The sequence below is a fragment of the Eucalyptus grandis genome, chromosome 3 (genome assembly GCF_016545825.1).
Source record: "Eucalyptus grandis isolate ANBG69807.140 chromosome 3, ASM1654582v1, whole genome shotgun sequence".
Lineage (NCBI taxonomy): Eukaryota > Viridiplantae > Streptophyta > Magnoliopsida > Myrtales > Myrtaceae > Eucalyptus > Eucalyptus grandis.
The window spans coordinates 52,529,705-52,601,793 of NC_052614.1; the positions used below are offsets into that span (position 1 = coordinate 52,529,705).

General features: G+C 38.1%; 5 protein-coding genes and 1 pseudogene across 5 annotated transcripts; 4 read left to right on the forward strand and 2 right to left on the reverse strand.

Annotated features, from left to right (window-relative positions):
* Nucleotides 1-2,156: 2,156 nt before the first annotated feature.
* LOC120291203 (cytochrome b-c1 complex subunit 7-2, mitochondrial-like) lies at nt 2,157-5,233 on the reverse strand. The gene is made up of 4 exons (XM_039308265.1): nt 5,031-5,233; nt 4,636-4,793; nt 2,894-2,941; nt 2,157-2,257 (listed from the first exon to the last, which is right to left on the reverse strand). The coding sequence occupies exons 1-4, from the start codon at nt 5,122-5,124 to the stop codon at nt 2,189-2,191; spliced, it is 369 nt and encodes a 122-aa protein (XP_039164199.1). The 5' UTR covers nt 5,125-5,233; the 3' UTR covers nt 2,157-2,188.
* A 2,553-nt stretch (nt 5,234-7,786) lies between these two features.
* LOC120291957 lies at nt 7,787-14,540 on the forward strand (annotated as a pseudogene).
* On the reverse strand, nt 14,527-18,766 carry LOC104437694 (probable boron transporter 7). Its single transcript, XM_039308344.1, is given in 20 exon segments — nt 14,527-14,982; nt 15,068-15,205; nt 15,350-15,394; nt 15,396-15,630; nt 15,881-16,200; nt 16,292-16,408; nt 16,493-16,600; nt 16,679-16,852; nt 17,038-17,091; nt 17,094-17,128; nt 17,131-17,205; nt 17,318-17,483; nt 17,581-17,694; nt 17,696-17,720; nt 17,827-17,871; nt 17,873-17,947; nt 17,949-18,015; nt 18,171-18,253; nt 18,384-18,498; nt 18,640-18,766. Coding segments are annotated over 19 exon segments (2,010 nt in total). The 5' UTR covers nt 18,488-18,498; nt 18,640-18,766; the 3' UTR covers nt 14,527-14,952.
* Nucleotides 18,767-24,707: 5,941 nt separating this feature from the next.
* On the forward strand, nt 24,708-25,175 carry LOC120291958 (EG45-like domain containing protein). Its single transcript, XM_039309774.1, has 2 exons — nt 24,708-24,771; nt 24,868-25,175. The coding sequence occupies exons 1-2, from the start codon at nt 24,708-24,710 to the stop codon at nt 25,173-25,175; spliced, it is 372 nt and encodes a 123-aa protein (XP_039165708.1).
* A 13,046-nt stretch (nt 25,176-38,221) lies between these two features.
* Nucleotides 38,222-39,601, forward strand: LOC104439881 (EG45-like domain containing protein). The gene is made up of 3 exons (XM_010052889.2): nt 38,222-38,228; nt 39,042-39,206; nt 39,276-39,601. The coding sequence occupies exons 1-3, from the start codon at nt 38,222-38,224 to the stop codon at nt 39,599-39,601; spliced, it is 498 nt and encodes a 165-aa protein (XP_010051191.2).
* A 15,352-nt stretch (nt 39,602-54,953) lies between these two features.
* LOC104445435 (EG45-like domain containing protein) lies at nt 54,954-57,692 on the forward strand. The gene is made up of 3 exons (XM_039308522.1): nt 54,954-55,483; nt 55,577-55,877; nt 56,508-57,692. The coding sequence occupies exons 1-3, from the start codon at nt 55,354-55,356 to the stop codon at nt 56,512-56,514; spliced, it is 438 nt and encodes a 145-aa protein (XP_039164456.1). The 5' UTR covers nt 54,954-55,353; the 3' UTR covers nt 56,515-57,692.
* The last annotated feature ends 14,397 nt before the right edge of the window (nt 57,693-72,089 follow it).

Genomic DNA, 72,089 nt, shown 5'->3' on the forward strand with positions numbered 1-72,089 from the left:
AATGCTATATAGTTAGGAAGTGTTAACCAAAAGAGATAGTGTGCATAAATTTTGAAATAAATTATAAAAAAAGTTATAAACTTTTTAATTTGACTAATTTAATCATAAATCTTTTGATGATTTACCAATGTAGTCATTCTTGTCAAAATTGGCTAGAAATTGCTATTGTGGCAGCGGCTATCCCACATGGCACAACCATTGAAGTGGCGCCGGATGATTTGTGCAATTTCTTTTATAATTTTTCTGATTTTTTTCCTTCTTCTTCCATTGATTGCTACATCTATGTCAGCGATTACTGGCCAAAATTGTTCGGAAAGATTACTTAGCAAATTATTAAAAAGTTTAATACTAAATTGGCCAAATTAAAAAAAGAGCATAGGATTGAATTTGCTAATGTATAATAAGTTGATGGTTTTTTGAACAATTATCTCTAGATTTAAATTACCCACGACAAGAATATAGATGAGTAGACATTCCATTAACTCAATAAAGATTTTCACCGTGAATATTATTATGAAGTGGCTAGTTCCCTTGTTGGATCTTATGACATATGCATGCAATATCTGCAGATTCATGAGAACGTGTCGAACCGCTTCTTAACTTTAGTAACATAATGGAACATGAGTATATTAACATTTAGCAAGTAGGGAGAGCTAAGTTGCTTATAAGGCAATCCGATGTCATTCAGACAGATCGAAGAAAAAGGCTGTCCGAACAAAAATTCGAGTCGATCGTTAGGTAGCTAGTACACGACATGCAGACCCTCCATTGAAGAAGGGCCTCATGCGAGCACATGGAAATGCTTCCATAATAGAAATTCCCTCTACCCTTGAAAGATTTCGATGTCGAGTCGCTAGCAATGAACCGTCCGAGCGGTACAAGAGTCGCGTCAACCGACACGAATTGATCGGCTCTGCTCCGCTAATAATGCACATGCTCCAGGGCCACATAGTAAATTGCAGACCGACGAAATGTTCCTGACACCACCACGAACAACCTAGGCCCTCTTACCAGGTACTGAGAAAGCTACAGGATGTGTTCGTGTGTCGGTGCTGTCATTAAAGAGGCTGGTTATTGCGAAGAACAGAAGGAAGGTTCGCTCTGCACAATGAGAACCTCTCGTTATTTTCCTTCTTGCCTAGATTAGACAAATCATGGTCGATCGTGAAGCGCAAAGGCGTGCAATTACATTGGCCAAATTCGATTTTCTAGTGTGTATATCGTAAACCATGTTCGGTTTCTCCTTCTGATGCTATTTGTAGCTGACACTACAAGAAGATCAAGTTGACCCGTTCGGTGAACGAAAATAAGATAGGGGAACACTGCAAACCCGAGAATGAAAATACAGAATAAATTCTAAAACAGATAACAAGAAGGGGAGTTATTGCTCACCAACTACCAGGATTATGAGCTTAAATCCCACCGAAGACCATTTCCTTGAGATGATCTCCTGTCCTGCTAATTACCCAGTTGCATGGGAGCACCGCCGTGACTGGATGAAATTCACTAGAAGCTCTGAGGGACCCCAACATCCAAAATGGAAAAGACATATGACATTGTAGATACTGAAGTTACATTTGAGAAATGTGAAACTTTATTAGTAAGGCCCTTTCTCTAAGTGACCACCAACAGTGGGAAACAATAATGGCTCTGAAGCTGTCCTGGAAATGTCACCAGGTCAATAACTGAAAGATTGCCAAGTTAGAGAGGTATCACCTGAAACCATTCTAAATTGAAAGCTTTCACAGATGCTAAGTTCAGATGCAACATATTAACATTATCATATCTGGAAAATGAAGAATGAGAAGAAAGGACATTGATATTTCGCCCATGAAATTGTTGTACAACAGGAGCTGCATCAGCCACTAGCTTCCCTATACGTATCTGAGCCAGTGACAGATTTCAAATTCTACTCCACTGTCAAACTGATTCGAAGCTTCAATTTCAGGAAGGAACATTTTAACTCTTCAACAAGTACATGGGAAAACATATCCCTGAGCTGATTTTATTGCAAGAGGCATAGTACGGTTAAACAATTCATCAAATAGTAGTGAAGGAGGGACCAACAACTACCAAAGCCATCTGGCTTATGAAACAATGAAACCTTAAATATGAGATTTTCAAGGCCAAAATCCAACAGGAATCTCAGGAATTGGAAAAGTGCAAAGCTGAAGGAAAATTGCACTGCTTAAGGAATTGTGCGTTGATAAAGAGGCAAAGCTCCCAAAGCCTCACGTTCTGCTCTCTCTTTCTTTACCTACAATATTAGAAGGAAAGTTAGCACAAGCTCACTCCAGTACAGTGTAAGTCAAGCTTCAAACTGGTCATGCACATCACAAATTGTAATTAACTACTCCGGTCCATATATTTAAAACCAAATTCCAGTTTTGCAGAGTTCTAAAAGTATTGTGCAGATAAAATGTCCAAAACATGTGCAGTGACCGGGTGGTGTATAAACATCTAGAATGCCACCATTCTTACTGTAATAGGTCCAATCATTCTCCAGCCATGGGCAATATCTTAGATGCAAGGACTGAAAGGTCATGGAAGCCCATTTTGGGTTTTATGTTTTTCCTTTTTAAAGATCATCTATCCGCATTCTAACGGTCTATTTCCTTGCTTATCAGGGGATTTCTATTTTATTATTATCTTTTGGGATGATAGCATGATTTTGATTTCACCCATCATCATGCACCAAAGACTTGACATTATAAAATTCAACGATCAAGTATCTTATAAGAAGAAAGCCCCTAGACCTTCAAAAGAACCCAGCTGTCAACAGTATTACTAAGAATAAGACAGCCACATGAAGCTTAACATAATATTATGACTGCCCATCAGAGAAAGCCAGGCACAATGCTTTCATTATAGTGGGTTGAATAAGAGAACTCACCAGAGTCAGCATGTCCTGAAGGTAGCTTCTGAATGGAGTTTGCATAGCCTAGGAACAAAAAAATTACATAAACAAATGGCACAGATCAGAATATACTGACAATCTGCACAATGAATCCATCCACAATAATTTCTTTCTCAATAACTGTCAAAACAGTGCATAAAAATGAAAAGATTGGCACTGACATAATAGACACTGCCATCCAAGAGATTGATAGTATATTCCAATTCCCATTTGTTTAAAATGGGCAACCGCATAAATTGTTTTATGGGTAAACTGACAAACAACTGAAACTTAAAGGTCTGAAATTCGGTGACTAACACAGTCTCTGCTTTTACGATATAAGTTATAAATAGCGTAGAAACCCATGCCATGCAACGAACTGTCTTTCACTTATAATTTGCCATAGGTTGTCCATTGTCACAATATATTTCGAGATATTACGTGAATCTAGGTAATGTAACAGCTAAAGAGCATAGGTCTCTAAGTGTACTTGTGTATAAATTAATAGATTGACGGATGGTGTCCACATTCATGACAAACTAGTCTTCTGGCACATGTTCAGCATTGGCTTGTCAGCTATAAACATAGAATCAGAGCTTTATTCTAAGAAGCTAGGACAAATGAATGGATAACATTTTTTTTTTAAAAAAAAGAAAAATCATTACGATTGAAAGTGACAAAAAGAAGGCAATGGCAACAATAACTTGACAAAGCTGTGACTAAATCCTATATTGAACCTATAGGTGCATGAGGTATGAGTTTGCAAAAGAGCTACCTATACTGCATTCTGCCATGTCTGGTGGTAAGATGTATATTGAGAACACACAGAGGGAAAGAAATGGATGTTGTTTATCTTATTTACATAAGAGATGACTAGGGCCCAGTTTGCCCTTTAATTTTACAAGGTCATGTAATAACTCACAAATTAAGTTTTGTATAGTTTTTTAGGATTCCGTGCATAAGATTGTGCACATCACTTGATCACCAAAATCTTCAAAGGTAGTCATTCTTCAGCTTTTACAGGGGAGGAACAAATCAAATCCAATGACATGAGACTCAAACTGGTAAAATGTATTATCAGGTTGGCCCGTGGTGAAAAAGGACCATCATTCTAAAAGTGAATGGTGAATGATGGTTCACAGAGTTATGCCCCCAAAAAACCTAGCTAACAGGGGCTCTGGCAAATATGATAAGCAGCCATGCATCAATGCAGAGTTCTTCTCTGTCAGTTTATAAGCCCAGAAATTGTGTCCAAAGTTTACTCATTTATCTTCATAAAATTACAAGTCAAGCAGATGAACCACCTAGTACAAATGCTGAATTCAAAGGGTGAAACTACACATGTCAATAGAGCTTAATCTGTTTCAAAATGCATCAACTTGGACAAAAAAATCTAACTGGCAGATAAGAACAGGGTAAGCCATATAACGCAGAACGATGGTGGGCTGGTTTAAAACAATAACGAATGATCCAATGACCGTCATTGCACAATGTTGTTACTACATTTCGGTAAACAAACTAACTAGTTCACTTCAAAAGTCGAAAGCTAAAGCAAAACAGCAAACCACGCCCCAACATAAAATTTGCCCAAGCACATGGTGCTCATTGACTGAAATCAAGCACTCATTTACTCATAAAAAGAGTTGCTGACTAAAAACACAAGCCTCGACTAGAGTACCAATCCAAAGCTATTCAGGCCAACACAAATCCAGCACAACTTCACCCAACAGTGTCATTACCTGAAGATTTTCGGGAAGATACTCATGCTTCATGGACAGGTCCATGGCGCGCTTGAGCCGCTGGTTGCGCGCGTCCACAATCTCCCTCGGCAGCCGATTAAGCGCCTCCTTCACGTCGAGCTCATAATACCCATCATACAAATCATCATACCGCAGCCCTGCATTCCCCAATCGATCATCCGATCACAAGGCGGTCATCATCGAAACGCGAAAAGCGCTCACTTTCACGCCCAACCCGAGCAAATGAACACGACCCAATTCAAAGAACCTCCGAAACTGGCGGCGCGCGATGCCAGCTCAGACGATCGACGCGGTCAACGAACCCCGAACGCACGCAGCACGCGAATTCAAAAGGAAGAGAAAAATTTAGGGTTTCGAGGGGATCGGGAGAGGACCGTAGTGGCGGAGGCGCTTGGAGATGGTCTTCATGTGCTGAGCGGCGAGCCAGTTCTTCTTCGGATCCAGGAACGACTGCAGAAACGACGACATCGTCGGTCTCCTCCTCGGCGAGAGCTTTTCGTCTCCGCGACAACCTCGTATTCTCCCGAGTTTTACAGATCAAATGCTGCCTCCGACGACGAGAGGTTTCAGGGAGGGTGATGAGCAGGTCCTTAAGCGGCGTCGTTTAGCTTGCCACCTGTTTTTTCTGCTCTCTTTTATAAAAAGCCAAAAAAAGAAAAAGAAAAAAAGAAAACCAAACCTCACCAATTGTGATGCATCTATTTTAAACTTATGCTAACGTGACACATTTACATAAATATGCCATACGAATATAATTTTGGGATTTAAAGTTTTGGAGTATGTCATACATATATAAATTTGAGATTTTTTGTGTCATAAAAAAGTTCATAATAAATATGTCATAATTGAGAAAGTTTGAGATTTTAGTAGCTTTTGCCTTTTATTAAATTTGGCCTCTTCTTTTTGTCCATTGAATGTTGCATTAATTTTTTTTTTTAGTCAGGTCCTACTCTATTCCTATTTTAACTCGCACTTTCGTACTTTCACATTTATAGCTTGGTGCAGCGTGAGAAAACCCACATCTAAAAATATATCGTCCTTACCCCAATCTCAAAAATAGTGGAGATTTGAACCCCCATCTCCCCATTTCATATTGAAAGAATGGCCGCTAAACAAACTCCAATGGTTATTGAATGTTGCATTAGCTTGGCTTATTTTAAGCGAAACATGACCTTATATTAATAACTCTCAAAAATATAAAAAAGAGTTCAGAGATTTTAATTAAATTTAAATTAATTTTACCGATGTATATAGAACATTTCTCATGCGAGAAATGAACTTCAGTATACAATTTAATAGTTAAAAAATAAATTCTATCACTTAAAGCATCGGATAAAGATGATCGTATATATTGATTATGGTCTGAAATTCACTTGTTTGAGATAGGAATCAAAATGTTACGTGGACTTGATTAGGGTTTTTTGTAAATCATCTTTGTAGATTTAGTGTACGATTATAGTTGAAAAAAAATAGTACAAAAAGGGGATTCTAAAAATTAAAATGAGGTCACTTTTGATAGTCCAAAGATATTCGTGACTAGTCACGGGACGTTTGCAGGAAAAAGCAAAAAAATAGAGCCGGAAGCAGGTGTGCGGTCGTTAATTAATTAGTGCATAAAAGGCTGATGAAATTTTCATGCTTTTCACTTTTTAAAAGTTGGCATACCCGAAAGAATAAAAAAAAAGCAATCAGAAAATAAAGATTGTATGCCAAAAAAGAAAAGAAGTAATTTAGAAGATAAAGATTAGTTCTTTTAGAGTAAAAAACAAAAAAAGCAATCAGAAAATAAAGATTGTATGCCAAAAAAAAAGAAAAGAAGTAATTTAGAAGATAAAGATTAGTTCTTTTAGAGTAAAAAAAAAAAAAAAGCAAACAGAAAATAAAGATTGTATGCCAAAAAAAGAAAATAAGTAATTTAGAAGATAAAGATTAGTTCTTTTCCCTATAACAACATTTTGAACGGGATTTCAAATTTACCTTTCAAAAGATATCTCTTAATCATATCTCCGATTATTGGCTCAAAATAAAACATCATACCTTCGATTCACCAAATCCTTTTTTTTAATCTAATTTGTCGGAAAATCCAACTCAAAATTTTAAATCGACAAGTATAGGGAACCTCACACACACACACACACAATAAAGACCATATTTTAGCAATATTTCGATGTGGTTCATATGCTAATAGCAATAATGCAAAAGAAATAAAGAATAGTTATTAAACTTTGTCCTAACTTTTGATTCATTCAATATGGTGTTTGAATTTTTGGTACATGATTAGATTAGTCCTTTAACTATATGAAAATATTTAATATTGCTCTTGAACTTAAATCAATGAAAATATATCGTTAGATATTTTCATATAATTTAGGAACTAGTTTGAATATTTACAGAAATTTAAATATCACATTAAATAAACTGAAGATTCAAGGATAATGTTGCACATTGAGCTAAATTTTAGGAATGGCATTAAATAAATTAAAAGTAGTTCAAGAATCTTGTTAGACTAAAGTTCATAAATCATATTTAATAAATTAAAAATCGAAAGATATATTACATATTAATTGCAAAATTTAAGGACCATCCTCGTCACTATTATCAAGAATAACTCGGCGACAGCAAAAAGAGGAGGGCGAGGATAGGCAGGCAAATTGCGATTATGCGAGGGGGGCAAAATAGTAAAACTGAAAACTCTGTACTTAAAATCGCATGCATGGCGACGGCGAGAGGAAGAGGGAGAGAAGGAGAGAGAGAGAGAAAACGAGAGTCACGTACCGTAGCTCCAAGTTCACGCAAGATCGCGTAGAACACCAATCCCATCTCACCTGCTGCGCACGCCCAGGAGAGAGAGAGAGAGAGAGAGAGAGAGAGAGAGAGAGAGATCGTGGGATTCCCGGGCTCCTTCTTCCTTCGCTGTCTTGTCTCTGGGATCGTTTCGCAGCATATCTAGATGCGGTTCTTGTAGTTAACGTAGAAGAAGAATCACAGAGAGAGAGAGAGAGAGAGAGAGAGAGAGAGAGAGAGAGAGGGTGGGAGGGAGAGAGAGAGAGGGAGAGGGTGGTCTGTTTCTTCCCTTCATTTTCTGGGGAGGTGGGTTGACGGAGTTGGAGGCCGGCGGGGACGGGAGGAGATGAAGAAGCGGGCAGGGGACGATGTTGAGGAACCCGATATCGACGCAGCGGCGGGGACAGGGGCGGGGACGGGGGCAAAGCCCTGCGGGGAGCGTGCACGACCGGGAGGTGGTGGAGCGCCTGTCGCGGGACGAGGAGTACAGCATGAGCAAGGGCATCCTCCTCCCTCGGCGCCAGGACCCACCGCCGGGTCAAGCTGCGCCAGTTCATCATTAGCCCCCTTCGATTACCGCTACAGGTCCTTCCTTCCCTCCCTCCTCATCGTGTCTCCCCGTCGATGGGATGGTTCCGCTTCGTTTTTCCATAGGGTAGAGTGGATTCGGCAAGAATTTCGCATTGGTAGGAACCTCTTGTGCTTCGGACAGACCGGCGAGTGTTGCGCCTGATCGATGGACGGCCGGTCTGTACTGTTGCAGATCGTGCATCTCCATAGAGTTCGTGAAATTTGATTGGATTGGTCGAGGGAATAAAGTCGACAGTTTTCTTGGCCATGCTGTTTAAATCTTCTTCCCTTTGTCGGATGGTGCTTTTATTTCCATGACAGGTTCTGGTCCAAATGACTGGGGACATCTTTTCCCTCATTGAGTGGAAAAGCATCAGGAGGTTGATGTCCATTAATGACTTCGCTAATCATGCATTATGCAAATCCTAACGCTTGGTCAGCTTTGCTTTGTTGATGCATCAATAGGTGATCTTTGAGGGTCTCTGTAATTATCATGCATCATTTGTTTCGAGCGAGTGCGGTTGTTTCTTTGAGTGCCATCGTGGAGCTGAAAGCGGGTCTGTCCTGTGCTTTTCCTCTTTCAAGGATGAATTATGTTACAGTGGTTTGTAGCTTTCATCAATTTCCCTTAGAAAATGTCTCCTAGTTCACTGATTAACGGTCTCTGCTGTCGTCTTGTTTTCAAGTCCTTTGTCAAGGGATGATTAGAACGAGGTGTGCTTCACTGATGGCACACAGTGAACTCTCTGCTTAATGCCTGACGACTATTCTGTGATGACATACCTTAATCCAATCTCTTGTCATTTTTATAGTAGATGAGTAGCTTCTGCTCATGGCATAGTCGAACTTGGGGAAAATTAGATCTCGCTGATCAATAGACAGACATGTATTTCCCTGTGGACATAATACTGGACTCATCTTTGAACAAACCTTTGAACTACCTGTGATACAATTCTTCATTTGATCGGTTCTTATTGTCTTGAAAGAGGACCTAGCTTTGCCTTGATATGAAGTTCTATCTTAAGATGGGTTGAGTCCTCACTATCTCATCCACTTCTTTTGTTCTGATCTGGAGTGCTTCTTAATTGGGACATATTGTGCAGACTCTGGCAGTCATTTCTGGTGCTTCTCGTCTTCTACACTGCATGGGTGTCACCATTTGAGTTTGGATTTCTTGAGAAACCACAGGGACCTCTAGCGATAACGGACAACGTTGTCAATGGATTCTTTGCGATCGACATCATATTGACCTTCTTTGTGGCTTATTTGGATAAGACTTCATATCTTCTAGTTGATGATAGGAAGAAGATTGCTTTGAGATATGTGACTACTTGGTTGGCCTTTGATATTATCTCAACTATCCCCTTTGAAGTTGTTAAAAGTATTTTACCGTCTCCTCTCGAGCAGTATGGCATATTTAACATGCTTCGACTTTGGCGTCTTCGAAGAGTCAGCTCGATGTTTGCCAGGTAAAAAGATTTGACATATGTGTCTAACCTCCTAACTGACTTCTTATTTTCAGTTACCAAATATGGTGGAGATTTACTGTTCCATGATCACTGAAATTGTTTGCACTAAAGTCTTCATTTATCTTGCTTAAATTGATCACCAGTAAGACATAGGAACATTGACTTCTATTTCTCTGTAGATGAGCTTGTCCCTGTTATATGTCATCAGTTCAATAGATATGTTTAGAACTTGATACGTGGTTTTATCTTCTTATGAATATAAGTATCACTATGTTGTCTCGTTGTTCTTTCAAGTGACAAGTGCTAAAATATTAAAATGAAGGCAGCATTTCACATTTTTTTTTTTCATGGTGACCTAGTTTCCAGCTCTTTGCTTCCTCTTCCAATTGTTACTTACCAATTGTCTCCTTCTTAATGCTTTCAGATTGGAGAAAGATAAGAACTTTAATTACTTTTGGGTACGGTGTGCGAAGCTGACCTTTGTGAGTGTCTTTACTTGGAAATGCAGTTTTCTGTCCTTATTGTTGCTCTTAAATTGAGTGTTCCTTTCAAGTAATGCTCAATACACTATTGGCTTGCCCTTTAGGTTACTCTATTTGCAGTGCACCTGGCTGCGTGCTTCTATTATCTCCTTGCTGCACGCTACAAAGACCCAAAAACACATGGATTGGGCTTACAATGGGGAATATTTCCATGAGAGGAGTCTGGGGATTCGTTATGTTACATCGATCTATTGGTCGATAACCACGCTTACTACCACTGGCTACGGTGATTTGCATCCTGTGAATACGAGAGAGATGATATTTGACATCTTCTACATGTTCTTCAACCTAGGACTGACTGCTTATTTGATTGGAAATATGACCAATTTGGTCGTCCATGGCACCAGCCGAACCAGAAGATTTGTTAGTACACTCTGGACCATTGCATGCATCTGGACTAGTCTTCGCATGCCTTGACACTCTCTAGATTCTGATGTCCATTTCTTTGAAACTGCAGAGAGACACAATCCAAGCAGCGCGAATTTTGCGCAGAGGAACCAATTGCCTGTTCGCCTGCAAGACCAAATGCTGGCTCATATATCTTTGCGATATAGAACCGATTCAGAAGGTCTCCAGCAGCAGGAATTTCTTGAAGCCCTTCCTAAGGCCATCCGATCAAGTATCTCGCACTTTCTGTTCTATTCGCTTGTTGACCAGGTGTACTTGTTCCGTGGGGTTTCGAATGACCTGCTTTTTCAGCTGGTAATGAGTTTTAAGTTTATCTTATCATCTCTACTGGTGCCATGGATGAAGTATCAGACGCCTTTAGACAGTTGTCTTCTGTTCATCAGGATCCATCTAAATGCATGATGATTGTCATTTTGGCCTGATTTGATTTGTCAAACTCAACCCGCCTAGAGTTAAAAAACACTGGCAGATGCTGCTTATGTTGAATTTCCATTCATGGTTGCAGTCTGCTCTTTGAAGGTGTCAGAGATGAAAGCCGAGTATTTTTCTCCAAAAGAAGATGTGATTCTGCAGAATGAAGCGCCCACAGACTTGTACATTCTGGTCACTGGTGCTGCGGTAAGAAGTTAGTAATCATTCCCCGGTTCCAGTTCTATTATTTATGCAGTACTGGGAATGCGTACAGTCTTTTTGGTCTTTGCTTAAGAGATAGAGTTAAGCAGAAGTGCATAAGACAAGCTGGTTCTCCAATTAAAAGTAGCCTCAGAACTTGTCATTCCTTCTGTTTGAAAATATACAGAAATCGAACTACTTATATAGTCCTGTGAAAGTTCAACTGAAGGAAAAAAAAAAGTTCTGTGAAAGGATCTTACGGTAGAAAATATTGCTTGCTTTACATGGAACATTTGTTTACTTTTCCTTTTTCTCTGGACACGAAATTTTGGATACTTTCCTAGTCCAAACACTTGATGTATCATTTTTTGTGGGATGTTCTTTAAGTCACTGCTCTGACATTTTGGTCTATGGACAGGATCTTATTATGCAAAGAAATGGAATAGAACAGGCAAGTTTGTTAAGTTAAGAATGTCTCATCCAATTTCTTTCCAATAAGTTTATATATGTCCGACTCAACTCTGATGAAACCTTGGGTGTTTACCCTGAAACACTTGACTGCAGGAAGTTGGTGAGGCAAAGAAAGGAGATGTCTATGCGAAGTAGGCGTTCTCTGTTACCGCCACAACTTTTTACAGTCAGGACAAAAAGATTGAGCCAGCTTCTACGTTTAAACCGGACGTCATTTCTGAATATTGTTCAGGCCAATGTTGGAGATGGAACAATTATCATGAACAATCTACTTCAGGTAGGCTATGCAACTTCACTGATCCAAGTATGATGTTTGACTTATTGTCTTGAAGTTTTTCTCCTCACCTGAAACTGACAGAAGCAAATGCCGTTAATTATGGAAGACAGACAACCACAAACATAGATGTTTCGGTTGAAGTTGCTTTCTGATCCTCGATTTGTTCAAACAGAACCAACTCTGCCCAATTTTATGTGCAGAAGATGAGAAATTAATAGCATTATCTGTTTTATGCTTCTTGCAGCATTTGAGAGAACGGCGGCAGCCATTGATGGAAGAACTACTGGATGAGACGGAGCACATGCTTGCTCGGGGGAATATGGAGTTGCCTCTTAGCTTATGTTTTGCAGCAATGAGAGGCGATGATCAACTATTGCACCAGCTTTTGAGACGCGGTTTAGATCCAAACGAAGTAGATAAAAATGGAAGGACAGCGATGGTAGGTCACTTTGTACTTGAAGATTTCATTTCCATTGTCTCCTAATTCTACATTTGTGACTCCGCATGTAACAGCATATTGTGGCATCTATTGGAAGTCAACATTGCGTGACCCTTCTTCTAGAGTTTGGAGGAGATCCTAACATCAAAGGTACTCTACTCTATTGGCATTCAAACCATTTTTGCTTCAATATTGCAATTTGTTTACTATTTGGAGCATTTCAAGACCAATTTTGCTTGGAACATTAATGAGATAAGCACTGTGTCCAATTTCTGTCTCGCGCCTAGTTGTTGCTGTACAATTTTCACCAATCTTATCGATGTTTTGGAGAGATGTGTGTCGGTAGTTGTGATGGTATTTGCTATGCAGATTCTGAAGGAAGTGTTCCTCTTTGGGATGCCATAGTGGGGAAGCATGAATCCGTGATTAAGCTACTTTCAGACAATGGTGCAACGATTTCATCAGGTGAAGTGGGCCATTTTGCTTGCACTGCCGTTGAGCAAAACAATCTAGAACTTCTCAAAGACATAGTCAAGTATGGCGGGGATGTAACACTGCCCGCTAGCAATGGAACTGCACCACTTCACAAGGCTGTATCCGAGGAAACATTGAGATAGTTCAGTTCCTGTTAGACCAAGGAGCTGATGTTGATAAACCCGATGTGTACGGGTGGACCCTCGGGCTTTGGCAGATCACCAGGGCCATGAAGAGATAAAGTTTTTGTTCCAAAGAAAAGTGTTATCACCATCTCAAGTGGGCAAGGGTCTGGACATCCAAATAGCATCCCTAAGAAACTGGCGGTGCCCCATCTTGCGAAGTACCCAAGCGAGCCTGCGATACGTTCGGCTTCCCGGTAAGCACTTGAGTGAGCCCACGATTCCTCCATTTGGACAGGAGTCCATGCCAACTATTGCAGAGGTTAATTGGTCAGATAATCGACGTCGCCGTAAAGCCAACAATTATCAGAATTCTCTTATTGGGATCATGTCAGCTGCAAATACAGGTATAGAACTATCGCTCCTATTATTTCATATATCTCTAACCTTTTTGGAGTATTTAATGGTATTTATGTACAATATCCTCAATCAAGGAGTTCGATATCACTAGGATGATTAATTTGATATGGCAGGCTGACAGTGAAACAGGTTGGATGAAGCAAATATATGAACTATCTTATTAGCTTATCAGCATTGGTACTTCCCTTTGATAATTTAGTTGGACATTAGAGGCTTGAGCACTGAACTTGACGTTGGATTTCATGAGCTTAAGAAAGATAAAGCTATATTTGGACTTCTGCATAAGTCTCTGAGTTGTTCTTAGAATTGACGTATCATGTATTGAGATTGTCTCTGATTGCTCAGTCATGAATCTGACATCGTTACAATTATCATTATGCAACTAGTGATAGAAAATGTCGGCTACTTATTCCTGAATTTCGCAGACAAGTCTTTGTCACATAGTTTGGATTCTATGCAGGCGAGAAGGAAATTATTTCATCACCTGGCAAGTTTGTTAATTGGAAATTAGGCAACCCTCCAGCTCGTGTAACGCTCAGCTGCCGAGAGAAGGGTGAACTCGCTAATAAGCTTGTACCGCTGCCAGAGTCTATAGAAGAACTTCTCCACATTGGTGGCAGAAAATTCGGATTGACTTTACAAAAGTTCTGAGCAAAGATGGAGCAGAAATTGAAGAGATAGAGTCATTAGAGATGGCGATTTTCTAATTCTGGTTTGCTGAAGATGGAGATGATAACTCACAACTACCAAGGAAAACGAGTCAAAGGATACAGATTCCTTCTCAAGGTCACCATAAGCCATTCAGCTAATTGAAATCTTGAGCTTGAGGGTGCAGTAATTGATGGTGTGATTTGGACATAATAATTTTTTCAAATTTTCGTTTCCTTTCCAGTGTTTCTCCCATGCACTGCATGTATAGTTGAGAGTACACATGGAGGGAACAGAAAGAACTGAAGGATTTAGCGAAGATAGATGGCTTATACGTTCAGGAATAAATGCCATGTAGTGAAGCAAAAGTGTTAGAATCCGCTAGCAGGTGAAGTTTTAATTTTTGGTTGGATGATTGTACTATGGATGAACTCAGTGAACCTTCTTCCCGGTCATCTGTAACTTAATACAAATAAAGAATTTATGGATACAGGATGTTTTTGCCAACATGTCCTCTTCCCTTTTTGCCTGTTCATTATCTTATTCATCATTTTCCTATAGATGAAGTTGAAGGGTTTAAGAGCAGACACTTCAAATAGAACCAACATGGTGCCACCGAATATTATTGCAGTCACAAATGCAGCTTAGATATTTTAATTAGGTTATTCAGTTGAAGTCTGTTGAACTGTCCTAAAGCGTTCCCGCTTTTTGACCAGCAAAAACCAGCATTTGCATAAAACAGCTCAGCACTCTCAATAGAGTCCAAATAATGCTTGCACAAGCTAAATTCTGTTTACATGTCTCAGCAATACTTTCACTTTTTAACCCTATATCCTTCCCTATCTCTAGTTCCCCTTCAAATGTATATCGTAAAAAATTTGAATAAGTAAAATTTTTCCGTAAGGTGGTTATCCTGTGGAAGACAGCTTCCAGCAATCGGTACTCCAGTTTTTGGCTTTTTCTTCAGCTCTTCCTTTGGCCTGTATATACTCTTGTCAACAGTCTATACAGAGGAACTCGAACTATGCTATTCAATGATATTAGGAAATTTATCTAAGTATCATTTTCGAGAGGCATCTTCTGAGCGAACCTACAGAACCGAAAGCCAGTGTAAGTGCAATTGAACTGGAAAAAATGTATGATTCCTTCATAGAGTGAAAGTTTTGGTTCCTCACCCGAATAAGCATCTCTTCTTTGAAGCTCACAGTTCTGAGCTTCAACTCGCCTCTACTTGTTGTCATCTCGTCCAATATCTCGGCATCATTGAAATCTTCTTCGCTCTCCTCATCACCAGAATCAGATGGTCTTATGTCCTGCTCATGCATTAAACGAATGTTTGATTCATTACAAAAGTGAAAATGTTTGGAATTCAAACGAAAATGGAAAATTTTTTGGAAGACCGATTCCAAGCAGCATTGTAGTTGTGTTAATTTTTCATGACATATGGGTAGGTATACCTTGAATGAGAGGCTTCGACTGCGGTATGGGGTAGCAGCGATTTCCCTCGTACTCAGCAGCGTCCAACTCCTGAAGATGATCGTGCTTAAACAGCTTGGGAAGTATGTGCTGCCTTATGCTTATAAGAAGGAAGAACGGCAATGGGAACAATATGCCGGCAATAGGCACCCACGTCACCCCAAAACAGATGAGAAGATACACAAATTGGAAGAGCGTAAACATTGCGATGGATTTGAATGGTACTGATTCGACAAATGAAGCATGAACTCCTTCCAGAACTCTGCTCACAAAAAGGAAAAGTGAGATCAGGACAGCATGATAATGACCTGCAAAATCGTATATAGTAAAAGCATGATATCTGGAGTACCGTCTGAATAGATCAAATTTGTTAGTGCATATTAGGTATTTTCCACTCTCAAACACCACAACTTGCCTTTACTCAAAAGCATAGTTAAGTTGCAAGCAACCCCCGGATCACCAGATCAAATCAATCTAAAAAGCATGACCAACTTGTAAGGTCCGCAGCTTACTTGTAACGTCGACCGGGGGTGATGAAGAGAATCAAAATCCTTTCCCAGAACTGATTACCCGGTAGACTATCGATAGCCATGTAGGCAAAGTAACCCCAAAGAACTGATGTAGGTATTAGTTTAATGACAGGTATCGCACATACTGATATTCCCACAAGGCATGATTGCAGCAGGTTGCTCATCCTTTGTTCATTGACTCTGACGGGCAAGTGGGCGTTCGACATACTTCTCGGGTCAAATTTAGTGTTTCCGTCTCCTCCATCATCTGCTTTCAAAACCGCGTCCTTCAGCTCCTGCAACTCCTTAACTGTGGAAGTGAACTGCAGGAAAAAATCCACCACGCTCAATGCCAAGTAAAAGCTACGCATATTTGCCCAAATGGAGAAAATCAGGCGTGCTAATGAAACTTACAGTTGGAGTCCTGTCCATTTCAATGAACACTTCTTGCATCTTTCCATAAATCTCGGAGTTGGTTGCCTGTTGCTTCATGCATTCCTTTGCGCTCTGAACCATCCTCTTTCGAATGATCTGCACCAAACCTCCTTTTAAGCACAGTCAAGGAAAACAAAAAATGATGCTTAGATGCTACCACTAAAGATAGAGCTTCTAAACATTCCGTCCGAACCTGCTTATTGAGAACGCTAGACTCTTAGTGTGCATAGGAGACTGCGGGAGTACTCCATTGGAAGGAGGAAGTCCAAGTAATCCGCATAGCAACGTCTGAGATCCAATATGATAGTGCTTAGCAAAAGGTTAGCCTAAAATCCTATTTTAAAGGAAATGGGCATAATCAGGTACCAATAGTCCAAGCAAAAAGATGTCGTAGTGGTAAGCCGACGGTTTCTTGAGATTGAATTCCTTCTGTTGAGCCAATTGTGAAGCCACACTGTGGTCGAAGAAATACAACCCTGCTATCATCATTGCTGGTATAAAAGCAGCAAATATGTATGTCGGAGGAACTTTCCACATATCCTGCAAATTAAGGGACAAAGGTATTGGATTTGCATAATTTATAATTTTGAAAAAGTTACTAGATCATAAGGAAAGGGGAAAAGAACGCAGTTACCAATCTTCAAGACCTTTGGAATAACATAGAGCAACCTACGTAGATGTCTTGATACTTTGGTGCAACAATATCAAGATTCAATAAGTAATACCTTAATTACTGTCCAGTGGTACAGAGAAGCAGTATCCCAGGGGAGTGGACAAAAAATAGTCTCCTTGGAACTCCATTGGGAACTCTTTTCGAACTGCAAACGACAACGCCGTCCAAGTAAGGACCATAAGAGGAACGCCATAATCAGCTATGAATCCACGGAACCAGCCTGATGAACAGAAGAAGGAAGCTATCAGGAAAAATGGGTAAAAAAGCAGAAAATACTACTCAGAGAACAACATATATAAAAATAACCAATAACAAAGGTCGAATTTGTGTACCAGTGGTATATCGCCAAGACCTTGCCTTTCTGCTCTTGAGAGCAGTATAGAGCAGGCCGGTAGCAAAGATACTGGCAAGCAATCCATTTGTATAGAGCCACTGGAATTGATACTTCTCTAGAGCTGGGTTGTCTGCTTCAGGGATATTGAATTCGCTGATTAAACCCTGTTGAAGAGGTACTCATGAGGATTTAATTACCACCAATTCATCTAGTTCTGTTCCAGTAAAGCATTTTTCAAGCCGCTTGTAAGCTATGTGGTACCTTGATGGCCTCTTGAATGAAGAGAACAGTAATCAACATGCCAAAGAGCTCCCCTGCAATCCTAGTGAATTTTGTAATGATCGTGCAGGCATTGAATATGGCAAGAAGAAATAGGCAACAATGCTGTCCAGACACAGACCCTGCAATTGATGCCGTACCGTAAGTCGACCGTATACATGTTCTGATTCAGGACACCAACATAAGCCCTGCATGACCATAAGAAATAGGATAACTTCAATTCCTTACCACCCAGCCCAAGCCAAATATAACTCCGCCCCAAGGTCTGACCTCCTTGGCAAAGTTGTACAGATAAGTGTACATTATAACAGTTGGCTCCGCGACCCCTAAGATCAACAGAGGCTGGCCACAAAATCGAGTGGATAATCCCACATATAGCAGTCGAAGCTAAAGTCTCGACCGTGCTTAAACTGCCATCTAGCATTCGAGAAAACATAAGTACATGATCAGTGTTAAAAACAGGCAAGATCAAGAAAACAAATGCGAAAAAGTATAATCGACAAAGGAAGCTCAATCTCTCTCCCTCAGTGAACTGCAATTTTAACAAATGAGAGCGAGAATCGGCCACTCACTGGTGTCTCGACTTAGCTGCTCCCCGAAGGCTATAACAGGAAGGGCGGAAGCAAAGAAGATATACGCTGTCGGGGCTAAAATCCTGAGCATAAAGCATCAAAACCACCATCAGCAAAAAGATCTAGGAAGATGTTCTCTTTTTCCAAGGACGAGATCTAATTCCTCAGCTGCATTCCAGAAGCTAAATCAATCAAGAAAAAAGAAAAAGCTACCTCATGCCTGAACAAAACCCACAAGCCCAGTCCTGCTTGTAACACGCGGCTCTCCCTCTGACATCTTTGACGATTCCCTTGAAGGGGGTCTTGAGATTCTCCATTGCTGCTGCTGCTGCAACAAAAAGTTGTTAACGGGGTAGTCAGAAACACGACGAACAGAACATGGTGGTCGCATTCTTGAAGATACAGAACATGGTGCACGCGTTCTTGGAGATTCAGTAGCAACATTGTTGAAGAAAGAGAGAATGCTTACTACAAGTTTCTCTCTCCTAGCTCTCTCTCTCTATCTCGGAGGTAGCAGAGATTAAGAATACTTGTAGGAGTCTGAGACTGAGGCGGTGACTGTTGTCGACGTTGACCGCAGTCACGTTGGGAGCTTTCTTGCAGGGGGAAAGGAGAACACGTCGTTTCTCGTGTTTCGCATGAATAAATAATTTGCAGTGCCCTCCCTCCTCTCTCTCTCTCTCTCTCTCTCTCCACCATTGATATTTGCGCGTTTTCTATAGCTGGACGTACCGCAATCAAAGGGAGAAATGTATTTTGGCCTCAAGCGATGCGATGTGACGCTTCACGGGAGGAGGAAATTAGACACTCAAAAGGCGTTTCTTCTTGGCTCGCCCCACCCCATGAACCACTCTCTTCCTCACAAGGCAAAAGGAAAATTTGCTTCTTGCCAGATCACGTCGGCCCGATATCGACCATCACCGGTAGAGTCACGTAATTGTTTCCAACGATACGATCTGTAGGAAAACCGCAGCAAATGCGAAAATGTCATCAGCGGTCAATACGGGTCATTGTGCAAGAAATTCGATCGAAAAATTCCTCAAAAATTTGGACTTTTACTTGACAATTGGAATTGTATACCTTGATATCTTGTATGATCTATGTGATATAGACACGAAGTAATATCTTTCTCCTAAGAACCGTATTATATTGATTTAGTAAGAACTAGCAAAGAAGAGTTTGGTGGTTATGTCAGATGCATTAATTAAGATGCTTAGCCCATGATATTAGAAAGCTATACATGGAAGTACAGAGACCTTACCTTCATTAGCAGGAACAACTAGTTAAACCATTATTAAGAGAATTTAAAGTGAGAGGTAGGTCGGCAACTCTCCTGGCTGGAGCAAGCCTGTAATGTATCAGCTCTTTTGACTTCATGTCAGTTGGCAGGTTGACCCCACAAATTGCCATGAAAAAGATGGGCAAAGAGAAAGGTAACAATGCAGGCGATTCACATGCCTCTTCTTTGCAGTCCCTAGGCATCCAAGATAGGGAAATAATCAGAATTAACTGCGAAAATGGAAGGTTGTTGAGAATTTGTCTGATTGGCCAGGGCAATCTAATCTTCGAGGGACTAAAATTGGGAAAATTCTATGGAATTATGGACTTAAGTGCACAAGTCATTGAGCAGGAAGGCTCATTGGAAAAACACAAAACAAGGTCGATAAAACGTGTGCTGTCAATCAGCCAATTTGAATAAAATATTTTGTATCTATGATGCTCTAGGGATATGAATCTCATTATCTTTATTTCCCCAAATTTATGTAATATATATATAGGAAAAAAAAAACACAAAACTAGAGAAAGGGTATTCTATTCTTGTGCGGATTTTTGAACGAGCAGGGACAATATTTCCAGTTTGAATCAAGGGTTGACATGAAAGTGTCGATCTAGCATTTAGCATTAAGTATTATGATATTATTAATTTTTTCTCGCTTTACTCTTTCCAATCGTACGGTAGTTCCGCCGATCCTATATGATACTTCTTGCATGTGATGTGTTCGGGAGTTGTTAAAAAAAGTCAAAAAACCTATTATATGATGAATAATTTAGTTATAAATTTTATTAATTATGTCAATTTAGTATGAAATTTTTTACGATTTACAAATGCAATCATTCCGATAATTTTTTTATTGGAAATCACTCACATGGTAATCCAATTAGTATCGGTAGTCCTGGCCAGCGGTGTTTGGCGTAGACAATTTAATTTTTTTTTTTTTGAGTTTTTATTTTTTCTTTTTGCTAGTGGCTGATTTTAGGTGATGCCCAGAGATTGGCCTTAGGTAATGCCCGATAGGGCCTGCTCTTGCTCGTGGCCAGCGAGAGCTTGAGTGAGGTGGTCTTTGCCAAGATCTAGTAAGGGTCATAGCGGTGATCGCCAGCCACAATAAAAAATAATTTTTTTTAAATCGATAAAAATTGCAAAAATTGTCAATGTTGGCATCGGCTATCCACAATAATGATTTTCAGTTAGAATTGGTCTGAATGATTATATTGGCAAATTGTCAGAAATTTAGGTTAAATTTCTACAGTTAAAATGTTTATAATTAAATTGATACCCACATAATATGTTCAAATTTTTTTGATAATTTTTCCTAATGCGATGTGAACTCACAATAAACCTCGTATACGAAGTGAACATCTCTCAAAGCATGCCCACAAAAATATAAATATATTTAAGAAGATTAAGATGCTGATTTATAGAAAAGGACATGAGTTAATCATTTTATTGCCTTATAATGGAAAAAAAAAAATCGTTTTCCAACCGTTCCTTTGCTGTGCCAGCTAGGTGATGGATTAAGAGTGTCTAGGATGCGTGTAAACGCCCACAAGGTTGGCGTGTCGTCTTCTACTATTGCGCAAATTGATTGCGCATGTTACCTTGTTTGGACTTTTCTGCTGCTGTTCATTGCATCTTTGACCATCCAATGGACCTAAGTTCATTGAAACCGAAAGCTAAATTGACGAACAAAGAATGTCATTGACTTTAGGAAGAGGCATGCTCCGTTTGTTTGACTAGAAAATAAACAATTCAAAAGATATTTTCCTAAACATGATTGCTTATATCGTTTATAAAAATGAATAAATGAAAAGTGTTTTCATTATTCACAAAAATATTGACATAAATTATCGTCGATAATGAGTAATGACAACATTTCTCACTAACTAATTATTTCAAATGATAGAAGTGATTGTTTTTGAGAAAATACTTTCGGAATCATTTATTTTTTATGAAACAAAGTACACCGAACCTTTTTTGCCAAATGATATATTGGGTCATCGTTGCCAAAGCTTACCAATTAGGGACGGAAAAGAAGCAGGTATCAGCTAAGTTGCTAGGGCGAAGGGTCGTGTGCTTGTAGGGGCCAGCCGACGAGCCCATGATCCATTGCAATGCTGGTCCAGTTCCCACGTTCAGGCCCCACTACAGCCGACTGATCAATCAGCCGCTTGGCGGGGATAATCATAGGCCTAGCGTTGTAAACCTAGGGTCAAGGAAAAATTGGAAACCGGAACTTGGTTCACCTCCACTCGGCCATTGTTCAAGGCTCGGGTAAACCATATGCAGGTACATTTGGGTCGTCCGGCGAACAAGCGTATATATAGTTGACTCGATATGGTCTATATTAAGGTCGTGTAGCAATTTTCAAGCCTCCAAAACATTGGGTAATTTTCATTTTTTTTTCAATGAATGTCTGGTGATGATCAAGCCTGGAGCTGATCAGCCATCGTGACAATAAGATTATAGGGAGATAAGGTGTCTTAGAAATTCAGAAATTGACTAAAAAGTCCTAAATTTATCGTACTTTTTATCAATTCAGTCATAAACTTTTTAATTGTATCAATTGAGTTTATTTAGCCAATTTGATTAGAAATCGTTGACATAAACCATTTTTAATAAATATTTTAATATTTTTTTTTTTGAAATCTTTTATTGATTTATTCTTTCCTTAATTTTTTTTCTCAACCTTGATCGATCCACGAGTGAGAGCGGTGACCCTTGCTTGCCTTTGGGCGAGGATTGTTGGTCCTCACCTGTGGCAGTGATGGTCAGCCGATGGCCTCGCTAGCTAGGGTTAAGGGAAAAGGAAGCAAAAAAAAAAAAGTAAATAAAAATTCAAAAATATTATTAAAATTGGTTTACAACAACATTGGCCGTCAACGATTTCAGGTAAAAATTGGTGAGATGATGGATTTAATTGGTAAAATATAAAAATGTTTAAGACTCAATAGACATAATTAAAATGTTTAGAATTGGATTGACAAAAAATTAATAGGTTTAGATGATTTTTCCTAAAACTTTCATCTATAGATGGAATAGGTTCATTTACCAAAATTAAAAACTATATCATGTAATCTCCTACTTGTGTGAACATCTTATTACACCGTCTATAATTGCAACGAAAACATTTGAATCTTATTTTTCCTCTCTAAGATGCATGAAATACATGGTGAGTAGTACAATATTCAACAGAGCCAACGCACATCGTCATCTCAAAGCTGCTTCCTTTTCTCCCATCGTGGTCGCCACTAATTTGATTTTTTTTACTTTTCTTTTCTTTTTCTTTCTTTTTGGTTGAAGGTCAGGCTCCACTGCAGAGTTTTCTTATTTTTCAGTGTAAAAACAACATCGTTTTCTTTCTCTTTTTAACCTTGTCTGTCCTTTTTTCTTTTCGTGGATTTTTTTTTCTCGAGGACAACGCTCTAGGAAATTTGGTTTTTGCTTTAAAGGTTTGGGGCAAAGATGTCCTATCATTGCCACGGAATTAGAGATGAGCATTGATCTAGGGTCAACCTTGGATTAATCTTGGACCACCCCAACTCGGTCAATCCTAGTCCGGGTCTAGTTCCCACAAGATCGAGTCAATCTTTGGTCTTAAGAATCCCTGAACCTGCACTGTGGAGATATGTATAATTTTTTTGTATCTATCACATATTATATAATATATAATAATTATATTATAATATAAAACCCTCTTTACTCGCGTTGCTTGTTGCTCGTCTCTCTTTGCTTGCCTCGCTGCTTGTCTCTGACCTCTCCTTACTCGCCTTACAAGCACATCTCAACTAGTGAAATCACTAGCCTCTCTTAACTTGCCTCACGAACGCAGTTCAACTTTATTTTTAGATTTATGTTTGACTTGTTGTTCATAATTTGGTTGTTCAATGTCATATTATTGATGAATGTGTACTTTGAATGAGTATATTTGTTCTTCGAGGAATACAAGAAATGAAACAAAAAAACAAAAATCGATTAGTCTCAAGTTGACCCTAGAACTAGACTAGACTCATTTGGTCTTTGATCATAGGCTCAATATGATCAGTCCTTGGATTAGGTGTTGGATCGAGCCAACCTGCAGACCATACTCATCCCTACAAAGAACATCCCCATGTTCTTGCCACCTTATTTGTAATTATGGGTGTAATTTTTTTGAAGAAAATTCATAATAAAGAAAAATGCTTTTAGAAAACCATTTTCTCGAAAATGTTTTCTCTTTTCTATATTAGAGAATTCGTTTTCTTAACTTTAAACAAACATATGTACTTTGATTGTCAATGAATTTCTATTGACCGATGATTTTTAACAAACTAAATATATATATAAATCTAGAAAATTAATTTATGAAAAATTCTTTTACTCAAATAGACCAATCCTAAGATTGTTATTTCAGGGCCTCATTGAAATAAAATCTAACCTGGATCCTCTTGAGAGGAAACGGTCCCATTCCGTACTTCTACTTTAGACTTTCCGTTGCTCAAAAGTTAGGTGGAAGGAAAGAAGACAGTAAAAGACAGACAAAATTAGAAGAAAGGTGTTATTTTAATCTCGTGTGGACCAGAACAAGCACTGACAGTTATTCCCCTTTGAATCAAGGGTTGAATTGAAAGGGCGGATTCAGCATTAAGTATCGTGATGTGATTTATTCTCTCTTTCCCCGTTCCAACCTTTTGAATAATTCTGCCAATGTCACACGTCAAAGTGTCACGTGGAATCGCAATAAACCTCGGATACCTAAGTCAAATAATATTTCACGACGCATGGTGCAATAGTACATGGATGTGCAAGAGGATGCCATCACTGAATTTCGAAAAAGGAGGTGAACTGATTTGAGGCATCACTCTTGATTTCCCAATCTTCAAGAAAACTGTGATATTGATCTTTTTGTCGATCACACTAATGACTAGTGAAGATAGACCTGAGCAGATCTTTAAACTGCTCCACCCTGAATTGGACATCCCAGGGTGTCTTTTCCTCAAAGTCATTTAAAGACAAGTGAGGGGAAGGAAAAATATGACATAACGTTTCCAAGGGAGCAAAATGACTATTTATTTGAACCCCATTGACTTTGATGTACACATTCACATGTCAAATTAGTGGAAAGAGTCTATAAAAGGATGGACGTACAAAGAAGCTCTTCTTATCTCATTGAATTCAGGGGTCCCGCTGGCCTTGCAGATCCTTCCAGAGCAATGAAGCCCTCCAGCATTAGAACGCCAGTTCTCTTTCTCTCTCTCCTTGCCTTTCTTCTGTTGGCTATGCAGCTTCATCTCTCTCATGCCGACGTCGGCACCGCCGCTTACTACAGTCCTCCATACACGCGTAAGTAAAATCTCTCTCTCTCTCTCTCTCTCTCTCTCTCACATAAGTTTTGACATCATTATGTTTCAGCGACAGCGTGTTACGGCAATGATCCAGCGCAGTTACCATCGAGCAACCACTTTGCGGCGGCGGGTGAAAGCATATGGGACAACGGAGCGTCGTGCGGGAGGCAGTACCTAGTGTGGTGCACCAGCGCCATTGCCTCAGGAATATGCATACACAACCAGACTGTGGAAGTCCGAATCGTCGACTATGCTCCATCGTCTTCTTCGCGTCCCTCGAGTGACGACACGACCATTGTCCTCTCGACGACGGCCTTCGACGTAATTGGAAAGTTTGCCGCAGCTGTCAACGTTGAGTATCAACAGTACGTTCATTTCCTCACCTTAATCGGTTATCTTTAGATGGATACTAAGCACCCATTTGATATAAAATTAGACATGACATGAATACAATTCAGTGAGAAAAAAAATCTGAATGTGACACGGGTCAACACCGATAAGCTTTAACATGAAAATCGTCCTGAATCTCACTGAACTGAATTTACACAGTTTTGACGATACTTGGCTAAGTTTGGCTGAGTAAGCGGCGTGAAACGCATCAGCTGAAGGTGGCAAGCGCTTGTCCGTATGCCTTCAATGATGCGGGCCCCTCATCCATTTTTTATGCCAAGATCTCTCACTTCATTACACTGATGAATTGAAAAGTCAATAGTTTCATTTCATGTGCCCTGTATGGTGTAGATTATTTATTTTTGGGTATTCGGACGCTGAAGATGAAGTGATAACGAATGCAAATTTCTTTTGACATCTTTCTTGGCAGGGTTTGAAGGAGACGTGCACATTTAAGCTAGTCAACGAGTTGATGAGTCATGATTTGGGAGATTACTCGGTGCATCATATTAAAGATATTATCGTTATTTTCTGGAATGGCTACTTTTCATGTTAGAACAAGATAAATAATATTCTTATTAAATTAGAGCACTTCCTTTACTATTCGTATTGTTCAGGCGTACCTCCTGATTGTAAATATTAAAAAGTTTCGGTTATTAAGTAAAGATGTAACCTTTATCCATCTTCCCTCTTCCTCTATCATGGAGATATTAGAATATTTACATGGTATTAAAGCCACCAAGTTATCAAAAGCCTGGTGTTATCTTGCTTCTTGCCTTCAATCTTAAAATAAAAATAAAAATAAAGAACCCTAATCTATGAATTTGTGTCCTCTCTGTTCTTTTCTGTCGTTTATGTAAGTTAACGCCTGCTTAGTCCTATAGATATTCTGACTAAACTACTGTCATTGTTTAGAGTCAATTGGATTATACATGCCAATTTGGCTAGTCTGGTTTAGACAACATGTTCTAGGGGTTATTTGCTCTATAAATGGTGGCCTTGATCATAAGATTGTACAAAGCAGGTGGCTAAAGCATGTGAAATGTGGTTATTTCAAGCTTGTTTGAGCCTGTGTTGTCTCGCCGGCTTATTATGGTCGTATGCGTGTTCGTTTGAGTCTAACTGCAGACCATTAGAATGGAATATTTTAGTCATCCATGTTGGAGTTTTCATGAACTTGCATGTGTAGGCCACTCTTCATTACTTACCTACCCCACCTGTACGTCTATTTCCATGAATTGTATGTCTTATGAAAAGACTGGTAAACGAATAGAATAAAAAGGTATTTTTACTTTTATTAGACGTCGTTTAGAGTTTAAACTTGGTGCATGTTTTCTCGTTTACTAAGGAGGCCTCTAGTTGAAACTTGGCTTAGATTTGATTTTTGAATTTAGCTCTCGAGGAAATTTATTCGAGGGCTCTATAACAAGGCATATATATTATTTGCTAGACAAGTATTGGATTTTATTTCTTGTACTTTATACTTTTGAATCGGTTTACTATATATAGAGAAAGAATAACAAAGCATCAATAATAATATAGATCATGTCGAATGAATATGTAATATGATAACCCAATATCTAAATGTAAAAATGTATCGAAATTATATCTCATATTATTTATCTTACATATTTATTGTGTCTTAATACACTTATATGGAATATATAACCCGCAATTTGAATTGATGGGTTGAAGCCGGAAATGATGTTATATGGAATTTTAATTCATGGATAAAAAAGCCCCATAGAACCTGGGGAAAGCCTTCCAAGAAAACAAGATATTGGAAGTTGCGATAATTTCATGACACTTCTCATCACCCCAATGAGAACGCCAGAAGAAAGGCACGCTGCACGGTGAAGGGGTCCTGAAAGGCAATCATCATGATCTTTGCAGCGATGCTGTTATGTTTTTGTGTCATCGAATGATGTGCTGGGTCAACGATTTGCGGTGATCTTGAAGATAAGGACCTAACTTTTTGCAGCGTGTGCGAGTTCAAGACGAACCATTTTTCCAGCCGGATTCAATGGGTATTAGATCTTTGTTTCACGTCGGCCCCAACTATATCTTCATACTTTACAAGGCTATGTCAATTCCAACGTAAGTTAGGGGCTGGAAAAACAACCACCTCGACTGGTGGGAGTGTTTGGCGTCTTTGCCTCATTGACAGAAGCAATCAAAGACCAGTTAATTCTGTAGAAAGTTTCACGAGTTTCGTAAAACAAAGTTGTTCGCTTGTGTATGCATAGATAAAACCCTCTGCTGCCCCGCAAATCTGGCAGGTCCTCAGATTGGTAATAAACGTAAAAAGCCTTGAAGCTGCATGCCACCGAGAAAGGGTAGTACTTGGATGTGGCCTGTTAGTGACCCTCTAGTACTTAAGTCAGTTTATATTCGAGGGAGAATATACAGAGTGTACAAAGCAAGTTTAAGGTGCTTTCTATCAATCACCGCCAAACTCCAGGACCCACTAAATGTGCATATCTACACCGAGTGTATGTTTTGTCTAGATCCCTTTTACACCGGCATATAGAAATTCATTACAGCTCTTACAAGAAGTTTTGAACTATGCTCTTACAAGAAGTTTTGAACTATCATTGATTTTCAAGTGCATTGTTCAAGTGTCTCACCTTTATCGCTAGAAATTGTTGTGCCTTCTCACCACTACACGAAAATGAAATGGGAAAAATGTATTCATACACCCGAATGAGTCAAGATCCTTGTAAATTTTTTACTTAAAGTTTAACCCAATATTATGACACCCGAGTAGTTTTCGGTAATGTGCAATGATTTTTTGGGAGGATTTACTAAATCGAGAGGATCTCAATCCATCAAGCCACGCGGCTGACATCGACAAGTAATATTAATTAGAGATCATTCGTAATCTTAAAGTGGTAAAGCTGGTACAAGAGCTTCCAAGTTTTGTCCCTTTTTAAGTGGCCTCAGCTTTCTGGAATCCCGAGGCGCTTTTGAAAGGCAACATTAAAATCTGTAAAGAAATTGGGCAAAATAAGGAAGAAGAAGATAAAGTCAAGACTTCTAGATGATACATATGATTCACTAAATTCAAAAGAAGCCGACTAGCAGTCAGAAAGCAGCGTCCTCCATCACATAAGGAATAATTTCTGGAATTTTCTCACTAGGGGCTTCGTTAGGCAATCATTTTACACCAAAGTTCATTTTCCTTTTGGAAAAAGGAGACATGGATAATTGGAGTGCCAAAACTTGACATAAAATGATACTTACTTATCAAAAATTAGGAAATGTATATTAATTACCAAAATTGGAGTAAAATAAATTAGTTAAATGTCAACGGTGAGAAAATCCATCTAAAATGCTGATTTGATATTTTTTCGATGAGATAAGTGCAAAATGAAGTCGTTTGTATACTGACATGGTTAGATATGCCGAAACGATGTCGTTATGCATGTTGATGTAGTTAGATAAGCAAAAAACGCGTCGTTTTGCCTCAAATTTGAATTTTAATATAAATATTAAATAAATTAAATTTACAACTAAATTATTTTACAAAAAGGAGGAAGAAGAAGTTGCAGAACGCATTAGGTGAGGACTGTGCAAGCCCTTCCCCGTTTGCAACCTCCTCCTCTTCCTCTTATTTGTTTACTTATTTATTATAAAGTAATTTAGTTTTAAATTTAATTTAATTATTATTTATATGAAAATCAAAGAAGAGGCAAAACGACATCCTTTTAGCTCTTCTTTGTTGAATTAGCTCTCCGTGAGCCACATATGCAAGTTATATTATTAGAAAAATGCCATGTATGATTTCTAGGAGTCTTTATTGGACTTGGCATTTAGATGTCTCAATTTTTCAAAAAAGTGATACTTATGTGTATCTTTCGTACCTTTTGATACTTAAATGTCTCCCGTATCAAGTTTTGACATTTATGCTATACTTTTGTCAAAAAAGAAGTCAGCATTATGTTAAGATATCAAAATAGGTAGAAATCTGTATCACTGGTTCGCAATATCAATTGGTCACAAATCCGTATTGAGAACCCCGTCTTCTAAATTATCCCAACGGGACAGAGGCATATCTAGACTTCGCTTCTAGATAAGGAAACTAAATCAAACATTTGCAGCAATACATAAGGTAAGCTTCTTAAATGTACATTCCAGAGAGATGGACTTCACAAATAACTGAGGCAAGCTAGCTTTCCAAGCCCAACCTACAAATCCACAAGTAAAAAAAAAAAAAAAAAAATGGGTCATAAAAAAGTGCATGGTCGAGGTCTCCTAGGTTCTTGTGGGGCATCTGCGGAGGAAGAGTCAATTGTAAATATAACATTAAAGAAAACTTCAGTTCCTCATCTTTTGAGTCACCCATGGTACCCACAAGTAACTCCGCGACACTATGTAACGTTGAAGGACGATCCTGTTTGTCATTGGCTGACGAGGATCATACATGCCCTGGGACTTCTGAAGAGGTGGCTTCAGGATCCTCGGAAGCAGACTTTGGCACGACAACAGACTCGGAAATATAAGGCCTGGCAATCGAATGTAGGGTCACAAAAAAATCGGAAATCTGAACTTGGCTCGGCTCCGCTCCTCTCGGTTTTCCTGAAAACGTTATTCAAGGCCTGTGCAGACGATATGCAAGTCCGTTGGGCCATCGAGCGGATGAGCGTATATAGGCGCTCTGAAATGATCCATATGTCATGGACCGAATGTACTCAAGGCACAGCATGCTTAGGAGGTGGCCAAGATGATTGAGCGACTCCTGAAACTTTGAAGAATTTAGGGTTTTCATGGGACTTTAGAATATTCCTAGAGGTATATGGGCAATGCACACTTTATTCTAGAGAATTCTTGCAATTAATGAGGCAGGTGAAAAATAAGGAGATTGGATCTCAATCCATTGCTAGATTAATGGGAGATCCACCGTTGTAATTAGAGAGGTTCAAGTGTTTATTGGCTGCCATCTCTTTCATTTGTAGCATCTCCAAAATCCAACACAGGAAGAAAAATAGAGCATTCTCTCCCAAAAAGTGATCGGCAAATGGAAAGGAAGGCTAAGCTTAGGGTAGGAAGCTTAAGTGACGCATAATCTCAAGTAAGAATGTGCAAAGGAATCGGAAACCGCTTGGAACCGGACCAAACTAGAATCGGTCCAGTTCTCGGCTCCAATTTGCCAGAATTGTTGAGTATTGGTCTGGTTCTTGATTTCAAGTGTGGAGCCACTCAACCTCCCACTGATCGGGCCATATATATATATATATATATATATATATATATATATATATATATATATATATATATAAAAGAAGAAATTCCAACTCAATTACTTAATTGTTTTGTAGTTTTTTAATCAATATATATGTACATATATATTTGTAGTATTGGACATTATTGACTAATTTTGTCTCTCAGGTGTGTAATAAGATTAACCCCCTACTTTTATTCATTCTATTAATTCATTTACTTGTTTTCTCAGTCAAAATAAAATAAACAAATTAAGATGATGGAGGAGACTGATTGGAGATGTCCATAAATGTTGCGACGCTTTGTCATTATGATACAATATTAAGAGCTAATGACTCATTTTAAGAGCATGATTAGGTCTCTCCTTAACCATCCCCGTGATTAAATTAGGTTGATGTTGAAAAAAAATGGATCAAACAATTAATATTTTGACTTCTGTGAAGCTTAGGACTTTTAACATAGAGTTTAATTCTCCATGTGTTCCTAGTGTTGGGAAACCCTAAAAGGACCACACTATGACCTTTGGAGAAATTAAGTTCCTAGCTAACAAGTATTGTTGATTTATTCTGCTTTATAGTTTTCAATCCTTAATCAAAATTAGTGGCTCGCAATTCAATTTGAATTTAAGGCCAAATAAGCGTTAGTGCTCTATGTAGAAACTAGGTTCATCATGATATCAATCGATGAATGCAATTTTATAAGAATTGGAGACTGGTTTCATTGACTCATTGGGAATCGGACCATGCTAGGTGGATTCATAGAATTAATGGGCGGTGCCTGAATCCAAAATGGGAACCATCCAACCGGACTATGCTCACATCTAGTCTCAAGTGTAGTAATTTTCAAGCCTTTGAATTTTAGATGATTTTCTTATATCATTGAATGTTAGTCAACCTTCATATTTGAGAAAATATTAGGTACATCTTGTGTGTCAGCATAGCAAACAAGAAGGGGGATTATAAGGCGACATGTGTCTATGTGGGTGCAAGTGTTTAGACCATTTTGAAGTCTCTCCTCTCTCTCCTCTGAGCATTCTCTCTCTTCTCTCGCCTGACTCTCTCTCTCTTCACCGCCCCCTCTCTCTCCTACTGAGCCATTGGCCGACTGACGAACTACTGCACACAGCTAACAAATTTTGTGATGGCGAAGGCAACCTTTCGAGGCAGAGGCGGAGGCCGTGCGGACGAGGGCTTAGTCGTGATTCGAAGGGAGAGAGAGGGCACAGCCAGGATCTCTCCGGAGAACCCATTGTACGAGAGGTTCAGCATCCTGAAGAGGCTCCCAAGCTCTGTGAGTGCTTTGGGAAGCGACCCATTGAGCGAGGTTGTGGAGGTTCTTGATCTGGGTTGGGACCGAATTGGAGAGCAAGTTTTGGGAGAGATCAAGAGAGAAGAGTGAGGTTGCATTGAAGAGGCGGGAGGGGATAGGCTTGGAGAAGTTGTCGTTGGCAAGGTTGAGCTGAGCCCCACATGGACAAGTGTCGCGTTATCATACCTCTTTTTATTTGTCACGTGGGCATACAAGATGTACCTAATATTTTCTCTTCATATTTTGGTCTTACCATATTCCTACTTTGATTGTTTGCCACCAATCTAGTGATGTTCAAACCTAGAGCTAATCAGTCGCCTCAACATGACCATAATTACATTTTGACAATTCCGTTGCCATCTCTAAAAGCATTAGGTAAATGCCATTACATATAAAGAAAGATTTTTCCTTCTAGGCTAGCTTTCAGGTAGGATGATACCTGATTGTTTTGTATAATCCCTTCTTCTAGAAGAAAGCAGGACAATATCTAAATTTTGACAAGCATAAATGGACTATTAACGCATTAATGACATATGTAATCCCCAAATTTTCCATCTAGCACTAAAGACTTTTGGGCGATTCATATATAGGGCAACAGAATAGCCATCAGCATCCTTCCAATTTGTTAATCATCTAACCCTACATGGTGATATAATCGCCACATTCATCAGTACTTTTAAGCTTGCCATCTGTGTAGTAATTTCTCCACAACAATTAAAGTGAGGATTATTTCAGAAATTTGGAAGCGGGTTCTCTTCGACATGGCATCTTAAATTTCCATAATTTTGATGGGTAAATAATACTTGATTTATCTAACGCATCCATTATTTTGTTGCTCCATATTGCACGTGTTAGTCTGGGGCAGCGATTGTCATGTGGAGTGTCATTCAGACTCGACGTAAACAAATAATGTGGAACCTTATTCACTTTGATGTACACACTCACATGTCAGATTTGTGAAAAGTCTATAAAAGGATGACATAGATCAACATCGGAGCTCTCCTCATCTCATTGAATTCAGTTGTCACGTTGGCCTCGCAGATTCTTCCTGAACAATGAAGCCCCCCAGCATTAGAATGTCGCTTCTCTTTCTTGTTATAATACTAATAATGTGATCCCACATTCAGTTTATTGTTACTCATATTAATTAATTTCATCAATAGTTTTATTGTTGACACTAATATGCATGATAACTATGGTGATCGCCCAATTTTAATATAACTATCTTGATGGGAAACATTATTAGAAGGGATTTGAATGAGGATATAAATTATCTGAATAATTTGATAATTGGAAAACACATTATCAACGCTGAGAGAGCAATTGGTTAAAAATACCAATTCATCAATTAGTCAAAGCTTTGTGAATCTGAGCTTCCATTGAACTTCATCAATGGCTGGAAGTCAGTACATAATTTTTCACATTTACGCATTCAATCCTGATTATGCATAAGTTTTGTTTATCCATGAATAATTGGGATCTTTAGTCTCATGTAAACCTCTAACGTTTTAGTAGAGGATGCTGTGTCACCGTCTGAACACCTATGCTTAAACTGGTGACCACTGCTTCTGCTCATCCAAGGTAGAATCTTTTAGCTTTAGTGTCGTCCACCTGGACTCGAGGTTGACCACTGCAGAATTTCGTACAGGACAAACATTGTTTACATTAGAACCATCCGCAAATTCAAGTTCCACCTACAGCTCCAAAAACTGATCCAAACCTTGCCGAGTGTTTTGACCATCTGGTCTTGTTGGATGAATTTCTGCAGAGGCTTGACCAGATACTTTATCTCTATCTAAGTCCAGACAAACTTAACTGCCAAATCAAAGGAAGCACGCATGAGTTGTGAAGCTTACCTTCTGTTCAGATAAGAAGTTTTATGGAGGACTCTGGTACAGCATAAGGAGAAAACAGCTATGACATATTATAACTTAAATCAGTTGGAAAACATAAAGTAAATTAGGTTTATGGCATGAAAGTAGCACTAGAAATGAGGCATCAAGCAATAATCTACGTAGTAATTAGAAATCTTCACAAAGAACAACAGGAGCATCAACCCAGGCTCCCATACAGCATAAGCCCTTGGCAGAAGAATCTTATCCGTTGAAAAGATGCAAAATAGCAAGATCAATTACTTTGCTCTATAAAAAAACCGAGGTTTATCTAAACAACAATGTTGTATAAAACACTTTTAAATAGAGCAAGATCTTGATCACCTTTAGTGAGTCCCAGGGTGTGGAATAACATAATATTATCCAGAGTCAAAAAGTAGCATATGTAACCTGCCATCCTCCAGTGTCTTCTGTCTGATTCGTCCATGTATCTCAATGTGGGACTCATGGACTCGGCATATAAGTACATAAAACGTGTAAGTAGAACTTGGAAATGTGAAGATACGAATAAATTCCCTGCCTTTCTGCTCTTGAGAGCAGTATAGAGCAGGCTGATAGCAAAGATAATGGCAAGCAATCCATTTGTAGAGCCACTGGAATTGATACTTCTCTAGAGCTGGGATTTCGGCTTTTGGGATATTGATTTTGCTGATTAACCCCTGTCGAAGAGGTACTTGTGAGGATTAATTAACCACAAATTGATTTGGTTCTGTTCCCAGTTTAGTCTTTTTCGAGTATCATGTAAGTCATATAGTACCTTGAAGGCGTCCTGATTGAAGAGAACATCTATCAACATGCCAAAATGCCCCTGTGATCCCAGTACATCTCGTAATGATAGTGCAGGCATTGAATATGGTGAGAAAATATAGCAGCAATTCCGTCGAGACACAAACCCTGCCACTATTGTTGTACTGTAATTTGACCATATCCATGTTCATTCATGACACCAGTGTAAGCTCTACACGACCATGTAAAAAAGAGAACTTTCATTCCTTACCACCCAGCCCAAGCCAAACACAACTCTCTCCCTAAGTCCGATCTTCCCCTGGTGAAATTGAACAGATAAGTGTACATCATAACAGGCGGTTCTGTGGCCCCAAAGATCAAGAGAGGCGGGCCATTGAAAATCAAATGGATAATACCGCATATAGCAGTTGAAGCTAACGTCTGCACTGTGATTAAACTGCCTTCTAACATTCAAATGTAACATAAGTGCATGACCAGTGTAAAAACCAGATAGGATCAAGGAAACATATGGCGAAAAAGTGTAATTGACAAAGGAATTCCAATCTCTCCCCTTAGTGAATTTTAGTTTCAATAATGAGAGTGAAAATGGACAACTTAATGGTCTCTCCACTTAGTTGCTCCCTGAAGGCTAGAACAGGAAGAGCAGTAGCAAAAAAGATATATGCTGTTGGGCTAAGCCTGAACATAAACAAAAAAAGACACCATCAACAAAAAGATCGAGAAAGGTTTTCTCATTCCAAGGATAAGATCTAATTACTCAGAATTGATTGTAGAAGCATAAAAATCAAGAAAATTATTCTCACCCCTGAACAAAATGCACAAGCCCAGTCCTGCTTGTAACATGCGGCCTTCTTTTCTCCGATACAAAACGACAAAAATGACCATGAGTTCCAAGGAGTCTCCTTACTCTGTTACTTGCAAATCTGGTCTAAACAGTCTCTACAGACATGATGGAAGGACTAAGTGCTTGAACGATACTTCAATCTCCCGTAGAGTTCTAAATAGACTAGACATCAGCAATATTGCCTAGCATGTATACGCGACTTCAATTCTTCTCTTTGATAACAAGTAAATTCATACTCATACTCTTCTTTGGATTTTTAGGGGAAAAAAAAGGAAACAACTATGCAGACAATGTTTTATAAAACTCTTAGACCACTAAATTTGGAGGATCCTACTTTCGGTAGTCATATTTCATTTCAGCTCGAAAATGCAGTCAAATATTGAAGGTAGTGTAAGTGATCTGACAATTTTTATGATCCCTTTGAAGTTGGTCTTGAGGCTCTCCATTGCTGTTGCAACAAAAGTCCTTAAATCGAGTAATTTACAACGAACAAAACATGGCGTACGCTTTCTTGAGATTCAATAGCGACATTGTTGAAGATCTCTCTGGCAGAAGAGATTAAGAATACTTGGAGGAGACTGAGCCTGAGACTGAGACTGAGACTGAGACTGATACTGTGACGGTGGTTGATGTTGACCTCAGTCAACTTGAATTCATGGGTTTGCTGAGATGGCGTTGGGTGATTGGCAGAATCGGTGGGTGTCCGGAGCTCTTCTGCGTGGGAAAGGAGAAGGGAAAGAGGAATGTGCCGTTTCTAATGTTTTCGTCGCTAAAGCTTGCAATTGAAGAGGGAAAGAGAGCAAGCTTTGGGCTAGTTAGCTGGGCAAAGTGCCATATGTTTTAAGGTCAGCCCACGAGCCCATGATCCATTGCATTGCTGCTCCAGCTTCCCTATCCAGGTCCCCTAGGTTTCACGAAACGGTCAGCTGCTTGGCGGGAGAAGCAGCATTCGAATATAGGAGGGTCAGAAAAAAATTGGAAATCGGAACTTAATTTGGCTCCGCTCGTCTCGATGGTTCTGAAAACATTATCCAAGGCTCGTGTGGATGATGTGCACAGCTGTTCGGTATTGGGCGAACGAGTGTATATAGGCTTCTTGACATGGTCCTTACGTTAGGAACCAAATGTTTTCAAGGCACAACATGTCTTGGAGGTGGACAAGACGACCAAGTAAGTTCTGAAACTTGCACAAGTTTATGCTACGTTTCACAATCACGATAAAATTCAAAATATGATAAAACTTATCTCATCTTATTTTTGGAGTTAGCTCAAGATATGATAAAGTTGGATATAAGAGGGATATAGTCTTGATAAAATTATCCCATTGGGAAGTTGACGTAAAAGTGGATATGATTTCTAATATTAATAATAGAATTTTTTTGTAAAATATCTAAATATAAATAATATTTGAATTCTAATATACAAAATTCAAAATAACAAAAAAATAAAAATTTCATATGTATTCATATTTTTAATTATGTATTCGAATTTTTCTATCTTATAATATAAATTCAATATAAAATATACATTTAGTTTTTATATTTATTACATATTTTAGGTATATTAGTTTAGTTTAATATTTAATAATTTTTTACTATTGAATGATGGAAGGGGAAAAATAAAAAGATAATAATTAAAAAAGAGAGGAAAAAATAATAAAAATAAGCAAATAAAAATGAAATTTGCAAGAGTGTCATGAGACATTCTTGCGATCTTCATTTATGCAATTTTTACATTCATTTATACTGAAATGTCATTTATATCAAACAATTGATATGATAAAATGATAATAATTTGCATATATTACCGTGATTTACCAAATAGTGGATATGACATAACAATATTATTGCATTTCATATCTTATTCTATTTAGCCTTATCCTTACTATATATCTATAAGACCAAATGTAACCTTAGGGTTTTTATGATATTCTAGAATATTCTTGGGGTTTAATGGGTAATATGCACTTTTATTCTAGATAATTCTTGTAATTAATGGTGCGGATTTCCTTACCAATAAGGAAACTGGATCTCCACCACTAAATCAATGGAAGATCTATGGCCGCAATTGGAGATTTTCATATATATATATATATATAGAGAGAGAGAGAGAGAGAGAGAGAGAGAGAGAGAGAGAGAGAGGTCACATCTCGCTATCATTTGTATCATCCAAAAAATTCAACACAAGAAGGGTAATAGAGATTCTCTCATAAAAAGTGAGCGATAGACAAAGGGGAAGGCTGGGCTTAGGCTTCCGTGTCAAGGCTTGTGACACGCATGAATTGTCTGGTAATTTTCAAGCCTCTAAATTTTTGATATTTTTCGTATATTAATGAATGTCAGTCAACCTTTATATTTTGGCCTAAATATATTTCTCCGTCAGTGATGATTAAGCGTAAATTTCATCCGTCATCACATCAACAGGATCATATAGAAAGACGATGAGACGATGTCAAGTCGGTTTTCAATCACTAGAAGCAAAAAGCAAACTCCATTAATTAGAACGAAAATATGTTTCCTTTTAGGTTAGATTTTGGGTAGGATTGGACTTGCACAAGCCCTTAAAAGGCTCACGAAGAAGAAATAGGGAGGAAAGAATCCCCGAAGGGTGGGACTCCCTAATGTCATCTTCCGTAATCCCGCTCAATAGGGAACAACAATATGAGTTGGGAATTGAGGAGCAAGGCGTGCAGGTACCAATACCTTAAAATAAGGGATGCATTTAGGCTAAAATTTGGTTTATCGAATTATCACTTAAGGCCCCTATCGAAACCTTTGGTTCCTGCTATGTTGACCCATGTTTCGTACAGTCGTCTTTCAACTAATTTGTCAACATAGTGATTATTATCATATCAACAAGATCATAGAAAGATAATGAGATGATGTCAAGTCAGTTTTCAATCGCTATAAGCGTAAAGCAAACTCCGTTGATTAGAACGGCAAGATTTTTCCTTTTAGGTAAGATTTTAGGTAGGATGGTGACTGATTGATTCATTAACTCCCTTCTAGAAGAAAAAATTGACAATATCTACATTTTGACAAGCATAAATGGAAGGTAAGTTAAAGCAATTTATGCGTTAATGACATATAATCTCCAAATTTGTTAGTCATCTAATCCTACATGGTAATAAAATCACCACATTTCATTAGTTGCTTTTGAGCTTACCATCCGTGAATTAATTTCTCTATGACAATTCTTTGACATTGCTCTTAAATTTCCATAATTTCGATGGGTAAATAATATTTAGCATGCTTGATATCTACCACAACATCCCTTATTCTCGTGTCGTAAGAGCAATTAACGGGATTTAATTTTTCCCTTTTTGTTGTTATTGAGGTACCCTATAACACTTTGCCAATCGTGTTTTCTCTTTGGTCAATATTGTTGGAAAAAATTTGGAGAATATGAAAATGATAATTATTGGAAATTTATTGGAAAATATGAGAAAATCAGATCGGTTGTGACAAGCACCACCCTTATAAATAATTCTGCTCATCGGACTATGGAATGATAGGTTTTAGTTGCTATTCTTCCGAGATATAACAGATCTTATTCTTTACTAAAATACAGAATAAGAGAATGAACGGAGACAACCAAATTGTATGTATAACCCGGCAAATCAAGAAAAGAAAAATGGAACGAGCGTAAAGATTTTTATGTTTTTGTATATTACTTTGCATTTAAGTTTCGGAATAACAATTTGCATGTAGAGAGCCGTTTGCCATCGTCAATCCTTGCATTAAATTGAAAACTGTTACAAATCCGTCACAAATTTTAGACAGATTTATACAATTAATGTCGAACCTCATTGACTTTGCTAGGGACGTTCACATATCAACGGAGCTCTTCTTGTCTAATTGCATTCAGGTGTCGCGTTTGGCCTCGCAGATTCTTCCAGAGCAATGAAGCCCTCCAGCATCAGAACGTCACTTCTCTTTCTTCCTCTGCTCGCCTTTCTTCTGTTGGCTACGCAGCCTCGTCTCTCTCGTGCCGACGTCGGCACCGCCGCTCAATACAGCCCTCCGTACACCCGTAAGTAAAATCTCCTTCCCCCACCCCGCCCCCTCTCTCTCGCTCATAAGTTTGATTGTTATGTTTCAGCGACCGCATGTTTCGGCAATGACCCATCGCAGTTCCCGTCGAGCAACCTCTTTGCGGCGGCAGGTGAAGGGATATGGGACAACGGAGCGTCGTGCGGGAGGCAGTACCTAGTGCGGTGCATCAGCGCCTCCGTCTCCGGAACCTGCATCCCTAGCCAGACTATCCAAGTCCGAATCGTCGACCGTGCGCAAACCTCGTCCTCACGTCCCTCGAGAGATGGCGCCACCATCATCCTGTCGACGACGGCATTCGGTACAATCGCAAATGCGTCCGCCGTAGCCGTCAACGTCGAGTATCAACAGTACGTTCGTTCCTCACCTAATTAGTTGTCTTTTGATCGAAACTAAGAGCCCATTCGATAAAAAACTAAACGTGACACGATTTTAGAGAGAAAAAAATGAATCTGAAACAGTTCAATGTCGATAAGCTCTAACATGGTAATGGTTTATCTCGACCTTTCTTTATCCTATAAAAAGCAAATCTTCACGGATCTTATTGAACTGAACTTATACAGTTTCGACATTCGCTAAGTTTGGCTAAGTAACCGACATGAATGCAAAAGGCGCAATGCATGTCATCATATCTTGCGAATGATTGTTTCCGGCATGATGCACATCAACTCAAGGTGACAAGCGCTTGTCCATATGCCTCTGTTGACACGGACTCTTCGTCCTTTTTTATGCCAAGATCGTCCTTGACGATCGTGATGAACTGAAAAGTCAATGGATTCATCTTACGTGTTCTATACCATGTTAGATTGTTTTTGGGTATTCGAACGTTGAAGGCAAAGCGATAACGACGACAATTTTTTTTTTGACATCTTTCCTGGCAGGGTATGAAGGGGACGTACAGCACGCACGTTTGAGCTGGTCAACGACAAATGATTGAGAAATTATCCAGTGCATATATTAAAAGTACAAAACTGCAACTTGATCAATATAATTATGAATTTTGAGAATTCTCCATCAGAGATTATTATTGGAGATTGATAACAGGGGTATTTTCTGATATTTCGTTATTTTCCAGAATAGCTTGTCAGCCATCAAAACGGTACCATGAGATTAACATAGCTAGAAATTCGAACATAGTAAATGAGAGAGAGATTTGCGTATTTGATTTGTAATTCATTGTTTTTTTTTTTTTATATATATAGAATGACGATGATCCAATGCTTAGATTCTTCTATTCTATTGCCCTTTGGAACCTAGCTTGATGAGATTGCCCGTTACGCCTTTTCTTATGTGAGTTGATTGTATGTTCGTGGAGAGAAGAAGATTAGAGGAGAAACCTTACTACTATTTATAGAGTTTTCAATCAAATTATATATCATCACGAGCTAGCTCGGCCCGTGCAAGCCAATCCCATATTCGACTATTAAAAAACCTTATGCCTTACCTTATTAGACTAACCTCGTAAAATGGAATTACAATCTCAATTAATTAGCCCACATCAAGAAAAATCTTACATTCTCCCACTTGGCCTATATTAATTGAAAAGATAGACAATAACTCCCCCCTCAACATAGCTTACAACTTTCATAGTATTGTCCTCTCCAAAGAGCAACTCTTCTCAAAATCTCAAAGGGTGCTGAGTTGGAATCCCATTCTAACTAAATGATTCTTGTGAAATAGTATCTCTCTCAAAAGAAGCGTATTTTTTTTTACTGCCGCACAAAGAAAATATTTTGTTGTGAATGAATAAGATATTGAGGAATTGTTCATATGTAAAATTATTGATACGGGCCCTTTTCACATAAAAGGGGAATCTTTTGTTACAATAGAAGTAGAAGTGACGTGGAAACAGGGGGTCCATTGAATTTCAAATATTTCGTTTCACCAATAAGATATGAAGACTGACTTCACATTTGGGATTGCACTGAAAAGATTATTTATCTCAGAGAGGTTTACGTAAAATTCTAGGAAAACGCCAATGACTGCTGTCTTATTTGTCAAAGGCATGTGTGCACCTTTTTGTTGGTGTAGAGTTAATTCTTAATAGTCAATCAAATCTCATAAATTTTCAAATATCAAATCATGACTATAATTGCATGTACACACATAGAGCTTTTTATGGTCATAAGTGCTTTCAACTTTACCGATATGGATTCAATATAATGAATAATTCCTCATAAAAAGTAATGCCTTATGTATTATGCTTTTGTCGGTCACTATTCTCTGAAGTGTCATAAAAAACCGGATGTGTCGTTAGAGAACATATTTATGGTTCTAATGAATTCACATATATCTTATCTTTATAGTCAACCCCCCCTTTTTTTTTAATGTATAGTCAAGACATATGCTCAAGGCTATTAACCGTATGCCCACAACCTTCACTTAAGGTTTACACAATATCTTGAGATTTCTATTACACATAATCAACTCAACAAGATAACAGTATATTCATAAACACTTTATTGACATGTAAAAATGTTACTAAAGCTTTATTAGAGCAAAATAAAACAGCTCCCACCAAAAAAACAGCATTCAATAATACTCCTAAGCTCATGCTTACGATTTGTCGCTCAAATACACAAGGATAAAGGCCTTTAGTTAGTGGATAAACAATCATATCATTTGTAAAAATATGTTGTACTGCAATATCACTATTTTGAACTTTTCCTTTAAGGTCAAAGACTTGACCTCCATATGCTTAGATCTCTTGAAACCTCTGTTGTTGTTGGAAAATGGCATTGTAGAGTTATCATTATAATATAACAGTTTGGGTCTATTTATAAAGTCAAATACGGACAACTTCTTAATGAGGTTCTGGAGCCAAATAACTCGAATAGTGGTCGAAAAAGCATGCTACAAAATCTGCTTGCATGATAGAGGAAGATATAAATTTCTGTTTTTCACTTTTCATGACATTGTCCTCTTACTAACACAAAAATGTATCCTATTATCGACTTCTTGTCATCTTGACAATTAGCAATGTTTGCATTGGAATACCCTACTAGCTTTAGGTCTTGAATATGTCTGTAAATCGGCATATATACTCTTGTCCTTTTAAGTGTCTTAAAACCTTTTTGATAACAACTCAGTGATTGTGTCATAGATTTGACTGATATTTACCTAAAAGTCCTATTACAAGAGTAATATTTGGCCTAGTGTAAATTTGAGCATATATGATACTTCCAAGTGCACTGGTATAAGGTACATTCTTCATTTGAGCTTTCTCAATATTTGAATGAGGACATTACAATAGACTTAGTTTATCACCCTAAATAACAAGAGCAATTCCTGGCTCACAATGCTTCATATTGAATCTTTCTAGAATACAATCAAGATAGCCCAAGACACGGCAAGATCGATCCTTATGGATCTCAATGTCAAGGACAAAAGATGTCTCGCTATTGTCTTTCATGTCAAAATTCCTTGATAATATCTACTTTGTCTCAAGCAGTAATTCAATATCACTGCTTGCAAGCAAGATATCATCTACATATAGTATGGAAAAAATAAATTTTCTCCCATTGACCTTGTAATCTATACATTGATATATTTTCTTCTCAACAAATCCTAATGAAGTGACGACACTATGAAACTTCAAGTACAACCTCTTTTGGGAGTATGACCACATATTAGAATATGAGATATCCTATCACAATATGAAACTAATATTTCTCAAATTCAATCAAGTGTGCCACTTTGGCAGTTATAACCTAATTGAATCGTTGAAATTCTTTTATATTAGGGATATAAATTTTATGTCTCACATTTATCTTATGTATGTGACTTTAGACTTGACGACAATGGCAATTTGTCACTAAAATCATATGTCATGCCATTACATTGCTATCTTTATTAATGCATGTTGAACTTTATACATGTTATTAATGAATAATACTCTACACATTCTTTATGTGATGATACACATGTTATCAATGAATCGTGCTAATTACATTGCTCCATTCATTAATATATATTGAACCCTATACATGTTATTGATGAATTATACTCTACACAATCTTTATGTGATGATATGCATGTGAGCTAACAACTGTATTTCTGAAACCATAAAGAAATACATGAAAAATACGCAAAAAAACCCCAAAATGCATGTATTTAATGTTCCATATGTATTTTCACATCCTTACGAGCATCAAACATGTAAAATAAATATATCACAGTGTAGAGAATTTTCACACGAATACGCGGGTACCAAGCATGCTCCAAACGGAGCTTGCATGTGTCCCCACGCACTGTCGGAGTATGGACGCATGAACTGCATGCATTGGCGTGCATGAATCAATCTATAAGCTGATTAGGCCAGATTCAACCAATCAATGGTCAACTCGGTTCGGGTTAGCCCGGTCAAACCTTGTTGAGTCAACCCAGTCAACTCGGGTCGGGGAATGACATCATCCATAGCATCAACATTGGCGAGTTGACGGTATCCATGACATCATCGTTGGCAAGGCGATGATTGAGTCGACGAGGTTGATGTCGGCCCTCGCCGAAGGTGGTTAACGCGCCCGCATGAGAGGGTGTGCAACTAGTCGGCTCTAATGTGGCATGTGGAGGTGGTTGGGGGTGCGTTCGGCCTCTGTTGGAGGCGCACCATCCACCAAAATGCTTGTCTTGACGAGACGAGTCTGACTATATGATCAAAATTAAATTTTTATTAGTCCAAAAATCACGAAAATGGGCAAAATATTACAAAAACGGGCCAAATCTAAAATACTCAAGGGAGTGCATGCAACCTCTGGTCTTGCCAAGACAAGTCGACATATGTGATCAAAATCAACTTTCATTGGATAAAATTTTCGAAAACAAGCAAATTCTCTAAAGTTCGAGTTCTAAACTATGAAGAGCTCGATACCACAGGTTGGCCATCAAAATGGCACCCCAGGATAAACATAGCTAGAAACTCGAACATAGTAAAGGAGAGAAAGATATTTGCGTATCTAATTTGGAATTCATCGTCTTTTATGCGAAACAGGGATGATCCAATTCTAAGGTTCTTCTCCTCAATTGTCCTCTGGATCCTGGCTCCATGGGAATGCGCCTCATGGTGAGGTGAATGTATGTTTGTGGAGAGAAGAAGGTGAGAGGAGAGACTCAGTAATATTTACAGAGTTTTCAGCCATACCATTTCATTACGAGCTTAGCTTAACTCGGTCCACAGAAACTAGGCTCACATTTGACTATTAGGAAAGCTCATGCCTTACCTTATTATACCAATTCTGTAAAACGGTAAATTATAATCTTAGTTAATGTAACACATATAAGGAAAACTCTTACATGGCTGGTTTCCTTATCGGATTATGATAACCAATTTTCTTATCAGATCATATTACTTTCTTTGCTTTGCATATTTTTCAGGTGTGAATATCACTTGATCGTAATACATTTAAAAGTTAACTTATCGAGTAAAGAAATAGCTTTAAACCATATTATCTCTTCTTCTCTGTGGAAGATCCTTGAACATTTACATGGTATCAATGCCACAAAGAGATAGGGATCCAAATCAAAACCTGCTTTTATCTTTCTTCTTGCCGTCGGCCTTAAAGAAAAATAAAGAAGAATCCCCTCTCTACCATCGCTGTTTCTACCCCGAAACCAAGACCAGCACTCTCTGTCGTTCCATGTCCTTTGTTTTCGTCCACCGATCTTCATCTTTGAGAGCAGCCACAATCAGTCGTCTTCAAGAGTAGCACCATCAACCTCTGCTTATTGTGGTCGCAGGTCTGCTGCGATTGTCTCTGACAGCAACGCGATCTCGCAAGTCGTTGGTCTCGGGGGTTGTTGTTTCTTATCGCCTCACATTAGTCTTGTCATTAGGATCCTTGTATTAGTGAAGTCTACCACAAGTTGAGTTTCCCTGTTCTCTCGCTTTAAATCCGTTGTGCATCCTTCTCGATCATGGTCATTGGTTTTGCTTTCCTATCAAAATCAAGCTACTATCCTCGAACATCCAATTTGGTCATTACTTAACATTGCCTACTATCATTGCTATACGTTGTGGGACTCTGTTTCAATTGTGAGCATGATCGACTAGCAAAGCCGCTATCAAGTGTCCAAACAACTTTGAGCACTGGAGTTGAGCATGCCTTCAAGTTGAGCGCCGTGGGTGATGTAGTTTAGTTTGCTGCTATTCAAGTTGAGTTTTCTTATAGTTTTATCAAAGTCGTGTGAGAAACAAGCGTCAACTTTCTGAACATTTGTTTCTCCAGTGCTTATCAAATCCATGATGATGTGGATTACATCGAATTTGTCGGGTAAGGTCTAACTTACGCAATTGTCGTTGCTTTGAATCTGATTCTATGCATCCACATCTCTTTTCTAGTTTAATACGCAGCTAACACTTTGCTTTGGTCACATATTAAAAAGGAACATTTTTGATTAAATAGGTAGATTTTGATTGTTTTCTCTTTTTCTCCTTCTTGAAAATCCTAAAATATTTACAGCATACGCCACCGATGTAAACTTTATTTTACACAGACGACTACATTGAAATTATGCTATATTCTCTCAAATTAATGGTGTGTAACGCCGCTCGTGTATTTTTATTTTTTTATTTTTTATACTGGCGCTTATGCTATAATTGCTCTTTTTTTAATTAATGGAAGCCATACGTGACTTGCCATATGCTTGAGGTGATTCTTACTACATATAACACACTCACGGAATACTTTCTCCTTTTGATCGGATATATATATTTTAAATTTTTTTTCCTGATTTGCCGTATTTATATATGGCCGATGGGGCCTTATGGATAGTCAATTTTCATCATACCGTTTAAAAACCAATCTCCCCTTTTAAAGTTGAGAAAATGTTGTCTGCACTTATCTTAATAAACTAATCCATCACAGTTTAGATCCAGAACCACAGAAAATACATCATTTTTGAATTTATTTCCACCTGACCATTTCCCCCTACTTGGTTTTTTTCACATTCATCCGGGACCATTGGATGGCTAGATAAGAAAAAGCTTTTCTCTATACCTCGTGTGTATATACAAGGATGATATTGTTAGATATATGCCTTAAAAAGTAAACATATAGTAGTTATATATTAGGGATTACTTAATGGCAAAGAAATATTCATTCATCGTCCTATTTATATGAATGAGTCCATTCATCGTCCTATTTATATGAATGAGTCCATAAGATCAGTTATAACTGAATCTATTCTTAAGGTGTTAAGAATGTGTGATAAGTTTATAGTTATGTTGAATTTTTAAATAGTTCTCGGTCAATGGATCATTGAAAGGATATTGATAATCTTGTTAAGATCGGCGTGTTCTCAAGCTTCACCATTTAATAGTGGATACTTGAGGGGATGATGAGTCACAAGGGTATTGTAATATCCGAGTTAAAACATAAGTGTTTGTTTTAAACAAGTTCACTGAATCTGACATATGTAGAACGATTGGCAACATGGAAGCTTTTAGCAGGGTCAACGACTAATCATTCATGTTTTGGTTTGGCGTAAGATCTTAGACCTAAGTCAGATGCTGACTTATATGTTGGATGGTTGTAGTTTACCAGTGCACATATTGACGCTTCGTCGAACCGTCTTTGTACTTGATGGTCATAATTTGTTCACATACGAAAGTACATGTATGTGCAATATGAAATCTGTCTTCTTGATATGTATATATATATATATATATATATATATATATATATATATATATATATATATATGCATGTATGTATACACACACACACATACAAGATTGATATCCTATGTGGTTTAATAATGACATTGTATTGAAATCCTTGGCTAGGATTGTAATCAAGAATGAATGGTTCATGTCTCATAGAATACATGTCAATTAGATTTGGGCATATGATCGAATTAGTGGCATGACAAACAATTCCATGGCCTTTGTTCAATCGGGACATGGTGAGATAGAAAGATCAAATAACACGGTTGCCAAAGCTAACATGTTCATTATGTTTTTGAAACATTTATACTATCTAGGTAGTCATGATATATTGCTAGATGTCACTTATGGTTTGTAGGAATTGGAGATTGATCAACAATCAGTTCTCTTGGTTATATTGATATGTTAGTACAAATCTTACTATGAGCTCAGTGATGAACCCAAAGATGTCACATACCATAACAAATTAGAATGATGTTTGAACGAGAGAGACAATACTGCAAATGTGTTTGCACTTGAAGCAATCAAATTGAGCCAAGCTAAAAATATAATATCTAAAAGGGGTTTTAGACTTTATGACTGAATCAATGATTTGAAGTGAGTTTTAGATTTTACGGTTGAATCAAAGATTTGCAGCATATTCAGATTCAATGATCAAATTGATAATTTGAAGTGAGTTTTAGAATTAATAACCGCATTTATGATTGAATTGAGCTCAAAATCAATAACTAAATTAATAATCTAAAATGGTTTCTGATTTAATAGCTAAATTAAAGATCTGAGACAATTTCAAATTTAACGATCACATTAATGATTTAAAATAGTTTCAGAATCAATGGGCAGTTTAATGATCCAAAATGGTTTCAGGTTAAATTAAATTATTATAATAGTTACAAAGTCAATACCTAGAATAAAAACTTGTAACGGCTATAAATTAATGCTTGAAATGATGCTATGTAAAAGTTACAGAATTAATGCCCGAATCAATGTTCAAAATAGTCTTAGAACTTATGTCTCTCAGACGTTATGGTCAAATTAATTCTTTGAAGTAATTTTAGAGTTAAGGGGCCAATTTAAATGTGATCTGAGATTGATTATAAAAAAAAGGTGATTAAGAGAGTTGATCATAGGATGATTTGCAATCGACAATTAAGAGTGTTAATAGTGATCAACCAAGTTATTCACACACGAGAGCAATTACTAGAGCAATTGTAGTGGTGAGATCTCTCAATTTCTCTCTTCTGTTCGACATGAGAGTGGTGGCGTGTCTAAACCAAATGCCCGACATTTGTGGGGCTAGATTTGAAGAATGTCAAAATGTGTTACAAGGAGATTAGACGTTCATGGTTTGGATTTGAAAAACATCAGAACTAGTATTATTAGAGTACATCAGACGTTTATGGTCAAAATTCCAAGAACATTAAAGTTAGTGTTAGCAGGAGATCAAACATTGATAGTTAGAATATGAAGAACGTTAGAACTAATGCTGCGAGGACATCAGACGTTCATGGTCAGATTTCAAAAAAATGTTAGAATCAAAATTTTGGAGCACGGTAGAATGGTAATGTGATTAACCCCTTTATCTCTTCTATGTGTTTTTATTAAAATGCATGAACAATACTTTGGAAATACGTGTATGGGTGTTTTTACTTCCACTAAATCATTTTGATTCAAATTTACCTATGCACATATTCTTATTTATCGAAACAAATCCCTACAGATATTTATTCACACTGAATTGTTATAATATATACTATATGAGATGTCACTTTTTTAACTTTATTTCTTGTTGACAAACGATAGGGTCAACAAATTCGATTCTAAGATCGCAGAAATTATTAGGTAATTTGGTTACATGTACTTAACTGAATTTGGAAGGTCGAATCTAATGGGACCCATTAGATTTATCGGTCCAAATCCGGTTTAGTATATGTACTAGAATTTAGTATATGCTTCGAAACTAGACACTGTAGATGTGTAGTAACGCTGGAAGTTGGCGACATCCAAACTTTGCTCTCGGACAAGAATTCTTTAATACAATGACCTCTATTAGTAGATCAACAAACATCAACCATTGACACAATTATTTAAAAATTTTCATAAACAACCTTATTCGCATTGATCAATGGTTTAGGTGGTTGAGCTGTTGAATGGAGATGCTGATGGGAAAGAGGACCTCATTCCTTTACTCTTGACAACTAACGTCAAGAGTTTTGTTTTATCCTCCTCTATACCATTAATCGGAAAAGAATCACAAGCGTCGATAATTACACATGGTTTCAAACATGTATTATGATAACCAAACCTCTGAACATACAAAAAAAGCAATTCCATCGGTATCATCAACATCCTTCCAACTTGTTAATTAAATCACCACATTTGTCAGTAAATTTTGAGATTTCCATCCGATTAGTAATTCCTCTACTACAATTTAATGCTAAAATAATTTCAGAAATGTGGAAATTGGAAGTGGTTAAGTTTGACATAGCATCTCAAATTTCTGTAATTTTGATGGCAAATAATACTTGATATATCTAACACAAATTCCCTTATTCTTGTGTTGGAAGAGCATATGATGGGATTTCAGTGTTCCCTCTGTTATTTCTTTCTAAAAAAAAGATTCCATGAGTGTTATAACTTTTTTTCTTTATCCCAATAGTGCCATAACATATGTATGCCATTTACTTGAGTGATGTTAAGAGCAATTAATGGGATTTTATTGTTTCAGTGTTTCCCTCTTTATTATTGAGGAGCACTATAATGCTTTATTGAAAAAGAATAGACTCCACAAGCGTTGTATTTTTATTTTATTTTTTATTTTGATCACTTGAGTTCCATAACTATTCTCTGTTATTGAGAAAAATTTTTGGAAAAAAAGGGACTCCACAAGTACCATAACTTTATTTATTTATTTATTTTTATTTTGATCACTTGAGTGCCATATCTACTTGTGTTGGAAGAGCAATTAATGGGATTTTAGTGTTTCCTTCGAAAAATATAACACTTTATAGAAAAAAGGACTCCACAGGTATCATAACTTTTTTTTATTCCAATTACTTAAGTGTCGTAACATATGTATGTCACTTACTTAAGTGCCATAACTATTTTGTGCTGGAAGAGCAACTAATGGGATTTTAGTGTTTCCCTCTCTGTTATTGAGGAATGCTATAATGCTTTATGGGAAAAAGGACTCTATAGGTGCCATAAACTTTTTTATTCCGATTACTTGAGTGTCATAACATAGGTACCTAACTTACTTGAGTGCCATAACAATTTGTGTTGGAAGAGCAATTAATGGGATTTCAGTGCTTCCCTCTTAGTTGTTGAGGAACATTATAATACTTTACGGAAAAAAGGACTCAAAAGCGTCATAACTTCTTTTTATTTTGATTACTTGAGTGCCATAATTTTTTGACAATGTTCTCCAAAAGTGCTATGTCATGTCGGACTTGTGACACTTGAGCGAATGTTTTATAGATTTTTGGTACTTGAGTGATCGATTGAGAATTGTGGCACTAAAATGAACATTTTTCAGAAGCTACCATACTTAAGTGGTTGGAAAAGGAGTTACGACACTCAAGCAAGCGACACATGAAAGTTATAGCATTTGTTATATATTTATCCCAACACTTTATAAATCGGATTTTCCTTGTTTGCTCAATATAACATCTAATAATCTCCTCCCTCGGAGCCATTATCAGGTATTTCCTTGCTACGACATTCTGTTGCTGCCACCACGTAGGTTCTCATTTTCCTTTTCTTTAAAAGGCGATTTTCACGCATCCTTAATTGGAGAAACTCCTCTAATTGATAAGTTATGAACATCGATCAATTGAGTAAGAGGTTACTTTACCTATGTATAGTCCTCGTGTACCGTCACTACTCATTGGTTACTGAATCTTCGCAACTTGTCCATCTAGAACCAATCGCAGAAAAACCCTTCTCTCCTCCCTTCCCTCTCTTCTTCAACCTTGCGGATCCTAATTTTCTGGTTTTGTTTTCGATTGAATGAGTTGGGTTTTTCATCGACGTGCATATATTCTTTTTCTCTGAGCTGATCACTTACGAGATAACTAGTTTATCTGGTGAAGCTGTTAAAGAATTTAAATGCAATAGACTTGAGAATTTGACTAGAAATCGATTGCTTGATCGTGCTAATCTGCAAGAGTCAATACGAAATTGTCAAAATTGATTAGAGATTGGACATATGTTGTTTCGATAGAGGCATGTGATTAAAGAGTGGAGATTCCACCTAATTGCAAAATCCTCGTCGAATGACACTAAATTGATTTTTCTGTCATTTCTGTACCCTGTGCTCATATTTGAAATCTCAAGATTTTCACGACAATCGAGAGTCGCCAATGAGTCGAAGATACACAATGTGGCTCGAAAATAATCGACCACGGGTCAAATGCACTAAAAATTCCTAAAAACTACATAATAGGTTAGGTCACGGTAAAATCGCGCCCGGTTGAAACTAACCTCAAAATTGAACCCAATTTCAAAAATTGAAAGTTCTGTCATGTTACAATTCATTTTAGGAACATTGACTCGTCCTTCGAAGATTTTTCTACAAATCTAAGTTTTTGGTGAAAAATCAAATTTGGGTGTTTTTGGACCGAGAATTTAAGAGGGCCATTTTTGGGTGAATGTTTGGCATCCAAGTTGGATTCTTTGGCGAGAGAATTGCAAAGATTTATTGTGGACACCTTGGCTGAATTTTTGGGCACTAAATTGAGTCCAATTGAGTTGGAATTGAATTGAAATTAGAGAGGAGTGATCAAAATTCATAAGCCAAGGGGGGCAGTAACATTTGGACCACTTGGGAGGCTTGTTAGAGAAGCCTTGGTACAACAAAGTGGCTGAGGATGGCAGTTGTGGGCTAGTGGGGGCATGAACTCAAGTGTTAGGACATTTTGTGGCCCCCTCTCTAGCTGCAGCTCACTCCTTCCTCTTCCTCAACTTCTATTTTACCATTGTTGTTGTTTTTGGAGCTCAAGAAAACTAAAGGGAAGCCAACAGCAGCCCATTGACTCCCCTTGCTACTCGTCCGAGCAAGCCGATCTTCGCCCGAGCCCACTAGAGCTGCTCGATCCCGCCCGCGCATCTAGGCATCCATTCCGCCTCCTGCTCATGCCTAGGTTGCCGTCAAGCCCTCCGTCCAACTCTGCTTGAGCCACATCGTCACCGTCCAGCTGTTGGAGCCATCGCCTGGTCCATCTGTAGCTGCTGCCGTCCCGCCTAGCCCGTTTCTGCGTCAAGCCACCGCTCGGTCCAACTTCTCAGCCCAAGAGCAAAGCCGAACCTCACAACCCAGTCAGTGAGATTCATGGGCTTTTTCGAGCCCATTTGGACCTTGCTTAGTGTCGCCACATGCTTATTTGTCGCTCACCTCCGTGTCGCCGTCGCCGTGAACTCATTGGCCCGCAAAATCGGTGAGTTTATTTGCTAAACTCTGCTTAGAGAGTTAATGACGTTTAGTAGGTAATTAGATTAGACTAAGTATGGCTTAGGTGGTTAGTTAGTTTTGATTAGTGATTTAATTGCTTAATTTTGATTGTTAGGTGGTTAGAATAGATTGATTAAGGGCTAAATAAATTGTACTATTTATGTGGATAGGTGCATTAATGTTCTAGGCTTGTTTATGTGGTTAAATTAGCGTTTCCGGCCTAGGTTAGCATTTATTAGATTAAATTACATTTATTTAATTAATTTTGTTATTTATTTATTTATTTAATATTTTCTGGAAATTATCCTAGGATAGCCGGTGACTGGAATTTTGTGCTGATTGTAGTGGTCTGCTTAGTTTATGCAATTGATTGTTAAATTGTGCAATTGAGTGGTGATTGTGACTTTTGAGCATTCATTTTAAAATTGTGAAATTTTGGTATTTAATTAGAAAATATTGGGTGTCGAGCTTTGACACCAAAAATGATTTTAAATACTATATTAAATAGTGAGATTTTAAAAGGAAAGATATCAATTTTTAAATTTTGATCTGACCGTGTATCCACATATGATTATTTTCATCGGGTGTTTTTAATATGAAAAAAATAAGCCAAGTGCATTATCTTAATTGAGACATTTGAGTGTAACGTACGATGTCATTGGTCAGAATTGAATAATCGTGTGATGGTTAAGAGAACCCTTTCCTGATGTGCGCTGGGTAGACAATGCCCTTATGTGGGATGCCCTAGCAATGGATGCCAAATCGCGGTAGAAGCTGGACCGAAGCTCCTTCGGGAATGCCGTCCTCGATGTGTGTTGGGTGGATGTTGTCGCTCTCAAGGGATGAGGCGAAGCCTGGCTACGCCATATGATCGATGTGCGTCAGGTAAAATTGCTCGTGCAGGTAGTAGTCAATTGGAATGCGTGATTGATTGAGATAGACACGCTGGATTATGGGACAAAATTATGTGGCATGGAATGAGACGTGTCATGATAATTTGACCTTATAATCAAGACCCCTGTGATGGATTGAGGTTGAGTGAGACGTTCCAATTGATGTGTGCATTTATTATATGCATATGTGATATGAATTGTACTGACATGCATGAAGGAATTGAGATGAGGTGAGTCTCATTGATTGTGTTGATAGGCTGCCTTTAGGCGTATTTCCTTCTTAATTAGGGTTTAGGGAGTAGACTTGTTGAGATATTGTCTCACCCCGTCGTGGGCTTAACCTTTTAGGTCCTTAAATAGCAACCTCTTCAGTATGTTTTGGTCAACCTCGGGAGGTTTCTGAGTGGAGCATAGATGTCCCTTTTCCCGGGAGTTAGTGGGTCTATGAGCTCGTAGTGACCACTGTCTGGGTCAATGAGGGCCTACCTCAGAGGGTACCTCATCGATTCAGGGCGTGGTTTCGCCATGAGCTCAATGGATATAGGGTCGGTCCCCATTAGGGTTTTGATATCCCCGCCTTTGCGGTCAACGCCACTTTGGGCGAGGGTGCACCTGACCCTCTTGATGGGGTTGTGGAGGACCCAAATCCTTCGGAGCCTGCAGAGGTGGAGTTCGAAGGATCGGCAAACGTGTCCGACTAGTAGGTCGTAGGACAGCTTCTTTTTGAAAGCCGATATTTTTGTAGACTTTTGTATATAAACTTAGTGTGTTTATAAAAAGTGTTTTGTGAAAATTTTATCCTGCTTTTCTATCCCATATTTTTGTTGTTTGGGGATTTGTTTATTCGCTTCTACATGTGCAATAAAATGAATGGGTTGATGACGTGTCCTAGGACGTCGCAATTTTATTGATCACCGAGAGATATGCACGCGCTCGAGGTTTGGGGCATGACAACACCCCCACCCCTTCGACCTGCGCTGCCAGCATCACGGGCCGTCACAAGACCTTACCGTCACTTGGGTCGTCATATCGCCATCCCCGCTTGATCATGACACCTACCTTCTGCCTCGAGTCAGCTACGGTTCGACTCGATACAGGTGCGAGCTCCTCTCTCTCTCTCCCAAGAGTATAAAAGTATTTATATGTAATACGTCTCCCCTATATCTAGAAGATGAGGGTAGCTAGCTCGGTCAATTCATCGGCGTGAAGTATAGTGTTTGGCTTATCGGAGACGGCACTTCATCATATATATGTTAATGCCTTTGTTACGAAACTTTCATTCGTCTGATTTTTTTTTTTTTTTAAAATAGTCTTTCACCATTTGATTTTATTGTCTATGCAGATGGGGCTATTTCCATATACTTGCGGGCAGTTGACCTCTTGAATGGTTGAACACTTCAGAATATTCGACAATGTCTCACTTGCACGGCTTATAGGATGTAATTGACTAATCACATTGTTTTGTCTGCTCGATATGCACCAACTTTATTTGTCAAATATCTTCAAAGTTCTAACCTAGAAACGATTTATTGCTTCCCATTCCACCGTCCCCAATTGCCTCCCATGCACAGATTACTTTATATTTTCTTTTTTGGTCGGCAGAACTCATTTTGTTTCATAATATGTTCTATTTCTAGAGCAGGAATAATGAATAGCACGTTGAATCTTCGCCAGTTGGCGACCTAACGAGTACGACAGCGAAAGAATGGTTCAGAAGCAGACTTCTCTTTTGAGCCAGCACCATCAGCGTGGAAACTTTCAGAGATTGGAAGCAGAAAAGAACAAATTCCAAGCTTCTTTTCTAAATAAGGCTATGTATATTCATTTATATATTGTGTTGCAATTTCAGGTTTGATCCTCGTTCGGACGAGTTCGGAACTCCCCAAGAACCAGATTCTCCGGCTGTCGTGGGTGTAAGTTGGTTCTCCATGTTGCATGTCGATCTAAAACGACTTTTATCATATGGAGTGTCGTCCGGATGTGTACCATTGACTTTGATGCACGCATTCACATGTCGGATTGGTTAAAAGTCTACAAAAGGACGACAAAAATCAACGACGGAGCTCCTCATGTTTCATTGCATTCAGGTGTCCCATTTGGCCTCGCAGATTTTTTCTGAGCAATGAAGCCCTCCGGCATTAGAACGTCACTTCTTTTTCTTTCTCTACTCGCCTTTCTTCTGTTGGCTATGCAGCCTCGTCTCTCTCGTGCCGACGTCGGCACCGCCGCTCACTATAGTCCTCCATACACGCGTAAGTAAAATCTCTCTCCCTCCCCCTGCTGCCCCTTCCTCTTCCTCTCTCTCTCTCTCTCTCTCGCTCATAAGTTTGATTATTTTGTTTTAGCGACCGCGTGTTTCGGCAATGACCCATCGCAGTTCCCATCGAGCAACCTCTTTGCGGCGGCAGGAGAAGGGATATGGGACAATGGAGCGTCGTGCGGGAGGCAGTACCTAGTGCGGTGCATCAGCGCCTCTGTCTCTGGAACTTGCATTCCCAGCCAGACTATCCAAGTCCGAATTGTCGACCGTGCACAATCCTCATCCCCACCTCCCTCAAGTAAAGGCGCGACCATCGTCCTCTCAACGACGGCGTTCGGCACGATTGCAAAGTCGTCTGCCGCAGCCGTCAATGTCGAGTACCAGCAGTAAGTTCCTTCCTCACCTAATTAGCTGTCTTTCGATGGAAACTAAGCACCCATTTGATATTTAATGAAACTTGACATGAAGTCAGCGAGAGAAACCTGAATCTGATACGGTTCGAGGTCGATAAGCTCTAACATGGGTATGTTTTGACCTTCTTTTCCGTAAAAATGGAAATCACCCTGAATCTCATTGGACTGAATTTACACAGTTCTGACAATACTTGGCTGGGTTTGGCTGAGTAATTGATACGTATGCAATGGTGCAATACTTATCATCGTCACGTCTGACGGAAGACACATTGTTTATCAAAGTAAGAGATTGAATCCGTGAGCGTTGACTTAATGAATAAATGGTTTTTTTAGTTTCAATGGGCATTGAAGACTGCTTTGATTTTTTCCGGCGTGAACCACGTCAATTAAAGGTGGCAAGCGCTTGTCCAAATGCCTTTGACGACCCGGGCTCCTCATCCTTTTTAATACCAAAATCCCATCACCTCGTAACATCGATGAATTGAAAAAGTTAATAGTTACATACTATGTATTTTATATGGTGTAGATTATTTTGGGTATGGGACGCTGAAGACGAAGTGATAACGACAGGGCAATTTTTGTTTTTCACTCCTTTCTTGGCAGGGTATGAAGGTAGAAAATATTCAGCGATTTGTTAGTACCACGTCAGCAGCAGATGCCCACTCAGGCATTCTCAACTCAACTCACAACTACTAAAGTTGACAAGTGCGTGCTGATGTGGAATGGAATAAAAAATAAAAACAGCACAGTTCAGCCACGGGAATTTTTGTGCTTCGATGCAATGGCCCCTCTCCGCCGCCGTTAGTGGAGTTGCCGGCGCCGCGTCCTTTGCGTGCAAGCCAAGCTACCCCTTCCAGCGTTGCTCGCAATTGGCTTGAGCCACCTCTCTGTCGTCGCTCATCCAGATTTGGATTTGGAGTTGTGCTTGTCTAGATCTGCATCTTGAGTGGTCCCTCCATTTCTGCTCCTCCATGGCCACCAGCGACAGATCTGGCGACCGCGGCTCATTCAGAAAATCCAGCCGTCAGGCCTACCCACCTCTCCGCCGTCGCTCATCTAGATCTATATTTGAGTCGTGCTCGTCCAGATCTGGATTTGCATCTTGAGTTTTGCTTCCGTCTTCGCTCCTCCATGGCCGCAAGCAACATATCCACTGTCAATCCTAGCCATGACAGCCATGCCCATAGTTAGAGGTTGACCTGAGATAGAGCGTTAAAAGTTGCAGATTCTACGGGAAACAAGTGGTGGAAATTGCAGATTCGACAGTGAATTAAGAAAAATAAATAACTTTTGCAACTCCCCAGCAGCGTCTCTGGGACGAGTGACACCGATGGCCATGGAAGGCCAAATCTGGAGAGCCAGCAATGTCACCAGCTATGGTGAAGCAAGGTCATAAGTGCCGCTGACGACCAAATCTGGACAAAATAGCAGCGTCCTCAGGATGAGGGACGTCGATAGACATGGATGGCCAGATCTGGAGAGTTAGCTAGTATCTGGACCATGGCTTTACACCATATCAACAGATGACATGGTAACGGATCCCTGAATGTTTTCACGGAGGGCATACACATTTGAGTCATGGCTATACACCATATTAGCAGATGACATGGTGGTAACAAATCATTGAATATTTTCTCATAGGACATACGCATTTAAGCGGGTGAACGACATTAGATATATTTAGATTATTTGTAATATTCTAGATTTTTATAATATTTTAATAATCTTTGTGATTGATTGTAATTGATTTTGTAGTATTTGTTACTATAAATAGTAATCCTCTAAATCTTATAAATAGGTTCATGTACTTCTTATTATTGCACATTAAACTACATAGATAATTCTTCAATTCAATCTTCTGATTTATATTTTATGGGCTTGAGAAATGTCATGTTATTTTAAAGGATGTAAACTTTGGCATTACGTCACTGATGAAATTTGTGTGTCTATGGACTATTGAAGAAACTGAAGAAAAACTTTTTGAGTGTTTGGAGGAGTGGGACAACACGAACCAACATATTTTAACATGGTTTCGAAATATTTCAATTCCATCTATGAAGTGTTAGTTTGGTCACCACAATGCAGCAAAGGAAGCATGAGATTTGTTTGTCGGCTGTTATTCCACCTCAAATATTGTTTATCAGTATAAGCTATTAGGAAATTTGCATCACATGCATCAAGAGACAGGTCAGTCAATTCACAATTCATTGTCCTTTATACATGTTATTTGGGATCAATTGGCTTTATTTGAGCCACAATGACAAGCTGATGCTCGTAAGTTCGCTGAATATCATGATTGCATGCATGCTATGCAATTTCTAATGGCACTTAATGATGAGTTTGATCTTGTACAAGCTTCACTTCTACATCAAGACCTGTTACCTCGTCTTGAGGAAGTTGTTTCAGAATTATTGACTAAAGAGACTTGGCTTACTACTTTAAAGGCGCATCGCCCTATCTTGTCCACTCCTATAGACACGATGCTTGCCGCCTCGGCCTCTTCCTCATCATGCAAACTATTTGTGTGTATTGTTATTGAATTGGTCATCTTGCATCCACTTGATATCGATGACAACCTAGGAAACCTATGAGAACAGAAAACCGATCCCGATATAGAGGTCCACCTGTGTGCTTGTCCATCACTACTGCTACTATTGAGGTCTCCTAACGGATCACATGTTACTTTATCTTTAGAGGATTGCCATTGCATTCTTTGAGAATACGGTACTTCTAGCTCTTCTATCCCTAGCACTTTTGCTTTGTTTGCAACTCCAAATACTTTTGATTCATGGCTCTTTGATTCTGTCAGTTGCAAGCACATGACTTCAATCAATTTGTTTAAGTCAAAGTCGTTACTTTCACAAACACTTACTATTCATGCAACTGATAACTCACGGATACTGGTTAGCCATTCCACATTGTCATTACTTGACATTTTGTTGGTTCGTAAACTCTCCTTAACTTGAATATGTGGGTCAACTAAGTGAACTTGGCTTTGATATTCACTTCTCTTCTACACCAGGTCATTTGATATCTAGTGGTCATCTAGGTTTTGTGACAATAAATATTTTGATTGATAGCCATGTAAATTGGGAAAACATCACATTTTACCTTTTGATCTTAGTGATCTATCTCTCATGCTCCTTTTGATTTAATTCGTGATATTTTTTTTTTGTCGATAACCTTAGACCAATCAATCGAATATTGATTAATACGTAATCGATCGAAGACTATCCCAAGGACGCCTTCGGCATCCAGGGGTTGCGGATCAACCATAGAATCCTGTTCTATAAGTGGAACGCATTAGCTGTCTGCTCTTAGGTTGAGCAGTAAGGGTCGGAGAAGGGCAATCACTCATTCTTAAAACCGGCATTCTTAAGACCAAAGAGTCGGGCGGAAATGCTTGATCAAATTGATCGGGTCATGTAAGAACAAGGTTCAAGTCTACCTGACATTTGGGCCCTTCTCCTACTCTTATTATGGAGGATCCCACTACTTTGTGATTTTTGTGGATGATCATTCTCGTTGTACATGGCTCTATCTCATGAAGCATCGATCTAAATTGACTTGTATTTATCGTGATTTTGTTGCCATGATTAAAACACGATTTTATGAAAATATCAAGATCTTTTATACTCATAATGCCAGGGAATATAGAGACATATAATTTCTTCAAATTATTTCTCAAAATGATACTGTCATTTATCGCTCTTGTCCAGGAACTTATTAGCCAAATGATTGAGCAAAGTATAAACAACAACACATCTTAGGTGTTGTTTGCACACTTCTAATCTCCACTTCTTGTTCGGAACAGTTTTAGGGAGAGGTTTATCATAATGCAAAACAGACTATCAATTGCACTCAGTCACTTACTATAGGTAATATCTTTCATCATAAGCGCTTGTTTGATTTTTTAGTAGTACTTACTATGTCCATCTTCTTCAATAAGAACTCACAAAGTTAGAACTTCATGCTCGTCTATGTCATTTCCTTGGATATGACATTGAGCACAAATGATATCAATGTTGGGATCCTATGCGTAATTGTCTCCATGTATCTTGTCATGTTACCTTTTGGGAACACAAGATGTTCTCTTTACTTCATCCATTTGACTTCTCTCCTGTTACTTTCTTTTTTACCAATCCTTCAGTGAATCTATTTCTTGAAGATACAACAATAAAATCTTCCTCAGGAGTTGTCTTTCCCTAATCTTGATGCAGGTACCTTTGGTAATCCTACTATGGCAACTTTTGACTTGTCTCGCACCATCGGCCAAATCTCCACCCTTGGTCTTTCTCTCTTCTCTTGTTCATTGTTCCACTCGTGTTAGTCACCTTATGTTTGGTTTCGTGATTTCCATTGTTATTCTACCATTAGACAAATATGATTCTTGGGATTTGGTTGATTTGCTTCTTGGGAATTCCGATATCAGTTGTAAATGATATATAAAATCAAGACTAAGACAAATGGTATGGTGGAGCATTACAAAACTTGACTAGTAGCAAAAGGCTTTACTTAGGAGTATGGTATTGACTATGCTGACACATTTGCTCCAATTGCTCCTTTTACTTCTGTTCAAAGTCTTCTTGCTAGTACAACCATTAAGCAATGATGCCTATTCCTCCCGGGGTGCATTACTACTTCTAATAAAGTATGTTGTTTACGAAGAGCTTTATATGAATTGAGACAGACTCCTCGTGCATGGTATTATAAGTTTAGTTCCACCATGGAACATTTTGGTTTTAGATCCAGTTCCCATGACAATGCTATATTTGTTCAGAGAACATCTCGTGGGTTTATTCTACTACTATTATACGTAAATGATATGATTCTTACTAACGATGATCATATTAGTATTACAAAACTCTAGTAGTATCTCATTCAGGAGTTTGAAATGAAAGATCTCAAGCAACTCAGTTATTTTTTAGGCTTGGAGGTTGCCTTAGACTTCTTGGGCTATTCTCTTTCTCAACCGAAATATGCCATTGATCTTCTTTCTCATGTGGGACTCATTGATACCAAGATTGCTACGACCCCAATTGAGGCAAACGCCAAATTTGATGACAATAATGGAACTGCTCTTTCGAATCTTAACTTTATCAAAAGTTGTTTGGCAGTCTTGTATATCTCATTGTTAATCATCCTGACATTGTTAGTGCCATTCACATAGTCAATTAGTTCATGACTGCACTGTGTGCAACTCACTTTGCCTATGTCCTTTGTATTTTTCACTATGTTAAGGGTACTTTATTTTATGATCTTCATTTTTCTACTAACTCTATTTTAGAGTTGAAGGCTTATTCTAATGCTGATTAGGCTGGTGACCTTAATGATCATCGCTCTACTATGGGCTACTGCTTCTTTCTTGGTACCTAACTCATTTCATGGTGTAGCAACAAATAGATCTTTGTCGTTTGATCTAGTACCAACATGGAGTATCATGCTCTTACTTATACAACATCAAAATTACTTTGGTAGTAATGGTTATAAAAGACATGGAAATTAGTCATAATGTTGGAACAGTCATTTACTATGACCACAAGAGTGCTTTCAAATGGCTCATAATGATGTTTTTCATAATCCCACCGAGCAAACTAAAATTGACTATCAAGTGATATGATAACACGTGCTTCATAGTACTAATATGACTTGTTTCCACTTCATCTATTGATTAGACTGATACTTTCACAAAGGTTTGAGGGGGAATGTTAGATGTATTTAGATTATTTATGATATTCTGGATATTTATAATACTCTAGATATCTTTGTGATTGTTTGTAATTGAATTTGTAATATTTTGTTATTGTAGAAAATCATCATGTAAAGCCTATAAAAGGACTCATATACTCCTTATTATTGTATATTGAAATACACAAAAATATTCTTCAATTTGATCTTCCGCTTTACTCTTAACGAACGAGTTCACGAGTCCAGTAGTTGGAAAATTACTCTGTGCATCTGTTAAATGTACATAACTGCACCATGATAGATGTATTTAAGAAAAAAAGTAGAGCATACATCTTCAATATGGAGTTTATAACGGTTCTACTCACTTTTGATTTGAGAGTCACATTCTCCCAAGTTACTATCGGTTAAGGCCGTTTGTGTAAATTTTTTTTTTTTGACATCAACGGCGTATACTCTAATTTTTGTTTATTTAACTAGTGAGAGCCATATGAGACATTGTTTTTCGTTTCCTTTTTTTTTTTTTTTGCCTATTATGTGCACGCGATAGGAAATTTTTGGAGAGTCAATTTTCATCATTTCAACTAACTCTCTCTCTCTCTCTCTCTCTCTCTCTCTCTCTCTCTCTCTCTCAATTGTCATGAAATTTGAGGCAAGAAAAGATATTGATATAAAAGCTTCTTTGTTTCATGAAAAGTAAATGATTTGGAATATATATATATATATATATATATATATATATATATATTTTTTTAAAGTGATTCCTTAAATTGCTTGAAATAATTAGTTAATAAAAATTATTTGGGTTAAACCACTCAAATCGGTACACCTTGCCACATTTACCCAAACTAATTTTAGTGTCACAAAAATCCTAAACCAGTAAATCCTTGCCACATTTACCTAAAATTGATATATTTGTACTACATTTATCCCAAATTTTGATAAATCTGAGATTTTTTGGGGGTAAATACGGTACAAATGTACTAGTTTGGGGTTTTTTGTTTTTTTTTTTTAACAAAAATTAGTTCAAGGTAAATATGACAATGTTGTACCAGTTTGAGGTAAATATGGCACGATGTACCCGTTCTGAAGTTTTTGTGACATAAAGATTAATTTAGGATAAATGTGACACGTACATTAGTTTAAGGTTTTTGGAGGTATTTCTTGAAGTTTTTCTTTATTAAAAATAATTTATATATAAACATTTTCATGACGATAAAAATATTTTCTGTTCATTCATTTTTGTAGGTGATACAAACCATTGTTTTTTTTTTTTTTTTTAGGAAATGGGTTTCAAATAATTTATTTTCTGTGAAGCAATCGAACTAGAAGTTGAATAGCTTGCTCTAATAAATGTAATCTGAATTTTGATCCAGTGTAGGTGATGCCAAGTCATCTTCCATTTTAAAGTCAGAGAAAATAAATTGTGTAAACGTTTCTTAATAAGCGAAGTCAATCATGCACCTGACAGCATTCGCCTTCCTTTGGTTCTTTTCACATTCATCGGCGACCGCTCGATGGCCAAGATGGAAAGAAGATTTCGTCGATCGCTCATGTCCATAAATTTAACATGATATTCGTTCACGCGGTATTGTTATCATATACTTTATGAGATACTACTTTTTTTAACTTTATTCCTGATTGACGACTATTTGGGCCAACAAATTCGATTCTAATTCACAGAGCCCTTCTTGTCCTTGACCCTCTAGAAGAATAGGATAAACTTCTATTTTGCTATTGCTTTCTATTTTGCATTTAAGTTATCAAAAATTATTTGGTGATTGTGTTACATGAACTTAACTGAATTTGGAATGTTTGATGGGATGCACGATATTTACAAGGGTTGAGCATGGTCCCAAGATAAAATTTGGAATTTGAGAATCGCACTGGTGAGAACCAGTTTTGAGGTTTCAGGGCATATAGGGTAGGTTTCAGGTTCTAAAAAATGAGGAACTTGTTTTGAGGGGTAAGTTCTACATTCTTTATTGGAGGAACCTGAAACCTATAACCTAGAACCTAAAATAAGTTTTAATATTTTTCTTAATTCATGTTTTCACGTAATTTTGTGATATTTCATGCTGTTTGATGATGAGTGTATAATCTAGAAGTATTAGTGTGAGCTTACATTTTATAACTAAGAATTTTACTTCATTTATGTTCATATTTTTCGTGTGTTTAAATATAAGTTATGGTTAGTGAATTGTAACAGCAAGTAGTGGTCATTAAAGTTTTTAATTCACTACAATCATTCTATTAATAATATAGGTAGAACCTAAGTAGATCCTGAAACCAATCTTGGAACCCGTGACAGGATAGGTTCTAGATTTTAGAGTATGCATGGTAGGTTCTAGGTTGCATAAAATGAGGAATCTATTCCAACGAGTAGGTTTCAAGTTTCAAGTATAACCTATACGAGACCTGAAACCATCACCCCTAATATTTACCCATCCAAATCTAATATAACTTCAAAGTGAAGATTTTTATAGGGAAATGGGGACAATGGATTTAACTTGAAAATATGTCAGAATTTTGTTCTGAAGAAGCGAGAAATATATGAAAATGGTCTCACTACGGTTTAGTATATTCTCCCAAATTAGATGCCGTATATGTGCAGTGACAATGCTGTAAGTTAGCTACGGCCGAACCTTCCTCTTGGACAGGAATCCTTTAACCCTCTTATCTCCATTGATGTCTCAACAAACATCAACCGTTAGTACATTAGTTAGAAATTTCATAACTATCCTTACGCGCATAAGTCAATGGTTTGGATGGTTGAGATATTAAATGGAGGTACCGATGGGGTAGAGGATCTCATTCCCTTACTCTCAACAACTAACATCAATGGCTCCGTTTCATCCCTCCTCTCTATGATCTCACGGTTTCACGCAATGAATGATCAAAGCCATCCTTGTTAGTCTGAGCTCTAATCACATGCCAACTTGATGGTCCGTAGTGATGGATTTGGCAGGTTTACTTTGAATTATGAAAGGATCACAAGCATCCATAATTACACAAATCGTCTCGAACAAGTATGTATTATGATAACCGAACCTCTAAACATACTAAAAAATCATTTCCATCAGTAGTGATGAACTTAGTATATAAATATTCCCACATTTATCTCAATTTTTTCAAGCATCGAAGTTTTATCTTGTATCATTCATCTTACAAGTCTATTGTGACTTTATACGCTTGTATGCAATGTCTGCCTCGCAACTTAAAATTTTGGGTTGAAGCGGGAAGGTATTGTGTTATGAAATGTAAGTTAAGGTACAAAAGGCTCCATAAATCTTAGGGAAAATGTCGAAAGATGAAGACGTTTGACTTTGGATATCATGGAAACGAGGTCTGAACATGCCAAGTAGACGGACTAGTCGTTGGAAGTTGCAATTGCTTAATGACATTCCCCATCACCCTTAAACACATCCCCCCAATCAGAATGCAAAAAGACAGACAAATTGCAGGAGTACACTAGAAATATCTTAATTTGTGTACGGCGTTCATTTTAGTGCCACAAATTTTTACGGGCTCACTTAAGCGCCACTTTTTTTTTTTTTTTTTTTTTAATATGATCATTTAAATGTCAACTTTGATCTCGAGTCGCTGGAAATCGACATGATAATATTTTATTAATTTCTCAATTTTGTGTGGCTTGCTGGTGTGCCCAGTTAACATGTACTCTCTAAACGATGTCGTGTAGTAAGTTAAAAAATTGATCACTTTAGTGTCAATATTAATGAAAACTGTTCACTTCAATGCCGAAAAAAACCTTAAACAACGTTGTATAGTAAGTTAAGAAGTTGAGTGCCAGTCATTATAAAAAAAAAAGATCACTTCGTGCCAATTATTGTAAAAAATGATCATTTTAGTGCTAATCTTGATGAAAAGCAATCACTTTAGTGCCAAAAAAAAAAAAAAAGTCACCTCAAATTAAAATTTTTAATTATAAAAGCCACGTAATCTATTTAGCCGGATTTTTTTTTTTTTTTTGTTGGAGGCACTTAAGTGATCGTTTTTCTCCAATTTTGGCACTTAAGTAAGCCGGTAAAAAGTTGTGGCACTAAAGCGGGCATTGTATACAAGTTAAGACACTTCTGTTGTACTTCTCTTGATAAATTGCATTCTCCTGGACAATGAAACTATCCCATTGCATCCTTCGAGAATATCCCGTGACCCCTATTTGTTTAGTTAGAATCTCTTGAGTGAATCATTGGGGCCGTCAATAAATGGGCACATGACGGTCCAAATGGGCATGCTGCAGGCGTGATTGAAGCCTCGCATATTGAGAAAAAGATTGAATTCTGTAGGCCCTTTAACGTGCAGCAGCTAAAAAGCCTCAAGAGTAAAAAAAAGACGAAGTCCCGTGTTCTTCCGTTAGCTGCTGCACCAGATTCGCGGCAATGATTATGAGATATAGCGATTCTCTTCTTGTTTTTGTATCATAGAATGATGTGCAGGGTCAACAATTTCCGGCGGTCTTGAAGGTGGGGACCTGACTTTTTGCAGCGTGTACGAGTTCAACACAACTCCCTTTTTACAGCTGTATTTATTGGCCGCAAGTTTTTGGAATACAGAGAGGATTTTGAAGATAAAGTCAAGAGTTCTAGATGATAGATATGGTTCACTAAATTCAAAAGAAGTTCGTGAGCAATCAGAAAGCAGCGTCCCGTGCGATAGGGATATATTTCTGAAATATTTCTGAAATTTCTCCACTGCTGATGCAACAAAAGTCATTTAAAGAAACAACCAGAAACAACGAACTTCTGAACATTCGCGAGATTCAATAGTAACATTGTTAAAGAAGAGAGAATGCTTGCTACAAATTTCTATTTTCTCTTCTGTTGTGGAAACAATCCATTGAACAATAAAATAGATGTAATAAGAAAATAAGTTGGACACGAGACTTACATGATTTGATTGATGTGACTTTCTTTCACGGGTAGAATAGCTAATAATTTTACTAGAAACTAAGCGATACAACGAAGGTTACAACCACACTAGAGCCACTCAAACACTTAGTATTTCCTAACTCCCAATTACAAGTAATAACTCACATAGTGTTTATCCTCACAATTCCTCACAAAATAATCTCTTAATTTCATAATGGGATTCAAAATCTTACCGCAAGATTTATTGGCTTCAATACTAAAAGCTCTTGAGGCATGAAAAAGTTGCATCTTTGATACTCTTCAAAAAGAACATCCACTTTTTATAGGAAATAATTGAATCTAAAAAAGGAAACCGATTCAAAATATGAGATTTATTTGAGTTAAGAAAGTTTCTCCTCCATGCTTAAACTCGAGACATATGTTCAACACCCTCTCTCTCATGGTAGTATAGATTAAGAACACTTGGAGAAGACTGTGAGAATGACTGTGACTGTTATTATTGTTGACCTCAGTCAAGCTGAATTCTCTGATTTGTTGAGATGGCATTGTATGATTAGTAGAGTCGGTGCACGTTTGGAGCTTTTCTATAGGGGAAAAACAATGTGTCATTTCTAATGTTTTTGTCACTAAAGCTTGCAATTAGGGATGTAAAGAAAGCAGGGTTGAGCTAGTTAGCTAGGCAATGTGCCATATGTTCTTAGGCCTACCGACGAGCCCATGATCTACTACTTTTGCTGGTCCAGTTTCTAAGTCCATGCGCACTTGATCTGACATCTAGATCCGATCAGCCAACTGCTTGACATATGAGTTCATTGGTTCGAGCAACCTTGATAGGTGGGTTTTGAGCTTTTTTAGGTGAGTGGTACTTATCCCTTCTTTGATTTAATAGCTTATGTCTTAAAGTGATAGAAAGATATATTATGAGTTAGAGAGTCATTGCATATTTGATATTTCTTTGAAAAGAAAAGGGATGGTTATAGCATATTTGATGCATAACTTCGAATTGGACCTTGGCAACTTATTTGTTATTTGAAATGGTTTTTTTCTTTTTTTTTTTTGGTCGAAGTTATTTGAAATGATTTAAGAAGCGTTTATGGAAGGAGTTACAAAACATATTTACATTAATTTGAGAAATGATTTATGAAATGGATTTTAATTAATAAATTGGACTATGAAAATTTATTTGACTTGGGTTGGGAACCTCACTTATGACTTTAGATTGTGGATTTGGATTTGTGGGTTATTGGGGAATGATATTAGTGGATTATGCTCATATCTCTATAATTAGAACCATTTGAGGGGGTAAGTATACATACTGTTATCAGGACATCTTTTTAGGTTGAACCACCTCTAATATAGGTGGAGACCTAGCAAAAGGGGGAAACTTGGTCATCTTTGAATTAGGGGATAAGTACACTATCAGTTCCAAAACTTGTGTACGGCACTCATTTTTGTGCCAAAAGTTTCTGTCGGATCACTTAAGTGCCAAATTAGAGGAGAAACGATCACTTTGGTGCCACCGGCGAAAGATTCCGGTCAAAATGATTACGTGGCTTTAAAAAAAAAAAAAAATCGACAGGGCCTTTAAACGATGTTTTCGATCCTCCTTAAGAAAACGACATCGTTTTGCCATCCTACATGAATGGCCTCATGGAAATGACGCCGTTTAGCTCACATGGGGATTGGAATTAGGGTTTCCACTGCTCGGCCACCATCGTTTGCTTGCCGTCACTCAGCCACCGTCGCTTGGCCACCGTCACTCGGCTGTCGTCGCTTGGCCACTGTCGCTCAGCCACCATTGTAGTTGCTCGACCAGGTGAGCGAGGAGAGACTGAGATTGTTGCTCGAGTAATAAGTGGTAGGAAAAATTGGAGGCGAGGGCAAAGGAGGAGGAGGAAGAAGATGGGTCGAAGGTGTTGGTGGTGCATTGCTGGTGGTGGTGCGTTGCTGGTGTCGCTGTCGGTGTACTGCCGATGCTGCTACTGGTGTCGTGCTAGTGCCGTTGTTGGTGTGGGTCTTCGAGGAAGAAGAAGACGAAGACGAGCCTTCCCTCTCTCTCAATTTGGGGATTAGGGTTTCTAAGTTGGGGGAAAGATGCCAAACGGCATTGTTTTGGTGTTTGGATGCCGACTCAACTCTCTCGACGAGCCACGTCGGCTTCAAAATTACTAAAAAGGGCCACGTCGGATTTCTAGCCAATTTTAGTGGCGTTGATATTGAAATGATCGTTTTTCAAATTTTTTGGCACTTAAGTAATCCGACGGAAACTTTTGGTACCAAAGTGAGCGCCGTACACAACTTTTGGCACTAATAGTGTACTTATCCCTTTGAATTAGATAATGAGCATTATATTAGTCAATGAAATGAACTATTGACATTTTATTTGATATAAATTAGTCAATGGAATGGACCGTTGATCATCTATTTGTTATTGTTGATCTAATATGTAAAAATTTTTTGTTGTGAAAAGCTTTAACTCATTTTTTATGTTTTATGTATATTGTATACTGAATTTGGGGTTAATGAGTAATGATATCATTGTATAGAATTTGCTTAGAATAGATTTACTATTCATGGAGCTGTGGTTGTTCACCCCCATTCATTCTTATCTTTTTCGGGGTTTTCAACTAGCAATGAGTAGTATGAAAATGATATTCATGGGAAATTTTTGGCAGTTGAATTATGAGTATGAAATGGTACCTATTGAGCTTTAGTTTCTTAGTTTGGGAAAATATATATTGTTTATGGATTTTAGGACTTTGATCCTATAACCAAATTACTGTTTTATTAGATATTTGAATGGAGACAAATATTTAGAAAATAGGTTAATTTGGTTTTGTTTGAGGTAGTGTCCTCCGGTCGAAGGGACGACCATGTTATTGCCCATTTTTGGTAGAGTTGAGGTACGACACATGGTTGTTTAGGATATCAATTCAGTTCCCAGTCTCAAGAAGCAAAAAGCAAATTCCAAATAGAAAGGGAACATCTTCCTTTTGGTTAGCTTGTTTGTAGGATTATGACCGATTATTTTGTATAATCCCTTCTATAAGAAAGCATGATAATATCTACATTTTGACAAGCATAAATGGATAGTAATTGGAAGCAATTTATGCGTTAATGACATATATAATCCTCAAATTTTCCATCTCACGATCTAGACATTTGGGCAATCCATAAATAGGGGAACGGAATAGCCATCAACATCCTTCCGGTTTGTTAATTATATAATCCTACATGGCAATCAAATCACCAAGTTAGCTTTTGAGCTTGCCATATTTGAATTAATCTCTCTACAAGTATCGCCGTGATCATTTCAATGAGGTAATAGATGGAAGTGGCTGTTTATGACATAGAATCTTGAAATTTCATGATTTTGATGCCTAGATAATATGTCATGTCATGTGCTTGATTGATCTATCACAAAATTCGCTTAGTCTTTGTGTTGGAAGAGCAATTAATAGGAGTTTTCCCTCTGCTATTGAGGAACAATATAAAACTTAAATGAATTTGTGTTTCGCTCTTTAGCCAATACAACATCTTAAAACCCTCCTCCTTCGGACCCTTCTATCAAGTACAACTTTCAATCCACAATAGTAGGTTTTTCTTCTTCAATGTTTTTGGCAAAAGTACATCGTAAGTGCCCAGAATTAACATGGATGGACACTTAAATGTCAAAACTTCTAAAAGATACACCTAAGTGCCACTCTTTTTCAAAAATTAGACACTTATGTGCCCGACAATGCTAGCCGAAAAACCAATGAGACATTATTTTAAGAATTAAACTGGTTTACATGGCTCACCAAAGTTGTCTACTCAACAATCAATGTGCAAAATGATGTTGTCTCAATTGTCCCCCAAATTAAAAACTCTAAATTAGCCAAAGTCCCAAATTGGAGGCCCTTGAACCCTAATTTCGGTCAGCCCCTAAATTGCATCGCTAAATCTTGGAAATGGAGAGGAGGACCTTTAGCAATGGCACAAATTTCTCTCAGCGAAGCGAGGGAGAAGGCAAATGTTTTTGTTATAATGGGTTACTGAGTTCAAGAAGAATATCGTGGATTCGATTGAATCCTTAGAGAAGATTCTATGGATGCACTATAAATAGAGAATGCTCGAAGTGCAAATACTTTAAATAAGTCAAAACAAAATTCTTTGGCCGAGCCACAGAGATGATATTGGACCTACTTGATGAATGATATGAACCTCCAACTATGTTTGTGGACAATTGGACGATGTCGATTCCATGCAAACTAAAGCATCTTCGACCAACCATTTGAAGAATGAACTTTTAAGGATGAAATTTGAAAGAAAGCATTATTGAGCATTCATTTTGGTTTTGTTTTGTTGTGTAGCCTACTTAATGATAAAATGGATTTTATTTCTATTGTCCACAGGATGGTTGTGGCTTTCTTCTTATTTATGCTGTTTTATATATTGTGACTTACTTTTTTGTACTTTGAGGAGGTCAAGAAAAAGAATGAGTGAATGAGTTGCTCATTGTCCTATCTATGGTTCTATGTTTTTGCTTGTTCTTCAATATAAACAAGTAAGAATGTGTATTGAGTCAATGTATTATGGTGATTATTTTTCTTGAATTGAATGTAAATTGGCAAACAAAATTAATTGAATGAATTGTTTGTTTGGTTTGCTGCAAACCAACATATACATACAACAGACACTAGTGATAACTTGAGTACCATAAGTTGTATTTAGTGATAACTTAAGTGCCAGTTATGATTAAAGAATGATCACTTGAGTGTCAATTCATGGTATAAGTGATCATTTAAGTGTCACATGTGATTAAAAATAAACATTTAAGTGCCAAGATTTCCAAAATGGGATCACTTAAGTGCCAAATTTTTGTGTTTCACCTAAATTGCACCACCAACCAATATCGGGCACCATTAGCCACCACTAGCCACCACGGACTAGCCACCACGCTTACCAATCATAGCTAACCACCACTATGGTGGTGGTGTGTTGCTTGGCAAAATGTGCACACTTGCACATTAGCTGCCATCACTACCAACCACCATGTGTTGGTGGTGTGTTGCTGTAAGGTGTTGGTGCTTGCACTAGCAGTATTTGATTGTAAGATGTGCACACTTGCTAGTATTTGCACTAGCAACACTCACTAGTTATAGCCATTAGCCACCAACACCTACACCAACCATCACAACCACCAGCCATCACTATGGCTGTGGTGTGTTGTTACAAGGTGTTGGTGCAAGATGGGCACCCTTGCACAAGCCACACACACACCAGCTACCATCAGGCATTAGCCACCACCAACCATCGACACAAGTATCAAATATAAGCAGAACAAGGCAAGTATGAAAAAGCCAAAAATGTTTGACTAAATAAAGATCGTTCCATTGACATTGAAATTAAATCTTATAAATTGAATAACAAACTAAAACTAAAATGTCATCCATAAGAAGTTATGTTCTTCCTACTAGTATGAAAATATTAAACTAACAAAAATAGGGACACAAACCCCATCTCATCCTATCAGTTAGTATGCACAATTCCCGTAGTTCATACTTCTTTTGATGTACTTTTTAATTGATTTATAATCCTTGTACTCTTTCTGATTGGATGTGCAACTTCT

Bases quoted from the DNA above. Each gene is read 5' to 3' on its own strand.
- LOC120291203 (XM_039308265.1), bottom strand. From the start codon at position 5,124: ATGTCGTCGTTTCTGCAGTCGTTCCTGGATCCGAAGAAGAACTGGCTC. The intron at 4,794-5,030 runs GTCCTCTCCCGA...TGGGGAATGCAG, and splicing joins CAAGCGCCTCCGCCACTACG to GGCTGCGGTATGATGATTTG. The intron at 2,258-2,893 runs GTGAGTTCTCTT...CTAATATTGTAG, and splicing joins TTCAGGACATGCTGACTCTG to GTAAAGAAAGAGAGAGCAGA.
- LOC120291958 (XM_039309774.1), top strand. From the start codon at position 24,708: ATGCAGCTTCATCTCTCTCATGCCGACGTCGGCACCGCCGCTTACTAC. The intron at 24,772-24,867 runs GTAAGTAAAATC...GCAATGATCCAG, and splicing joins CTACAGTCCTCCATACACGC to CGCAGTTACCATCGAGCAAC.
- LOC104439881 (XM_010052889.2), top strand. The intron at 39,207-39,275 runs GTAAGTAAAATC...GTTATGTTTCAG, and splicing joins ATACAGCCCTCCGTACACCC to CGACCGCATGTTTCGGCAAT.
- LOC104445435 (XM_039308522.1), top strand. From the start codon at position 55,354: ATGAAGCCCTCCGGCATTAGAACGTCACTTCTTTTTCTTTCTCTACTC. The intron at 55,484-55,576 runs GTAAGTAAAATC...ATTTTGTTTTAG, and splicing joins CTATAGTCCTCCATACACGC to CGACCGCGTGTTTCGGCAAT.